The sequence below is a fragment of the Thermobia domestica genome, chromosome 15, assembly GCF_964235325.1.
Source record: "Thermobia domestica chromosome 15, izTheDome1.hap1.1, whole genome shotgun sequence".
Lineage (NCBI taxonomy): Eukaryota > Metazoa > Arthropoda > Insecta > Zygentoma > Lepismatidae > Thermobia > Thermobia domestica.
The window spans coordinates 126180851-126252939 of NC_137468.1; the positions used below are offsets into that span (position 1 = coordinate 126180851).

Genomic DNA, 72089 nt, shown 5'->3' on the forward strand with positions numbered 1-72089 from the left:
TTAGGTCGTTAGCTACTGACATATTGAAGAACAAAATGAACGAACGGTATTTTCGCAATTTGTCGAATAGTTCCAAGTGAAAAATTGGAATATTCGGTACGTCGGAACTAGAGTTTTAAAGATGAAGCAAACTCTTGTTATTTGTTATTTGCGGCATATTTAAGATCTCAACGAACTAACGGAATTATCATAAATTGTTAGCTATTCACAATTGTAAAGTTGTTCTTTTCAGTAGGGCAGAGAAAAAAGTTTTGGCAGACGAAATGGACTATCATTATCGTTAGGGGTGTTGCAAATTGTAGTAGATTATTACTAATCGCCAGTTGATGTAATGTATAAGAACGAATTCTAAGGACGGGATTGTAAATTTTTAGACATTTTCAAGTGAAAGTTATTAAATTGAACAGGGCGAAGGAGTGTTTGGAAGCCGAAGTAAACTCTTGCTGGTCGTTTGTTTTTGACATGTTTGAGATGAAATGAAAGAACGGAATTGTAATTTGTTAGATATGTACTTTTGTTCATCGTTAGTGCCTGAAATATTTAAGAATATAATAAAATAGCAGAATTGTCGTAATTTGTCAGATATATGCAAATGAAATGTGGATCTATTATCTTTAGCCAAAGAGTGTTTGGAAGCTTAAGTAGATTGTTGATAATCAAAAGTGCTCGACATATTTAAGAATGAAATAAAGAACGAAAGGTTCGTAAATTGTCACATGTTTATAATAAGAGTCCATCGAGTAGGACGAAAGGTGTGTTCGGTACATAAGTACATTCTAAATGATTGGTAAATTTCTACATATCTTTGAGTGAACTGAAAAATTGGAGTTGAGTTAGACTGTCATGTATATAAAAATTAAAGTGACGTCATTCAGTATGGTGAAGAACTGTTGTAAGATGAGGCACACTAGCTAATCGTAGCAGCTCAAATACTTAAAAATAAAATTTATGATCATAATTTTAAATTGTTATAAAATTCAGTTGAAAAGTTTCAAAAATTTTCACGTTTACAATTAAAAAGAGAGTACACTGAGAGGGCGAAAGGTGTTTTTCGTACATAAGGAGACTAATTGATCCGTACTTTTCGACATATTTTACAATGATGTAAACGGAATTGCCGTTTATTGTCAGATATTTACAATTGAAATGTAAGTGCACTAGCTAGGGCGGATGAGCGTTTGGAAATATATGTAGATCTTTGCTAATCGGTACTTGTCAACATATATAAGAATGAAATGAAACAACGGAATGGTCGTAAATTACCACATATTGAGAATTGTTAATTGGGTCCATTCAGTAAAGCGAAAGGAGTGTTTGGAAGATGAAACTGGCTTTCCCTGATCGTAAGTTACTGAAATATTTAATTATAAAATGAAATAACGGAATTGTCGTGATTTCTCAGATAGTTGCTGTTTAAATGTTAGTCTATTAGGAAGAGCGAATAGTGTTTGGAAGGAGTACATTCTCGCTAATCGGTAGTTGCCGATATATTTAAAAATGAAATGAAAGAACGAAATTGTAGTATATTGTTAGATATTTACAATTAAAAAGTGAGGTTAATTGCTGAAATGCAGAAGAATCATATATATGAACGGTATTGTAAATTGTTAGACATTATCTATTGAAAAGTTAAGATATTAAATATGGAGAAAGGGGTGCTTGGAAGCAGATGTTAACTTTTGGTGATCGCTACTTTCGAAGATATTCAAGAATGAAAGGAAGAAAAGGAATTGTCATACATTCTATGATATTTACAGTTCAAAAGTGAATCTATTTAACAGGACGAAAGAAGTGTTTCGGACAAGTAAAATCTCGCTGAACGATACTTTGTTACATATTTAAGAATAAAATGAGAAAAGGAAATGGTCGTAATTTGTATGATACTTACAATTGATAAGTTTATTCAGTAAGTAGAAAGAACTGTTTGGAAGATGAAGCACTCTCTTATTGACTGTTAGTTAGTGACATATGTAGGAATAATTGAATGAACGGAGGGGTGGTAGATTGTCACATGTTTTCAAATAAAAAGTGTGCACATTTAGTAGGGCGAAAGATGTCTTTGTTACATAACCAAATTGATGATGATTGTTAGTCACTGAAGCAGACACTTGATGGTCGATATTTCCGATATATTTCAGAACTAATAAAGTAACGGAACTGTCGTAAATTCCTAGCTTTTAGCAATTGATGAGTTATTTAATTCAATAGGGCAATAGAAGAGATGGAAGATGAAACAGAAAGGAGTGTTTCAAAGATGAGGCAGACTCTTGTTGATCGTTAATTGCGTAGGAAAGAATAATGAACAGAAGAGTCATAAATTATCAGATATCTAGAATTAAAAAGAGTGTGATCATGTAGGACGAAAGGTGTGTTTGGTACGTAAACAGACTGTAGCTTATCATTAGTATGCGACAGATTTTAGAATAAAATGAAAGAACGCAATCGTTATAAATTGTCAGATATATCCAATTGTAAAGTAAGTCTATTATCTAAGGCGAAAGTAGTGCTTGGAACCTTAGGCGGAGTGTTCGAATGGCTAGTAGAAGGCATACTTTAAAAAGTTTGAGAGAACATAATTCTCAAAATCGTCATATTTTTACATTTGAAAAGTGATTTAAGAAGAAAAAGCGTGAGGAGTTGGTAAGCTGTAACAGAGTTTGGTGGTCGTTAGTTACTGATATATTTATGAATAAAATGAAAGAACGAAATTGTAGTAAGTTGTTGAAATTTACAATTGAAAGACGAAGTCATTCAGTGATGCGAAGGGTCTGTCTCTATGATGAAGCACACTCTCGCTAATCTTTATTTGCTGACATACTTAAGAATAAAATGTATGAGCGTAATTGTAAATTGTTAAACATTTTACATTGAAAAGTTATTAAATTCAATAGGGCACAGGAATAAGCCGAAGTAATTTATTGGTGATCGTCAGTTTCCAACATATATAAAAATAAAAGGAAGGAACGGAATTTTCGTAAGTTGTAAAATACATTTACTTTTAAAAAGTAAATGTATTTAGCATTATGAAATAAGTTTTTCGGTGATGAAGCATTAATTAAAAAATTAAATGATAATTAAATGACACAACAGAATTATTGTAATTTGTCAGCTATTTACAATTGGTGAGTTCATTCAGAAAGTAGAAAGAAGTGTATGGAAGATGAGCAGACTCTTCATCATCGGTGATTACTCACACATGTAGGATTAAAAACACTCATCTGAGCTGTCGTAAATTGCCACCTGTTTACAATGAAGTAGTGTATCCACTAAGTAGGGCGAAAGGTGGGTTTCATACCTAAGCAGACTCTTGGCGATTGTTTATTACTGAACAAAATGAAATGAAATGAAATATTTGAGTTTTACGTCCCACGATTATGCTGTTACTGAACAAATTTAGAATAAAATGAAATAATGGAATTGACGGTAATTAACAGATATTTAGACTTAAAACCTGAGTCCAATACTTAAGCTGAAAGGCATGCTTGGTATCTGATGCAAACTCTTGACGTTCGCTTGTTTAAGACATAATTCAGAAGAAAATTTAAAAAATCTCAGAAATTTATAATTAAAAAACGAGTCCACTCAGCAGAGCAAAAGAAGAATTGGAAGCAGAAGGAGTGTCACGCTGATCGTTGTTTGCTGACATTTTTAGGAATAAAATAAAACGACGGATTTGTTGTAAAATTGTAGATATATGCAATTGGTAAGTGGGGTATTTCAGTAAAGGCAAAGCCGTCTTTGGATGAAGCAGTGTTGCTGATCGTTAGTTACTGAAATATTTATGAATTATATCAAATAACGGAATTTTCGTATTTTGTCAGATATTTAAAATTGAAATATGAGACTATTAATTAGGGCAAAAGAGTGCAAGCAGAAGTAGATTCTCGCTAATCGTTAGTTGTCTTCATTTTTAAGAATGAAATGAAAACGCACAATTGTCGTAAATTTTCAGATCTTTGCAATTGAAAGGTGAGGTTATTCAGAATGGCGAAGAGACTGTTTCTAAGATGAATCAATCTCTCGCTAATGTTTAGTTGGTCACATACATAAGAATAAAATGTATATAAACGGAATTGTAAAATTTTAGTCATTTTCAATTGAATACTTCTTAAATTCAGTAGTTTGAAAGAAAGTTTGGAGTCGATGTAAACTCTTGATGATCGTTAGTTTCTTACATATTTAATAATCAAAGCAAAAAACGTTATTGTAGTACATTTTAAGATATTTAGAGTTGAAACGTCAATCTATTTAGCAGGACAAAAGATTTCGGAGATTAAGCAAAATCTCGCTGAACGTTAGTTAGCTACATATATAAGAATAAAATGGGAGAACCGAATTTTCGTAATTTGTCAGATATTTACAATTGGTAAGCGAGGACATTCAGTACGTGGAGTGGACTGTTTCAAATATGAAGCACACTCTCGATATTCTTTACTTGCTGGGATACTTGATAATAAAATGTATAACATAAATGTAAATTGTTAGACATTTTCGATTGAATAGTTATTAAATTCAATAGGGCGATAGGAATGTTGGGAAGTTGACTCAAACTATTTGTGATCGATAGTTTCTGACAGATTTAAGAATCAAAGGAAGAAATGGAATTATAGTACATTGCTGGATAGTTACAATTAAAAAATGAATCTGTTTAGCAGGAGGAAAGTGGTGTTTCTAACATCAAGGAAAATCTCGCTAAACGTTACTTACATATTTACAAATTAAATGAGAGAACGGTGGTGTAGTAATTTTTCAGATATTTACAATTGATAAGTGAGTTCATTCAGTAAGGCGAAAAGTGTCTTTGGAAGATAAAGGAGTCTCTTGTTGATCTTTAGTAAGTGACAGAAGTGTCGTAAATTTACAAATGTTTACAATTTAAAGGTGTGTCCATTGAGAAGACCACGGTGTGTTTGCTACATAAGATGATTCAAGCTGATTGACAGGTTCTGAGCTATTTTAGAGCAAAATGAAACAATGGAATTCCCGAAGCTGACGTGGACTGTTTGCATTCGCTAGTTTCAAACATATTTAAGAGTAAAATAAGAAAAATATTTCTAATATATATTTACAATTAACAAATGGTTTCAATCAGCAGAGCGAAAGGAATAATAAGAAGCTGAAACAGAATCTTGCTCGGCGTAAGTTATTGACATATTTAATAGCGGATTGAATAAAATGATAAAACGGAACTGACAAAATTTACCAGATGTTTACCAGAGAAAAATTAATGCATTTAGCAGAGCAAAGGGGTGTTTGAAAGATAAGCAAACTCCTGCTAGTACTTATTTTGCGACATACTTATGATCTAAATGAATTAAGGAAATTGTCATTAGTTGTAGCTATTCACAATTGAAAACTTTTTCTATTCAGTAGTCCAAGGGATGAGTTGAGAAATTAATACAGAATATCATTGCCGTTAGTGACTGATATATTTAAGTTCAAGTGAAAGAACTGAAATGTCGTACATTGTTGATTTCATTGACTCTAAAAAATTATATAATCGATACTAATATCGGTCATTTTTTTCTCTTTTAAATGTTGCTATCTTTCCCCCTTCCTTTAGTTACACGATCAAAATGAACTTAAAAAAAACATTTCAGGCCCGAACCTCATCTATTTTAAAAATTTGATGGAGATATATCGCGTGGTTCAAGAGTTATTAAGTTTTATTTATTTTTATATATCTTACCGCTCGCCTATCGTGAGTTTTACCGTCAAAAACAGGATGAAAACCACTCCAGGCTCGAACTTCATCCATGTTGAAAATTTGATGCAAATCTGTCCGGTGGTTTAAGACTTATTAACTCATTAAAATAATCACATTTATTTTTATTTGCATTGATTTTTTTATATCTCCCCGTCCTCTCCCTTCCCTACATTCCTCCATCAAAGTGAGTGGTTAAAAGCATTCCATGCAGACGTATATATGTTGCAAATTTCATGCAAATTGGTCGTTGATTCAAAACTTATTAAGTATTCTTTATTTTTTATATTTTCCATTCTGCCCCTCGCCTAAGTAACACCATCAAAACGAATAGGTAGAAATACCCCAAGGTCCGAACATTATCAATGTTGAATATTTGATCGAGATCAGTCCAGTAGTTCAAGAGACTATAAGTCACAGTCACTTTAATTTTATAATATAGGTTATTATTATTATTATTATTATTATTATTATTATTATTATTATTATTATTATTATTATTATTATTATTATTATTATTATTATTAATCGCGTCCTTTTGAATTTGCACGATGAAATTACTGCATGATATGGTTTTACTTCTGTATTTTTTCCTGGATTGAATGTGGTTTCCTTTACTAGTGGGCACTAAATTCTCTCTAGGTCATCGAATAAATGTATTTCGTTGTACACATAGGTGCAAATAACCTTACAGGAAGAAGCTTGATCGTTACAATGATAAAGGCTAAAGTAAGTAATATTTCGGTTCTAGTTTCAGGTTGCTTGATAGTGTAGCGGTAACGTAATGGAGTTACCATTAATAAAGCTGTTAGACATAGGTTCGAATCCTGATCAAACCAAATTTACATTTTTACAAAGTGATAGTGAAGGATCGATTTCTCATATTAGACGAGCAATGCCTAAGAAACTGGAACAAACACATTTATCAAGATAGAGACGACTTACGAATGTTGGTTGGGAAAGGGTAAGGGATTTACCAGACTTTAGAAACAGTTGATTGATCTGCAGTAAACACTTTTCGTGTTATCGTTCTCAGAAAAAAAAAACATCATAGCATTTATTGAAGATAGTTTGAGTAAAACAATGGGTAGTGTAGTGGTAAAGTACCAGACTTCCAAGCTGAAAATCGGGGTTCTATTCCTCGTCAGGTAGTATAACTGTTTCGCATAAAATGATGGCTGTAAACTTAGATTTATCTTCTGTTGGAGAACTTACAATGCTTCAGTGGCGAAAATTCGAATAAACAGTGTGTGTGTTCTTCATCGTACACTGTAATGATAAATATGTTTCATTTGCATTCGTCTCTCTCTCTCTCTCGTTCTTGACGTTTCCCTACCCTGTCTTTGCATCTTTCACTTCTTCCCCTCTCACCCTCACACACGCCCTTCATGTGCATGTGCATGTTCGAAAGCTAAAACGGAGCAAGAGACCGATAGACTTGGTCTGGAAAATGTAATTAACTGGCAAATTCAGCGTCGAGTTTTAGTGCTGTGGGCATAGCATCTCCAGTCCTGGTTATCTCTGAAGGAAATACTGTTTAAACGTAAGGAAATAAGCAAAATATCATTTTCATCATCTGGATTACCGAGTGTCATTCAAATTACCGGGTAACTACGGCTTTGAATCCCCGACCAAGTGGTGGTGCTTAAGCTAGCCAACATCATCCGTCTGACAGTATGATCCGTTTGAGCTCTAGCGCGTTCATTCTATCCGTGCAAATTACAACGATATATCCGCAAGAGATGAAAGTGATGCTGAATGTTCGGAACAGATAAATCTTCGGAAAAGACTAGAAAATGGCAAACTCTTTGGTTATTTGAAAACAAAATTTTATTTATACTAGTTCGACACATATTTGTTTCCATCCTTTAATTCAATGTGATTTATTTATTTTGAAATCTGAAACATGCAAGGTCTGCTAGATCTATAAGGTACATCCAGTTTTCTATTTGAATATTTGTAACTTTTCATTATGATACGGTTTGAACTCTAAATATAGGATATTTCTGATAAAAAATTACCAGTAAATTAGCACTCGTTCAATTTAGTCTGTCATTCTTTCTTCCTTTTCTTCTTCTTCTTCTTTTTTGCTCACTTTTCATTAGTAGTCTGGAATGGAAGATATGACCTACGCTACCTACTGGGTTTATTAGAATGTGGCTTGCAGCAGTACGTCTAATGAACACTGCCGAACGGAAACAAAGCATGTGTCTCAAACTTTTGACATTATCTTAGATGTGTCTGTAAGATCTACAGTCCTACTGGAAATTGAGTATGCTATCCTTTATGAAACAGACTTAATGAAAGTTTCAAGCATGCTCTATATATTGGAACAGTCCTGAAAAAATATATATAGAAGCAAACGTTATTTCTATATTACTGTTGGATTTATGGTAACGGAACTTTCTAAAGTTAGGTTGTTTTCTTACTAAGTTTAAAATTCCACGTTTTTATCTGTTCTTCCTTTTGTTTCTTCTCTCGCCTTTTCTCTCTCTCTCTCTGCCTCATTTCTGAACCTCTGTGTAATAGACATCCATTGGTTTAAATTTTCATTGTATGTGTTTCAGTTTCTCCCTAAATCAAGTTATGACTCTTCTTCCTCTCGGTTTTGTTATTACATTTTATCGATACTAATACATGTGAAGTTTGAAATTAGATTTGCGTTCATTTTTAGCTATTTTTAGTATGGAAGAGATAAAAGGAGGAGAGAGAGGGGTCTCTATACCAGACACGATTATGGGATAAGAAGATATTGGGTGGCCTAGCTGCACGGCGTTAGCTGTTGCAATTTTTTTCATGTGGAGTGTACCAAACACACATCGTCCTACTCGATGGTCACTGTTTTTAATTGTAAACATGTGACTACTGACGACCCTTCCGTTCATCATTTTATTCCTACGTAACTAACGACCAATAACAACCTGTCTTATCTTCGAAGAACTCCTTATTGAAAATATCTGACAAGTTACGACAATCCCGACTTTTCATTTAATATTATATATGCTTCAACAAACGTTGAGTGAGACTCTGCCTCATCTTCGAACACTTCTTTCGTTCTGCTAAAAAGTATCACTTTTCCCCCGTTCCGTAGGAATAAAATGATGCACAGAAGGGTCGTAAATTTTCACATGTTTACAAGTAAAAACAGATTCCATCGCATAGGACGAAAATTGTTTTTGGTAGTTAAGCAGACTCTACGTGATCGGTAGTTTACGACCTAATCTACAAAGAAATGAAAGACCGGAATAGTCGTAAAATGTCAGGTATATAGGATTGAAAAGTAAGTCAATTCACTAACGCCAGAGTCCCATACAGCAAGGAATATTTCCTCAACCAAAAGAAAATATTTTCCTTGATTTGCAAAAGGTTTTCCTTCTCTGGAGATTTCCATTCTGGTTTCCCTAATGTATTCCGAATATTTCCCAAAAATATTTTCTCAAAAATGTTTGTAAAACATTTTAGAAATTACCAAGAGTACATTTTGAGAATGCTTGCCAGAAAGTAAATCCAGGAAAATATTCACAAAATATATTAGAAATATTGTTTTGGATGTATTGTAATATGTTTTCACTGTTCAGAGGGGAAATATTTTCGAAATGATACTAAAAATGTTTTCCATATATGATACGGAAAACAATGAAATGAAATATATTCCATATATTTAAAAAATGTTTTCTAATACGTTATTAACAATATTTTCTCTTTTTACGAGAAAACATATTGAATATATATTTTTAAAAACGTTTAGAATATTTTAAAAATAAATTCTTTCGTAATATAAGAAATATTTTTTAGAAATATTTTAAAAAGGTTTACTTAATTTTTTACAAAAGTATTTTGGTAATCTGCTCATATAACTTAAATGAAGCATTTCCGACCAATATTTTAGTATTATTTCCAGAATATTTTATCGAATTTTGAATATAAAACGTTAAGACAGGGAAAGGAAAACATATTAAAAATGAATAGAAAATGTTTTTCGTTATGTTTTGGAAAATATATTATGTTTTTAGTGAACCACATTTTCTGATATATTATAGAAACATTTTTACATTGTTTTCAGAATATACTCTTTCGTTACTGGAGAAAATATATTCCTTGTTATATCTGAGAAGTATTCCAAATATTTACCGGAAATATTTTTTAAAAAATGTTTGGAAAACATTTTATGAAGTACAGAAAGTATATTTTTAGAACATTAGCAGGAAAATAATGTAAGAAAAAATGCACAAATTGTACTAGAAATATTGTGTTGGATGTAATGTAATATGTTTTCACTGTTGAGAAGGGAAATATTTTCGAAATGATATTAAAAATGTTTTCCATATATGATACGGAAAACAATGAAATGTAATATATTCCATATATTTAAAAAATATTTTCTAATACGTTATTAGCAATATTTTCTATTTTTACGAGAAAACATATTGAATTTATTTTTTTAAAAACGTTTAGAATATTTTAAAAATATATTTTTTCGTAATATAAGAAATATTTTTCAGAAATGTTTTAAAAAGGTTTACTTAATTTTTTACAAAAGTATTTTGGTAATCTTCTCATATAACTTAAATGAAGCATTTCCGACCAATATTTTAGTATTATTTCCAGAATATTTTATCGAATTTTGAATATAAAACTTTAAAACAGGGAAAGGAAAATATATTAAAAATGAATAGAAAATGTTTTCCGTTATGTTTTGGAAAATATATTGTGTTTTTAGTGAACCACATTTTCTGATATATTATAGAAACATTTTTACATTGTTTTCAGAATATACTCTATCGTTACTGGAGAAAATATATTCCTTGTTATATCTGAGAAGTATTCCAAATATTTACCAGAAACATTTTCAAAAAATGTTTGGAAAACATTTTATCAAGTACAGGAAATACATTTTTAGAACGATAGCAGGAAAATAATGTAGCGAAAATTTTCACAAATTGTACTAGAAATATTGTGTTGAATGTAATGTAATATGTTTTTAATGTTGAGAGAGAAAATATTTTGGAAGCAATACTAAAAATGTTTTACATACATGATATAGAAAACAGGAGCGCATGTGGTCGGATTCCACGTTAATCAGTAGGTCTCGTACCATATAGCCTCACTGCTGAAAGAGACATTAAACTCAAAATCAACTCAACTCAATGAGGCGAGTTGTGACCATACTAGTATGTAGCTGCATTTGCACGCTTTTAAAACATGTATTATTGTGGATATCAAATTTGCAACTTAAATTTTCTAATATACTTACTTCAGGGTTACACAATTATTCTATATAGTTTGTTAATATTCCTCAGAAAACTTTTAGTTGTTGGCATTTGTTTACACAAATAATTCATGACAGAAGAGTGTGTGTGAATGTATAGTTATATTTGTGCGTGTGTGATGGTCAGTGAAAAACACACAAGTTATTTTGACAGTACAATGTAGCCACGTCGCGTTCAGTGCTTACCATTTTTCAGATGGAAGTTATCTCTTCCCTCTTAATATGTTTGGACAGCTCTGCGGGGAAGTCGTGGCTGGCGTTTCTTGATATTAAACGTTGCTTGCTTCATTAACGTGTCTCTGAATACAGAAATTAGCATCACTGACTCTCCATAGGACGTTTAGTCTTGGAGCCACTTTTCATACCGATTTGCGTTAATGCAACGCAAAAGTAGTGTTTCATTTGGCCGGCTTAGAAGTCACGCAGAGTTTGGTATAGTTGTGTTCACGACATAAAATGGGCTATTTATGTGTGCTGTGACATTTTCAGTTGAAACATAGGCTGATCCTGAAATACGAATTTAATTATTAGTGGAGATTGAGATACAATATAAAGGAATGTTCCTTGCCGGCCTGGCATCATTGGAATTTTCGTATGTTTCTGTGTCGTGCGTGTGTATTTTTTCAAATTTTAAAAATTTTATCCTGTGTTATGCAGGATTTATACTGTACCAATTATTATCCGGCGAAGTAAAGTACAGGAAAATAATGTATGAAGCTTAAATACTATCACGTTAAGTTGTGTGAAGCGAAGAGTTATCTAAAAGAAGGAATCATGTATTCTCCGACTTCTGATACGAGATCTATAGGGAAGTTAATGGATCGATTCAGAAGCTATGTAGGTACTGAAAATACTTTTCCGAATAGACCTATAGCCACAAAGCTAAATTTTGACGACACATTCGACCTTTTAAATAAAAGGAAAGGGGATAGTGATGGCCAAAGACAATTACGGAAAAAGAAAAAGGAAGAACCATTAGCAGAGGAAGGTAGGTATCGACGTTGGAGATATTTTCGATAAAGTATCTTGTGAGCATAAAGTGTAAAGTTAATGTAAACTGAAATGAGTGTGCAATGAGTCTGAGAAAGCAAACTATAGATTAGTCTATTCCGTGCAGTTTTACTATCTGGATCCATAGTGTATGCAGTAGTAGGAGTAGCAGTAGAAAGGTTAGAAGCTCCTACCCCCAGGGATTCGTTGGGTTCTGTTCTCAACATAAAATGGGCAAATTAAACACTTTCCAAAATTTTTCTGTACATTTTACAATGTGTGGATCCGTATAGTAAAACTGCACCGTCTTTTCTGTTCTAATTTGAGGTTCCTGATTGTAAGGGCCAGGCTTGGGTAATAAAATGTGGGGCCTATGTTTAGCAGAAGGGGTCCAGCTCTTTTCTCTAAAAAATGTTACAATTTTTGTAATTTCTGTTCACATTCGGTTAGTTTAGAGTACCTTAGGTTAGTTTACGTTAGTTTAGTTTAGTTTAGGTTAGGTTAGTCTATGTTAAATTAGTGTAAGGGTCCCGTATAATTTTTCAAAAAACTATAGAATTTCGCTTATTTCTACTAATATTACGTAAGTTAAGGTTAGCTTAAGTTAGTTTATGGTAGGTTAGGTTAAATTTGGTTACGTTATGTTACGTCGAAGTACTTGCATCATCCATTTCTCCTGTAAATTTTGTGTGTTTTACGTGCTTCTGGACCCCTTGTACTAAACATACTCCAAATGTGGGGTCAATTACATAAGGCGAGAATAAAATTAATCGTAATGTACAGGATAAATCTGGGATATAGTATACAACAGGTCCTCATCATTTCCCGAGGACTCACGAAGTTCAGTATTTTACGGATTATTCATTGAGGACCTAGGAACTTGAAAATGGGGTAACAAAGCGATTTTCATTTACTTATCGACTGAAACTTGTACATGACATACCACCATTTCTATACGTGGTGCAAGAGTTTGAACTATCCTCGAGTACGGTGCACTTTATGTGCGCCTCTGTAGTGCCCTTGTACTTTATATTTCACTGTGTGTGTGTGGGGGGAGAAGGGACTTGAACGCATATTGCATGTCTTGTGCTCGTGGATAGTTCTTACTGTTGCATTACGTACAAACGTGATGGTATTTCATGTAGAAGTTGTAATAGCACACATAAGAAACGCAGATCACGGTGTACTCATACTGCATATTCCAGTGTGAGTACAACATGATCTGGGTTTCTTATGTGTTCTATTACCACTTGGACATGACATACCACCATTTCTGTACGTGGTGCAAGAGTAAGAGCTATCCTCGAGTACGGAACACGATGAGGAGCTGTTGTATACTGACAACTTCTTAATTGCTTCTTATATGCGAGAATAAACCATTAAAATGTACAGGAGAAATATGTAAATTGTTCAATTTTTCAATATCACTCTTTACTCGCAGTCGCACCTACACTTTGCTGCCTCCTCTACCTTTACCCAAGATTTAAATCACTTGATTTTTTAAATAAAAATCGTTGATTTAAATCAAATTCCGAAATAATTTAAAGTGAAAATAATAAAGTCCCGTTTCTGTTCTGTTATTCCGATTTTATGGAAGATGATAATCATAATACAATGAGACTCAAATGTACAGTATGTACAGCTTTGAAAACAAGTGTCATGCAGAGGATGATTAGGGAAAATCCCGTTTTGAACGGGTAACAGGGCAATCCTGTTTTCTTCTCTTCGTAACATAGGGTTTATATTGTAAATCGTTAGCTATTCCAACGGGGGAATCACCATCGACATTTAAGACGAAGATTCTTTTGTGTGCGCGTCTATATATTTGTTCCCAGATAATACGGCGTATTTAGAAGTGTCCTATCCCTCTCCGATTTTTTTTTTTGTGTTTGTTGTTGTTTTGTTTAGACTTTATAACTTTAGGCAAAATTTATGTATTTCGTGCCGCAAGCTAGTTACAATTTCCTTTAAAATATGCCCCTGCCAAATATCAGTGACTTTGGAGGAAAAAAGTGTCACTTTAATAAGCGTTGCTGTACTTTTAACTTAACGCTTAAACTTTTAAATTATATCACCTATTTTTAGGTGATAGGATAAAATCTTTTATTATTCGATTGAAAAAGTACCAATAAAGCTTTTTACTTCGTTTTTTCAAGATTGAAGGAATTGTAGAGCACGTTACATATGCTTTCACTTCTCTCTGCGTCGAGACATAGGATGTGAGGACGTCATAAATTAAAAAAAAAAGATATTTTTTGTGCCTATTTTTATTATTTTTTGGCGGGCCTACATTTTGCATTCAGAATACTGAAATTCTGCACACTCGTTCAGTCACCCTTAGTATTTTTCAGTTGATTTCAGATCTCTGCGTGAAAACAGCGGGGTCCAGAAGGGCGAAAATGTATATATATATATATATATATATATATATATATATATATATATATATATATATATATATATATTTAACAAAAAATAGCTTTCTTCGCGGTTTCCCCGCCTAAGATGGAGACATATGAATGGTACCATCTGAAAGGCTGTTCTGTTCCGAAGAGAATGATGTACGAACCATGATCTTAGGATAAATAGGGATGTTTCAGTAAACTGTTACCTGAGATCATGTTTTATACGGAAATCTGGGGTATTCAGGGATATTATTTTTCGCGGGCTTACTTTTGTATCTAGAAGTTTGAAATTTTGAACACTCATTCACTTCACCCCTTAGTATTTTTCAGATTTGTTTCAGATTGTTGCCTTTAAACACAGGCGGTACAGAGGGGTAAAAAGTATTTAAAAAAAAAGGTGATATTTCTTAACAGAAAATCCGTTTTTTCGTGATTTTCCAGCCCCAGATAGCCTACACGATGGACACATTTGAATGGTACCGTTTGAAACTGTTTTATTCTAGGATAAATAAGATGTCTGAGGAAATTTTTATATTACATCCGTGTCATCTGGGGTATGGTGAGGATGTTCTTAGCTCATTGTTGAATATTTTTCCCGCCCTTATTATTCAAGATAGAAGCTTGAAATTTTATACACACATTTAGTACACCCTTAGTATTTAACAATTGATTTTGAGATCTGTGCGTTAACACAAGGGAGTCCAGAGGGGATCAAAATTTGAAAAAAAAAATCAGAAAAAATCCCGACATCTCTCAAAATTTTCCGCTTCAGGGACATGATAGGGAAAATGTGAGTGTTACCGTTTTAAAGGCTGTTCTATTCTGAAGAGAATGAGGTATGAACCATCATCCTAGGATAAATAGGGATGATGCTTGACTGAAAGTCTATAATTTACCAAAAAAAAAAAAAGCCATAATTTAAAGCTAAGAAACATTGTTTGGGATTGATATAGGTTAACGATTGGGGATTAATTCAAAATTCAACCCCAATACTTTCACTTAAATGGCATAATTGGCATTTAATACTAATTTGTAATGCTTTTTCTTCAGTTCGCGAGTTGTATTATACGAGGAGAAAGATTTGATTTAAATCCAAAAAATCGATTTAAATAAAAAAAATCATCAAAAATGATTTTTTTTAAAAAAATCATGATTTTTTTCAACCCTGCTTTGAATTACGTTTTAAAACTTACACGTCAGATTACGATTTTCATCTGATTATTTCATCCATATTCACATTCCTTATATTTTGATTACTTATATACATTCTTGAACAGAGTCAAATTTTAACTTTCCGGGATGAGCGCTGTAGTAATTTATGGCAGAACGAGCGGATGTATTTTTTGTAACAGTAGAGGTTATACAACTTGATTTTAATTTGTATTGTAATGTATTTGTTTTAGTTTACATTTACGTGGGAATGTACTATTTTAGGTCCGTATAGATTTGCAAAATTTACAAAAGGAGTACTAATTTTATTTCAGGAGAGCAGTGTGTAATTAACAGGGTTGGCTGGTTTAAACCAGCTGGTTTTTTCAAAAAAACCAACTGGTTTAAACCAAAAAAAAAAAAAAAAACGAAAAATGCTTTAAATCGTGTGAACTTCATGGTGACGTTTCCACATATCAAACCATCCGCATTACATTTATCTACTTTCCACCCTTTAATCAAGGGGTCCCGTGTTTAATTCTCGGTCGAACCACAACCCATCTTTCAAGTTTAAACCAAGTAGCGATTCGAGGTGTCCCTCTAAGCAGGAGTCCTCTCCGTGATAAACTTGGTATTTCATAAGGATGTTAAGCCTAAACATACGAAATGAAACCAAATGATATATTTCTACTTGAATGAATGCCTGTTGTTTTATAAAGAAGCCAAGGTTGCTTAAATATATTGATAGAAATTGCCAAATTTATCAAGTGCCTAGTAGCTTCCAACATCAGCTTGGATTTGACTTGGTTTTAATTTTATTGAATGATATATACATACCAAATTTGTAATTTAATACCTCAATTTTAGCGTAGTGATTATGATCCGTTGACCTTAAAATTTTACATACAGATACATGTAAAGTAATAACAGGATTTTCCTAATGGCTAAGGCGGGAGTTACCCGATTTATATATAATTCTAGGTATAATGTTTTTACTTGTGTAACTGTTTGTCTTTTTGTCCTTCTGAAATTACTCTTGACAATTATATTAACAAGTAGGACCATGTAAAGATCAGTACAACGTATTTTTATCAGAAGTCCTTCGTGAGTGAATCGGCAATCGCGGTTGTGACCAATTAGTCCCGGTTTCGTGTCCAAATGGACAATTTCTCTTGGATGTAAGTCGAGAAGCGGTTTGGATTCCGCTTTAAGCTTGTGACCCCTTCCAGCATAACCTTGTTGTTGCATAATAACACCAAGGGGAAACAAACTAATTTCTGTCCATATTTAATATGAATACATAGAGTAAATTATTTAAACCAAAAAACTGGTTTAAACAAAAAAAAAAAAGTTTACCCTCCCACCAAAAAAAAGTTTTTTTCAATAAAAACCATGGTTTTGGCCAACCCTGGTAATTAATAACAGTATATGATGATTTTAGTCTTTACGTAATCATTAGCTTACGCGCATACGCACCCTCGCTGACGCACTTATTCCTTACGGACGCAACTTCACACTGCCCCATTCCTTGTTGCGCTTCTGTCCTGACTCGGTTATGTAGCATTTGTAGTTTTTAGTGGCAACCACATACCCATGTTGGTTGGTGTTTATATCACAACCGTTTCAATGGCATTCCTTCGAACCCGTATTTACACCCGTAACAAGTAAGCCTTCCTAAAGTGTCTTTCGCCCAGTAATATAACTCTTCCCGTAAGAAATACTTTAGTTGCTGAGACTGAATTTACTGATCAAAGTTTTGAAATGTAATGAATTTGAGTATGTGGAGTTAGGACAGTACTTTATACTTTTACTTGTTATCTGGCGTATATTGTCTTTCACTTTGAGTTCTGTTATTATGCTGAATAAAATTAACAAGTCAAAATACAGATATAGGCGTAGTAACAATGCAGAACGGGCTGTTCTTTTTATTTTTTTTAATATATATATATATATATACAAGAAAGGGAATTTCCATAAGTGATGACAAATTATTGTTGTGTGTGATCTAGTTACGCATCGTGGTTTTAGTTGTTAATTATAGAAAAGCGTAGCGAATCTTCTACAATTCTACTCGATCGGCATTTGTTTATTTGTTTTTCGTTTGTTCAATGTTAATTATCGTAAAAGTTAAAATGAAAACGCGGCGTGTGTCTTTCTTCAACTGGCGGAAATAATTTTATTGCTTGGGGTTGTAAAACTTCAAATGAAACGTTTGTTTTATATCTTAACGCTTATGCCATGTAGTCTAAAGAAGACGTGGGGATCACGGTGGTTCATTTTTAGAATGCTTACTTCTGGTGCGTAGGGTAAGCAGGTCAGAATACTTCCTTGAAAATTCTTACATATTTATACAGAAAGCAAATTTAGGAAAATGATAATATTTATTATTATTATTATATTTTCAGTTTTAGCTGAAAGGTTAGAAACAGCGGAAATGGAACTAGATAGCTGTCATGCGAGGAACAAAGTGCTGGAATGCAACATTAGGGATCTTAAGACGTCGAAAGAAGAAATGGAATGTAAGCTGAAGCAAGAAAGACAAGCTCTAAAAATAGAAAGGGATCATGATAAAGAAAAGGTGAGTGAACTATGTATGTTCAGATAACGTTCCATAGTTATACTCTTTATGCTAAACGAGATGGATGAAGAATGAACATAAATAAATAAGAAATTACATTTTTGTACTCTTCCGCAGGGAATCGAACGTGAGACTACGTGCCCGAAATGCACACACACTAGTAACTAGATCAGCGGGCAGTACTATGTATTTTCAGATTACGATATTCATTTCTTCTTTTTGTATTAGAACAAGTGTAATTTGTCAGTTAATTACGTTACACAGATACAGTTTATTCAACTGAGTGTGAAATTGGGGGGTGGAGGGACTGTAGGCACGGTATTAAATAGTAGATCTCTCAATGCACCTAGTTCGATCCTAGAGTATGTGAGTTTATGATGGACAACGTGATAAGCGTGAATTTTCTTTCTTCCTTCACAGTTTCTTTTCACCAATTCTTTCATCAGTATCCCTAGTTCGATCCTAGAGTATGTGAGTTTATGATGGACAACCTGATGAGCGTGAGTTTTCTTTTCACCGATTCTTTCATCAATATCCCTAGTTCGATCCTAGGCTGTGTGAGTTTATGATGGACAACGTGATGAGCGTGAGTTTTCTTTTTCCCTCCACATTTTCTTTTCACCAATTCTTTCATCAGCATCCCTAGTTCGATCCTAGGCTGTGCGAGTTTATGATGAACAACGTGATGAGCGTGAGCCGCAGCTTGAGGCGTGAGCTTTGGCTAAAAGTGTAATAATTGGTTTCTTTCTTTACCAAAGTTTTACATTTAATTCACATAATAATGCCGAGTGAGCGTTAGCGAGTGGAGACGGGTTAGTGCCCCGCAGGGCACGTTGTTTTCTGTTTTTATTACAGCTAAATGGGAAGACGTTCCTGTGTTCTAGAAGATTGCAGCCTTCTTGGTTATGTCACTAACCGTTACAGTAAACAATATAACTTTCTCCACGTTTCTTTATATTAGTATATATCAGGGTTGGCAAAAACCATGGTTTTTATTGAAAAAAAAACGTTTTTTTGGTTTAAACCAGGTTTGTTTGGTTTAAATAATTTGCTCTATATATTCATATCATATATGGACAGAAATAAGTTTTTTTTTCATCCTGATGTTATTATGCAACAACCGGGTTATGCTGGAAGGGGTCACATAAGCTTAAAGCGGAATAAAAACCGCTTCTCGAGTTACATCCGAGAGAAATTGTCCTCCATTTGAACTCGGAACCAGGACTAATTGGCCACAAATGCGGTACGTCTGCCGACTCACTCACGAAGGAATCCTGATAAAAATACGTTGAACTGATCTTTACATGCTTCTTGATATAATTGTCAAGAGTAACTTCGGAAGAGCAAAAAGATAAACAGTTGCACAAGTAAAACTATTATAGAGAATTACATATGGACAATTTCTAAGTACTACGGAGTACAGAACTAACTTAGTTCAAGTTAGTTAACAATGACTTTTATTGGTCCAAATTAAAGAAATACAACGACCTAATTTGCATATCAGTAAGAAAAGTGAATAAAGATACGAATTATTTGAGTCCACTTTGGCTCAGACTCATTTATACATAAATAGATATCAAAAATAGTTCTCATTTCACTAAATGCCTCTCGTGGGGTCTGTATGACCCCACACACACACACACAAAGTACGGCATTTCAAAGTATTTTATCAATAGTAAACGTTGAAACGAAACAATATTTAGAATTTTTCTTTGATTGCAATTACATAACAATAATAACAACTACAAAAAAATCACAAACATTTATAAACTTAAAAAAAAAAAAAATTGCTTTTGTAGTATAATCTTTTTGAGTAATGAATGGGGAATTCAGGTCTGAATATAACACGAATAATATATGGGAGTGAAACGTTTAAACCAGCCAACCTTGGTTTAAACCAGCCAACCCTGGTATATATATATAGGGTGTAAAAAAATTTAAAGCATCAAACCTACAGAGGTGATTTGTCACATCAGAGCAAAGGAATAGTTCATATGGACCTGTGGTAAAAAGTCCATACTTTCGAAGCTATAGACTGTCGAAGACATAAGAAAATAAACTTTAAAAATCTATAGCTTCAGTGTGGGACCGAGCGCAGTCAAGGAAGACATCACTTAAGAACTAGTATGTGCCCTATTCAGTACCCATGTTTCAGAATTCTGTGGTGCTTGCGTATCAATGGACAGTTTATGAGCACTTCAACTTTTCTGAGTATTCCTCAACTGGCTCTATAAAAATTAATGTGTAAGTGCCGCAAGATTCTGAAATATGGATTTTTGGATAGGGCACGTACCACAGAATTCTGAAGCATGGGTACTGAATAGGGCACATACTAGCTCTTAAGTAATGTGTTGACTCGACTGGGATCGGTCTCACAGTAGTGGAACTCTGGACCTCTAAATTTCCTTTTCGCACGTTTTCGGCAGCCTGTAACTTAGACGTTTGACCACGGGTCCATATGAACTTTGTTTTTCTTTTCGTGTGCAGAGTAAGAATTAAATGATAACTTAGCTGCTGATAGTCGAATTTCGGTTAAAACTACGCTAGAAGTCGTGTAGCCGAATAGTAACCGAGTAGTACTCAGTGATACTACACTTTGCCTTTTCCTGGATTACTATAGTACGGAAGGTATAACGTCGTTGCTTTCCCGTGAAAACTTGTAGTGACGTTTATGGGGAGTTGCCAGCTTGGTTACACGTGGCTCGCTGAGCGCAGTGAATGGTGGCTGGTGATTTGCGATCCTCTTACCACACCCCCAGTGACGAGCAGGTCCAAGTGCGGGAAGCCAATGACGCTATACCTTCTGACCTTTAGTTACCAAGAAAATTGTCAAAAGGTGTTAACCAACTTACTTGGTTACATTAAGCAAAAGGAATAACAGCTGTACAGTTTTGCGGTAAAATCGTCTTTGTAATTGCTCATTGCACTTAATTATTGCCGGTACTTGGGCTGTTATAGACAATTAGTTATTTTAACCCCTCTTCCTTGGTTGCAGGACTCAGTTATTCAGGATAAATTAACACGTCTCAATTGATCTTTCTTTTCGAGTATCGAAATTCTTATATAATATTAAATTAGCTGCAGTATGGGATATTTCAAAGTAAATTTTTCTGGTCACAGTATGAAACATCCTCAGATATGCTAGTTGTCATTGTCGTGTATGCGATGCACTAACCAATTAAAGTAGTGTATACTAATTACGGCTCTCGATTAATTTAATCGTGTGGTTGGCGTAATCATAAATATATTCATCTTTATTAAAAATTAGTTGCTATATAGATGTATATGTAGTATATAAGCGAATTTTAAAGGGAAATGTAGACATAGTAACTCCCACAGGATTTTTTTACAGGGGGAAGTGGGCAAAATGACCGACATACAAGCAAAGACGCGGATACAAATACCTAGAACCACATAATATTTAATGTAAAAAAACAATTATTACAACTCACTGCTAACTTCACTAACTGTTGTGTGTGAATAAAATAATTTAGCATATTTTAATACTAATTAGGAAAATCCATTGCTAAAGCAAGTGCTCCCTGCAGCGGGCGGCTATGGTTACAGAATACAGTTTTAGTGTTATTGATACTTCGTAAGTGAAATCCTCATTTAGTTGGCTCGAGGAATCTAGAATACAATAGTGCTATGATAAAGAAAAGAGTAAGTTTTTATATTTTAGGTATGTTTTGTATTTGTAACCTGTTCTTCTTTCCGAAAGTATATTCTCCTTTAGAACAACTTAACTCTGTGCTTCAAAAGTGCAGAAGTACAACTCTTATGTAAATCAGGCGCAAATATAGGTATTGAAAATTGAAAGTAAAGATTACCATGAAAAAAAGCAATGATAGAACGACAGTGCGAAAAATACGAACCAACCAGTGCTAGATAGCCACTGAAAAGCACGAATATTATTAACAGAGTGAGCACAAGGGCGTAGCAGGATGAGCTTGGTGTGCTTCCGTATGGAGCGGGCATGTCAGCGACGGTGGATATGCACGTAACCGAGGGTAGTGTAAAAATTTTATATCCCATACAACTATGCCTTACATCTAATAGAGCTTTACTTTACTACTGTGGTTCTGCATCATCACTTTACATAATGCCTTGAGTTCATAATAGCTTCCTTACGGAGTACTATGCATTACGTTATACGTATTTCTACCTATGATAAATATTATAATAGATATAAGGTTCCGATATATAGTTAAATGTAAATTGCTATTGCAAAATGAATCAACATATAAATAACATAAATAATGGTTTGCGGCTTCCATTTCAACTCAGCCAAAAAAAAGTACCATCACCATCTCAGATATTGTTGAAACTTTTTTTATATAGCAACTAGACATGTTTTTTAAATGACCCGTATTTTTTGTTGTCGGAAAAGATTTTCCCTCCAAGTAATGGGCCATCAAAACGGGAAGTACAATTTACGAATTTTAGAGGACGTGGAAAATGGTAAACTTCGTAGCCTCATCATTCAGCTATGGAGACAGATAGTTATAATTCTTGTTGTGGTATGTACACTCATGACAAAAATTATTGTCGCATGTCTATAAATATGTTGTTGTAGGAATATAATTTGATAACGAATTCGTCCGGTATTTCTTATAATGTTAGTATGTGTATAATCGGGAAAGACGATGTATGTGGCAAATTTCATGTCAAAAGAGCAGTAAATAAGAACAATAAAACGAAAATAAAACTTTCTTGTCCATTTAGCAACATTTTGTTTTACTCATTCTAATTTTCGTGTTTGTAATTCTTTTCTTCTGAAATTTACTACGAATATTCATTTCCCGATTATACATGTAGTATCAGTATTAATAGTACCCTGCAAAATCATTATCAGATTATATTCTTACAAGAAGACAGTTACAGATATGCGACAATCATTTTGGACATGAGTGTACATAGGGATATAAATAAAATATATTTTATTATATGGTTTGCGCATGCGTATCTTTTGGTACATAAATTAACAAATGAACATAAGTTTATCTCTAAAGTCGAAGTTTGCGTCGAGCACTTCCGGTTCGAATTTTAAAATTCTATTTTACGGTTGGTAAGACCTAGTTACGCGCTTCTCGAAAAAAAAAAATTGTATTGCTTGTGTATGCAACCGTCTTGTCGCAAAAAAATTCGAGAAACCGTCAAATTTTCAAAAATCACCTTTCTCGAAATCACCATAATTTAAAATCCTGAAATGTTGTCAAATTGTTCAACTTTACATGAATAATAAACACCCCAAATAGCATTGTCGACCAATGCTTCATGAATGAACTACAGCCTCTTGAAGTTAGCGAAGTTTCATTAACTTCAATATCACCGTTGGCAACACTGAAAACAATGAAAGTGCAACAATTTGATGATGTTTGTGGTTCACATTCATTAAATAAAGAATAAAAATTTCTCCTGGCTCCTTTTTATTATTTTGATCAAAAAGGCTCTCTCAAATTATAAGATGAGCGTCCCCTTCTCCGTTTTCTTAAACCGATGTAACCTGAGGTGTAAATTACGATTACGAAACAAAGTTTCACTGATTTTTTCCACTCTGAAGTAATTATTTGCTTACTTAGTGTCTTCTTCGCTAATAGCATGTAACCATGGCAGATGCTCCAATAGGTGTAGGTGCACTCACAACTCGTAGCACGTTGTCGATAGTCACAAAACACTTATATTCTCTTCTCTTATTCTCTTCTGGAAACCTGTACCCTGTTGAAGGTGCATGTGGAAACAAAGAAAACATAATGAAATGAAATCTTGGGAGTTTTACGTCCCACGTTTATGCCGGTTAGGCTAAAGGAGACAGTGATTATGAGAAATGAGTGAAATGGCGGAATGAAGAAAGTGGGAGGAAACGAGAGAACCCCGAAAAACCCACCAGCATGGTGTTTGTACACCACAAAGTCCACACGGCGCGAGCTGGGATCGAACCAAGGACCCCAAGCACAAGAGGTGAACGCTCTACCACTGAGTCACCGCGCCTCCTGGAAACACAAAGAACACTGCAATTTCATGTAATATTTGATTTATTGATAATATTTCTGCTATCCATCAGTGGTTATTATATATGTATGTAACAAAAGTTAATTTTTGCAAATTTCTTAAATCTACACTTTGAATTGCAGAAGCTCGATTTTGGGGAAAGCATGAAGTTAGTCCATAGTGACCCGTTACTGCCATAAAAGCCAAAGATGACTTCGGTAAATACCAGTTACCGGTCGCACACTTTTTTTTTTTTTTTTTTTTTTAATTGTCGAATTCGGTTTTTGGCAACAAGACGAGAGTAATACCCGGAGTTGGTACTTGCACTATACTCACGAATTTTTTTGCTGGTTTAATACTGTGAATCTGTTTTTCGTTTTCCCGTGTTGCCACATTCTTATCTCCCCTCTCCGCAATACGTCGCAGAGACCCTTACCACGGCCGGTTTCACTGAAAAGCCACTGCTTTATCGGACCTGTCTGCATCTTGGACATCTGAAAGCAATTTTTAAAGTGGAATGCAGCACCATCAGAAATCACTGAAACGGTTTATTAAATTGTAGACACTTATTTTCACGTACTCGAACCTTTTTCTATAACGCGTATTTTCGCTTTTCTTCGAGTATTTTTAGAATCTTATTCATGGCTATGAGTACGAGCCGAATTGTGTGTTTTGTCATCGCTTATTACGGCAAAACTGTCAGTTGTTTCATAATAATATATCACTCCCGTAAAGGAGATTTGCTCGTTTCTCCAGTGATCACTATGAACTTCCCTTTGCAGAATAACAGTCCAATTTAAGCGAAGTCCACATGCAGTAAAATAGAATTTTTATCTTGAAATTTTACACGGTGCTTTTCGGTAGCATTTTTTTCCACTTTCATTGTTGCAAACTGTGACTTCAAAGTTAACGAAAGTTCGCTAACTTAAAAAGGCTGTAGTTCATTCATGAAGCATTGGTCGAGAATGCTATTTGGTGTGTTTATTATTCATGTACAGTTGAACCATCTGACAAATTTTAAGAATTTGAAATTATGATGTTTTCGAGAAAATGACGATTTTTGAAAATTTGACGATTTCTCGAATTTTTTGCGATAAAACGGTTGCACACAGAAGCGATACTTTTTTTTGGGGGGGGAGGGGAAGCGGGTAACTAGGTCTTACCAACCGTGAAAACATAATTTAAAATTCGAACCGAAAGTGCTCGAAAAAAAGCATAAACTTCGACTTTTCACATAAACTTGCGTTCATTTGTTAATTTATATACTTAAAGATACGCATGCGCAAACCAAACTATAATAAAATATAGTTTATTCATATCCCTATGTGCATACCACAACAAGAATTATAACTCTACATGTCTCCATTGCTGAATTGTGAGGCTCCGAATTTGACCATTTTCCACGTTTTTTACAATTCATGAATTGTACTCCCCGTCCTTGATGGCCCATTACTTGGTGGGAATTTTTTTTCAACAAAAAAAAAGTCCCTTAAAAACATGTCTAGTTCCTATTAAAAAAAAGTTTGAACAATATCTGAGATGGCGATGGTACAATTTTATTATTTATTTATTTATTTATTTACTTTTGCCTCAATTGGAACTCAGATATCTAATTTAAGTTAAAAACAATGTACATTTCTCATTAATTTTTAGTTACTATAAAGATGTGACTTAAAATTTGTAAAATACTGTACATATTTTAATTTTTTGCATTTTCCTTTTCTATAATAGATTATTAAAACACATGGTACAAAATGTAAGAAATGTTTATTAAGCACTGACCTGTTCCGAGAGAGAAAAAATGATTACGAGCTGGTTTTGGAATGAACATAGCTTTTCTGTATGCTATGTATTGGGTAGTTCAGGAAGTGAGTATTTATTGAATGTTTTATTATTATTATTCGATATGCCCATTAAACCATATAGTTGAGACTATTGTATTGATAGAAAGTTGAGACACTATAATAATAATAAATTTTCATAGAAATAGGCACTAACTATACATTTAAATAGGAAGAATGGGTCAAATAGAATTTACTGTAGGCAGCCAATGACACCCCAAAATAAACAAACTTCTGTTCTTTATAATATATCGAACGTAAAGGAACGACATTGGTTGATTTGGCGCTTTATTGATGCATTTCGAAGGAAAAAAGAGAAGCAGGAAACGAGACAATGCTTCAAGAAGACGATCCGCCCAAGAAAAGAAGAAAATTCCCGACGAGAGCTCACGTCGTGGTTCGGATTCCACGTTAATCAGTAGGTTCACGTTTTGTATAGCCTCGCTGTTCACGGGACGTTAAACTCAAAATCAACTGAACTGAAAGAAGAAAATATATTCAAGCTGATAAAAGAATTCGCCGTACAGAATTTTGAAACTATTGACATTGCAGAATAATGCTGGATTTGGCCCATAATTCCGTCATGGAATGTTAATGTCATGGTAATTGTAACATAAGACAAAGTAAATTATTCAATAGGTATATTAGATTTCACTGTTGTTTCCTTTCCAATTATCTGTGTTGCAAATACGTAGTAATAAGCAGTAATGCAGTGTAATGAATTGCTATGAAGTTATGAATATCCTTTACGTTAGAGATATTGTAAAAATAACTTCACAGAAGTTTACTTTGGGTAGTTGTAGGATGCCTACAGCAAATTTTATTTTAGCCCAATATAGATTCATGCTGAAAAAAATTTCTGCAGGTCATTGTCTCCGATTTTCCTGAAATTAGGATATATCATTCTAAAAACAAAATAATTATACCCATTTTTTTCTGCACTATACAAAAAAAAAAAAAAAAAGAACTAAATTAAGCATTTGTTGCAACTGAGACTTTCAGTGACTGTTTGCCATGGCATTTTAAAGAAAATGTGGATCAAATTTAACCTTTCCGAACTTCTTAATTTTAGGTTGTGCAGTTATTTTTTGAGTTTTAGTGATATTAATGCCTATTATTAAGGCTTTTAGTACGTAATCATCCGGTTTCTATTTTTGAAGTACATTATAACCCATTTAAGTAGATTAACCTATTTGGATATACGGCTTTGCGTCCAAACGTCTCGCGCCCAAACGTCCTGCTCCGGTATCACAGGGTGGTATAGGAGCAGAGGGCTGGTGTTATTTATCACTAGCCTTTAAGATATATCTATAAGTGAGCATAGTGAGAAGGACCACATATACTTCTACCTTATTAATTTATACAGTATGGCGCTAAATTCGGTGTACAAAAGCAGAGGGGTGACTCCTGAGAGTTAAAAAAAAAAATCCAATAAACATAGGGCGGAAACTCCATCGTTTATGTGTTATAGGCTGCTGAAATCATGAAAAAATGAACTTTAAAGGTTCATAGCTCCAAAACTATGGGACCTACCTTGGTCCGGTCAAGACTTCCCTATCCAAAAATGCGTGTTTCAGAATCCTAAGGTGCTTCCACAACAATGTTTATAGAGGGAGTTTGACTACGGGCCTATGATATAAAGTACTCTCCAACTACCTCCATAAAAATTGTTGCGTGAGTACCTTAGGATTCTAAAACATGTATTTTTGGATAGAGCACATATTAGTTCCTAAGTGAAGTCTTGACCCGACTTTGGTAGGTCCCATAGTTTTGGAGCTATGGACCTTTAGAATTGATTTTTTCATGTTTTCGGCAGCCTATAACACGTGAACGATGGGCTTCTCGCCCTAAGTTTATTGGAACTTTTTTGTTTGTTTTACTCTCAGAAAACACTCCTCTGCTTTTGTACGACGAATTTAGCGCCATACTGTAGGTATCGTTAAAAAAATGTAAATATTAAGCTAGGCTTAATCTGCACTTTTTAAAAAAAGTTTATATCTCTATTACTTTATGGCAGGCATGCATATAGCGGAGTTGGGATTTGGGCACCAGAGTCCAGCGGGCAAGCTCTGTGTCGGTTTTCTACATTATTTATTTACAAATACTGAACAAAAATTCAGAATAAATTAAATCTTTTAAAAGTTTTTTTCTTTTTAACTCTTTTTAAAGCGAGCTTATCTTCTTTATCTTTTAAGTCGAATATAAACCACCGAACGATTTCTGTATATGAACTCTGTCAAACTCGTAACCCAGCTGAGTTACTTTCCTTCCTTCGCTCAGTAATACTCATGCATCTACAGTTTCCATTTTCATCCTAAGTTAAGTTTATTGTGATCTGTAATATCATTATTTTAAGTTTGGATCATAGTTTCAATTCTATATTTACACTATAACTTTATTCAGCGTACCAAATTTGAGTGATAGTTATTAAGATATTTAGTATATAACTTCCAAAAGTATAGGAAACAATGTTTTAGTATTTTGGATAGTAAGATAAAAAAACCCGCATAAAACGCTTCAACCTTGATTCTGAGATTTATTTTCGTTTTTAAATTTTGTCACACATGCTACAAATAGTAATTTTACAACAATTGGTTTATTTTAGGAGTCCACTGTGTTTGGAGGCTATCAACCGAGATGATTTCAAGGTACGCCGCACACAGGTACTACATAGACGGTACCAAATTTGACCGTAAGTAAGGATGAATCCCAGAAAAAGGAAGAAAGTGTTGTGACTCACCTAGCATTTCAGTGTCTTTCTATGTGATAAACTATCATCAGCCTCCCATCATTAGCGCGCGGCTTGCTTAATTTGCAGATTCGACGAAAAACGTTTTATATATAGAGTGTTTGGCATAGAGACATTTAGTATAGGAAGCCCAAAGTTCGTAGCGTCAACATAACACCAATTTAAAAATATAGACTGAAGATCTAATTAATTCTTATTGACTGTGATTTTTTTATTGGCGTAGCTCGCTTCGTGTGATGTGTATGGTACTCATTTAAGCTAATTTGCGGGTATATTATGCTTAGTTTTAATTTATGGCAGTTAAATCACACTTCAGATTCTAAAGTAATGTGTAATATACCTATTTCGTATCGCTAAATATATTCTTAGATGAAGGTGACAGAGAACTTTTCAAGAAATAGTTTAACTTATTTTGTGTGTGTTGAGGGGAGGGGGGACGTAAGTAAACGCATGATTCTGCTGCTTGGTTTTCGGTGATTGGTACAGTCATCTTCTGAACTACAATACTAGGGTGTGGGGAAGAGTTTGTAAGGTGCAACTCTGTTCGAACTTTTCTTACAAAGTAAGTGTGTTTTTTTTATGTTAAATAAAACTTGTTAAAATTGATACACTGATGAGGTGTATATACATTTCAAACTATTATAATGTATGGTATGCAATTAGTAGACTTAAATTAATATAGACTTTTTGTTTATGTATTCACATTAAATATATTGTGTACTACAAATGTATACTTAATGTAAAATTTAATACATTTTTACTGTAATTATTCTCAATAAATCTACAGGATTTTATTTTATGTATTGTTTTTTAAAGGTTCATTCCTTTATTTGGCTTTCGGTTTATGTAATTATAAGTAATGTAGGATGGTGGAATTTTGATCATTTTAAGGATAATTTCTTTATTATATACGATAACTCAAAGAAATAATCGATTGTATATCGCATTAAATATTTACATGATATAAAATAAGTTATTTTCCCCATTTATCATGTATAAATCTTATCACCAGTGGGGTTCTGTAGTATAGACACTGGTTGTCCAAGTACTTCACAAGTTGTGGTATAGTCAATGCGGTCTGGTTGCTTGAGCACTGACTTCAGGAGTGGTAGAATGAATGACTATTCGGAAACAGTGAGTAGCCTAGTGGTTAATGCATCGACACGGTAAGTTGAAGTTACAGGTTCAAATCTTAGTCCAGTCTTGCATTTTCTTTCCTTTTGTAATTATGTACTTTAGCTTAGTAGACCTGATTTCTTTATACTCGAGTTATTTCATCATGATTTTCAACACAAGGACGACATGAACCACTCACATGTTGATAACTGGGATGTCTTCCTTGTGCTCTGTCATTTATTCTACGCACTACAATAGCTGTTTTAGTGTTGTGTAAAACATACAACGAAGAGCACAATTAAGACACCTCGACTGTGGACATCTGAGTGGTCCACGTCGTGCTTGTGTTAAGAGTCATGGTGCAATAAAATGGTTTCATGGTGATATGATCACGTTTTATAGTGATTCTTTATAAGAAAAACTCATTATATACACGTGTTTGTAAGTTTCGTATATTTTTAATACTTCTGTAAGAAACTGTACTATAGCATTTTTTTTTTTTTTAGTTCCATTAAGAATACTTTTCACAAAATGCATGTGATTTGTTCCGATTGTTATTGTTCCTCTATATCATTTTTCAATGAATATTGGCATAGATATAGAATGTGTGTCCGAGATAATTTAGTTTTCTTCACTTGTATTGCACAGTGCCCCCTGTGGTGTCGCCTTGTAATATTAAGGGATCCCGGGTACATGACAAAATATTTAGAAAATATTTTCTGTACATGATAGAAAATATTCAGAGAATATAAGGTAGACAAATCAAAAACATTTTCAAATTACTTTTCTTGGTGTTTTGTAGCAGTAGCAAATGATAAGAAAATATTAAACTAGTTTCAGACGAATTTGTGCTAACAAAGAAAATATTTACGATTTATTTTTCAAATAGCAATTGATATGTTTTTGATTTGTTATTGTATGTAGTTTCAGAACGTACTTAAAGTATTTTCTAACATTTTCTGGTTTTTGCAGAGAAATATTTTAAATTCTTTCTGAATATTTTTCCGTCATTACTACCATAACACCGACAGTTCGAAATATATTTCTTTCTTCAACCTATAAGTTAGAATACTAGAATTTATTTCAACAAATTTATGTGATGATAGAAGTTTCCGTGTGTTCTAAACCGGTTCCAACATACACAGACTTCTACCACTCCATCAATTTGTACAAATGAAATCCAGATATTTTAACTTACAAGAGTTGGAAAACTGTTCAGTATTGAAGAAAGAAATGTATTTCAAACTGTAGGTGTTATCGTGGTAATGACGAAAAAATATTCAGAAAGAATTTAAAATATTCTATGTGAAAACCAGAATTCGTTAGAAAGTATTTTAAGTACGTTCTGAAACTAAATACAATAACAAATCCAGTGGTGCCCACCCACCCTAATGTCCATGACGCACCCCCCTCAATTGCCGATCCGTAGGTGTTCTTCCATGAAGAAAAAATATTTTCGATTAATTTTTACACCCTCTCAAACATATTTATATAGATTTTTAACCCCCCCCAAATATTTCAATCACGCAGTTTGCGTCATAGCCCCCCCCCCCTTGTGGGCACCTCTGTCAAATCAAAAACATATCAATTGCTATTTGAAAAATGAATCGTAAATATTTTCTTTCTTAGCACAAATTCATATCTGAAACTAGTTTAATATTTTCTAAACATTTTCTACTGTTACAAAACACCAAGGAAAATAATTTGAAAATGTTTTTGATATGTCTACCTTATATTCTCTGAATATTTTCTGTCTTGTACAGAAAATATTCTCTAAATATTTTGTCATGTACAGAAAATGTTCTCTAAATATTTTGTCATGTACAGAAAATATTCTCTAAATATTTTCTGTCATGCACAGAAAATGTTCCGTAAATATTTTCTGTGATGTACGGAAAATATTCACTAAATATTTTTTGTCATGTATAGAAAATATTTTTTGGTATGAGTGGAAAATATTTTAAAATTATTATTTTACAGAACATTAATTTTTGTTAAAAATGGATTAGAAATCTTCAGAAAACATTTCAACTAAGTACCCAATACATTGTAAAAACATTTAGAAAAAATTTCTTTATTTTAGACAAATGATTTTCAGTGTTATTGGCAAATGATTTTAAAATATTCCATGCGAAACATTTTAAAAACCATTCCGTTAACATTGTATAAAACGTTTCAAATACATTTTCAGTAATGTGTGGAAATGGTACAGAAAACATTTTTTGGAAAACTTTTCTAACGGCGTATAAAATATTTCTACAACGTTTTTGAGTATATTGCGAAAATATTTTCAGTATTATTTGGAAAATGTTTTCAACAATATATGGAATATATTTCCTTAAGGGAAGTAGGATACATTTTCTGAAGGAAAATGATGGTACGTTTTAGAAACGTTTTGAAAATATTTCATTGCTGTGTGGGGTAGTGCTTGGAACATGATGTGGACTGTGGGCATTCGCTAGTTGTAGAGATACCTAAAATAAACTGTAAAAGAATGTAATTGAAAATTGTCCATTCTTACATTTGAAAATTGAGTGAACTGAACAGGGCAAAATTACTGTTTGGAAGCTGTGGCAGAGTCTAGCAAGTCTTTTGTTAATGACATGTTTAGGAATATAATGAAAGAGTGTAAATGTAATTTGTGAAATATTTACAAGTGAAAAAATACTGCATTCTGTAGCGCGAAAGGAGAATTTGAAAGATGAAACAAACTCTTGCTAGGGGTATTTGCGACATATTTATGATCCAAATAACGTAACGTAATTGTCGCTGGTCGATGTAATCCTTGTGTAGGCGCTGGTTTCTTAATAATTCTTCGACGTTGCTTTGAGACTGTTCAATACATTTGTATTTCATAACACACAATATTATATGAATTCAAAAAATACAAACAAAGTTGCTAGATGAACATTGTTATATGTAGATTAATGCGATATTAACACAATACACGTAGCTACCGTTGCTTTCTTGGTGTCACGTTTTTACACACACACTCACCCCTGCTGGGGAGAAAAAGTATTAGTTTTTATGTTGCTGCGTCTTCATTTACTTACTGGCGTTAGTTTTTATTGAGAAGAACGCTCAGTTCTGAACATACCGCCCGCCTTGAAGGAATTTCTTCAACAAATCTATGAATGATTAATTTGGTTCATGAACTTAATATACACAACAATATATAACACAAGTTATGAATGAATGATATAAACATAAACAGAATAATGCACACACAACACAACACTATGAATCACACAATGTACACACTATGAATAACATCAACACATTAACTCTCCTTAGGAAGCGGGCACAATTGACGAATAGATCTTGTTGTTGTACCTCTGGTAGTTTTCACTGTCGCCACTCGTACTATTCCGTCCTTCCCAGGAAACAATTGCACAATACGTCCAATTTCCATTTTAGAGGTGGAATGTTATCTTCTTTGATGAGCACCAAATCACCTTCCAGAAGATTGGAGAATTTTCTTCTCCATTTGGATCGTTCTAGAAGACTTGATAGATACTCCTTTGACCATCTGGACCAAAATTGCTGATGAAGTTGTTGTATGTATTGCCATCTCGAAAGTCTGTTGACAGGAATATTTTTCAAGTTAGGTTCTGACATGGTAGTGAGTGCGTCGCCTATTAGGAAATGACCAGGTGTTAATGGATGTAGGTCGTTTGGATCATTTGATAATGGTGTTAAGGGTCTAGAGTTTAAGCAAGCCTCAATCAGTGTCAAAATAGTGTTCATCTCTTCGTAGGTGAGTGAAGCATTTCCCACAGCTCTCTTTAAATGGTATTTGAGAGATTTAATTGATGATTCCCATAAGCCTCCGAAGTTTGGTGATCTTGCTGGAATAAAAACCCACGTGATGTTATCAGCTGCTAGAAAATTATGTAATTTTTCTTTATGGTGTTCTGATTCAAATAAAGTCTTCAATTCTTGTAGTTCCCTTTTTGCACCAACGAAGTTACTTGCATTGTCAGAATACAGTTTAGCGCATTTTCCTCGACGAGCCATGAATCGCTTTAATGCTCCAATAAACGCCTCTGTAGTTAGATCACTAACAAGTTCAATGTGAACCGCCTTAGTCGCAAAACACACGAAAAGTGCTATATATGCCTTATGGAGTTTGGCTCCCCGTCGGTTACTCGATTTAAGGTAAATGGGCCCACAGTAGTCAACGCCGCTGTGAAGAAATGGTCTTGTTGGTTGAACTCTGTCAGCTGGTAGATCTCCCATCATCTGTTTACCATCTTTAGGATTGTTTCTGAAACATGTGACACACTGATGCACAACTTGACGAACCAAGTTTCGTCCACGTATTGGCCAATACGATTGTCGCAGGGATGAAAACTATAATTGAGGCCCGGCATGCAATAGCTTCTTATGTTCTTCTTGAGCGATTAACTTTGCCAAGTTGCAGTTAGCTGGAAGTACAATAGGATGTTTCTGTCCTTCAGTAAGATCTGCTGCATTTAATCTTCCTCCGACTCTGATGATTTGCCTCTCATCCAAGTATGGGTTCAAATTTCTCAGTTGACTTTGGTTGTCGACTTCCTTTCCTGATCTCAATGCATTTAATTCCTTGTGAAATGCTTGTTGTTGTGATAGTTTAATAAGACATTCGAGTGCTTCATGTAATTCACTTACTGTAAGATGTCCATGCTGTCTGTCACAATTAGATCTTCTCATGTTGTGTGTGAATCGTAGGCAATAAGCAGTTACACGTTGCAATTTTCTTAATGATGAATATCTGTCTAAGAGTTGACACGGTGTTGTAGAAACCATTACTGCTGTATTTTTTCGTCGCTCGGGAACATCGCTTAGGTCACAAACATCTTTCCTCGTCTGTGAGTCTAATTTCTCAGATAGCCATGAAGGCCCATGCCACCATAATTCATTATCAAGAATTTCTGACGGTGTTAATCCTCTCGATATATGATCTGCTGGATTCTCCTCTGTTCTGATGTGTCTCCATTCATAGTTACAAGTCAATTGTTGAATTTCCGCTACACGATTTGCAACATACGTCTTCCATTGAGAACAAGGTCCTCTTATCCATGCTAATACAATGGTGGAATCTGACCATAAAACAACCTTATCGATCTTGCAGTGTAATGCTTGTATTACTTTCTGAGTTAGCTGTGCAAGTAACAAAGCTGCACAAAGTTCTAGGCGAGGAATAGTTGTCTTCTTCAAAGGTGCTACTCGAGATTTTGAACACAGTAAGTTCGCTGTGAATTTTCCATTTTTTGTACTAGATGTTACATATATACAAGCTCCATATCCATTCTGAGATCCGTCGCAAAATCCGTGAATTTCTACCTGCGATTGTGTTTCTTGAATAACCTTCCGCTGAACATGTAGTGATTGCAACTCTTGAAGTTGCTGCTCAAAGTTTCCCACTCTGAATGCAATGGAGCTGGAACTTCTTCATCCCAATTCAATTTTAATTCCCACAAACGTTGCAGAAATATTTTTGCCTTAAGAATAACTGGTCCTATTAATCCTAAGGGATCAAATATGCTCGCTACTGTAGCAAGAATAGTCCTCTTCGTGATTTGTTGAGGGTTGTTTCTTGGTTTGACAGAGAAAGAAAATGTGTCTTTAATGGGATTCCACAACAATCCTAAACTTCTTGTGATGCAATCATCATTTGGTTGAATGGTGAAATTTGATTCTTGAAGTTCACTGGGTATTTTTGAAAGCAGTGAAGTGTCGTTGCTACACCATTTTCTCAAACAAAAACCACCTCTTTGCAGAAGAGTTGTGAGTTGACCTTGTAATTCATGTAGTTCCTTCTTCGTGTTTGTCCCTGTTTGAAGATCATCAATATAGAAATCCCTCATTACAACTTCTGCTGCCTTAGGGAAATTCTTCTTCTCTTCTATGGCTAGTTGCTGAAGACATCTAGTGGCTAGAAAAGGAGCTGCTGTAGTACCATATGTTACAGTTTTGAGTCGATATATCTTTATTGTTTCTTGAGGGTTTTCTCTCCACAGTATTTTCTGGTAGTTTGCATCTGAATCATGTACCCTAATGTTGCGATACATCTTCTCTATATCAGCTGTCACGACGTATTGATGTTGCCTGAATCTTGCTGTTATGGAAAATAATTCTTCTTGGATTGTAGGCCCGACTCTCATCGCGTCATTTAATGAAAGTCCAGAAGTTGTTTTGCACGATGCATCAAATACAACCCTGAGTTTGGTAGTAGTACTGGTCTCCTTCATTACGCAATGATGGGGAAGATAGTAGTCTGGCATCATTGTATCGCTCTCTGCTCTAGTTATTTCTTCCATATGGCCCAAATCTTCGTACTCTTTCATGAACGCTATATATGCCCTTTTTTTCTCAGGATCCTTCATAAGCCTTTTTTCCATTGAATAAAGTCTTCTCGTTGCAATCTCCTTGGATTTACCAAGATTCCTCACATTTTCTTTAAAGGGAAGTCTGACGATTAATCTCCCAGTCTCGTCTCTCCGGTGTGTTTCTTTGAAGTGTCTTTCACATTCTGCCTCCTCTAGACTTAATGGATGTTTTGTTGAACATTCTTCTATCGTCCAGAATTTTTGTAATTGCTCGTGTATTTTTTCTGTTGTGGAGAGGTGACACACATTTGTCGAAATGTGTGGTTGATTGTCTATTTTTCCCGCTACAATCCAGCCAAACAATGTTTTGTGCAAGGTTGGATACCCTGCCTTGAGTTTTATTTGCCCTTCACAAAGTAGATCAAAGAATACTTCCGCCCCCAATAACATGTCAATACGCTGTGGTATGTTGAAGCTAGGATCTGCTAATTCAATGTTGGAAGGTATTTCCCACGATGACGTGTCTACACGAACCATAGGTAAGTCTTGTGATATTTGCGGCAATATGATGAAGTCTAAAGTGGCTGAATAATTGTTATGTCTTGACTTAATTGTAGCCTGAACGCTATGGCATGACCTTGTATTAGCATTACCTATACCATTTATGTGTACAACGCTATTACTCTTTGTTAGTCCCAATAATTGAACCATTCTGTTTGTTAGAAAATTGGACTGAGAAGCACAATCGAGAAGTGTTCGACACATTTGAAAATTACCCTGTTTATCTTTAACATATACTACAGCTGTGGATAGCATAATGCTTGGTGGTCTCCTAAGATTCTGCGGTACGCTGTTTGTAGAACGAATATTCTTACCTTCATATTCCTGCTCGAGAGATGTGGTCGCAGCGAGCGTGTTTTGACCTTGACCTATTTCCCTTTCATCTTGTGGTTCATTCGCTCTAGTGGGCGATGGACAACGCGAGTAGTGCAGTAATGTGTTATGCTTTTTATTGCATATTTTACAATTACCTGATAAGCACTCATTTGCCTTATGCGCTCGTTTGAGACAATTTATACACAAAGAAAGGCGTTTAACTTCTCTAATTCTATCTCCTATAGATTTTTTCAACAATGATTGGCATTGAAATAATTTGTGGGAGCCTTTACAGCTGGGACATGCAATGTTGTCGGAATACGTTACGTGTGCTGTCGTTGAATAAGAACTCTCTTTGCCTGCCTTATTTGTTTGTTGATATTTGTTATTTGGAACTGAGGGTGTCTCTTTAGGTCTACGCTTATTATCAACTGCGTCTAAAACTTGGCAACGCTGCTGTAAAAATTGTGTCAGCTGTGAAATGCTCGGTAATTCATTCGTTGATTGCGTTTTCTCCCACTCCTTATGTGTTGTATTGTCTAGTTTGGTCGCAATCAAATAAATAAGTAATGCATCCCAGCTTTCTGTTGGTTGACCTAATGATTTTAAAGCCCTCAAATGTTTTACCGTGCTGTCTAAAAGAGATTTAAGCGAAACAGCCGACTCACGTTCCACCATTGGCATTTCAAATAAAGCTTTGACGTGTTTGTTAACAATATACTTTTTGTTTTCAAAACGTTCTTTGAGTAAAGTCCATGCTACGTCATAGTTTTCAGAACAAATTTCCAAGGCTTGTACTACTTCAAGCGCCTACCCACGTAGAGAAGAACGTAAATAATGAAACCTTTGCACTGGCTGCAATGTGCTATTGTTATGTATTAATGCCTGAAACGTGTCATAGAACGACAACCACTCATCGTAGCTTCCAGAAAAGGTCGGAAGGTTTATCACCGGCAACCTAACTGATGGATTAGAATTGCTTGCTTCATTGTTTTCATTTTTCTTTGCACTGGAGCTGTGTTGATTTATGAACACTTCCGTCTTAGCTGCTAAATCAAAATAAGTATTCTTGAATTGCTCTCTTTCTTGCGTTTCCTGATCAATTTCTGATGAACCCTGTAACATTTCTATTTCGGATTGTATTGCATCAAATTCATCATAGCACTGTTTTATTTTCTCGTAACGTAACACTAACTGCGTAATATTCTGATCTTCTGTAAAACTATCTACAAAAGGTTTAAAACGAGTGAGTTTGGCCTTAATTTGACCTCTCTTGCAAACTAATTCTTTCATTCTGTCCGTCATGCTTCACTCAAATTAAATACACTTTTAACACTTACGTTCTAAATGAGGCTTTGCTTTTACAGGCTTATTTTGTATAAGTGATACAAGGATAATATTATATTGAAATATGCACTCACTACCTACCTTGTTAACTGCACTGTAGAATTCTGATCCGGCGTGGATGGACCATTTGGTCGATGTAATCCTTGTGTAGGCGCTGGTTTCTTAATAATTCTTCGACGTTGCTTTGAGACTGTTCAATACATTTGTATTTCATAACACACAATATTATATGAATTCAAAAAATACAAACAAAGTTGCTAGATGAACATTGTTATATGTAGATTAATGCGATATTAACACAATACACGTAGCTACCGTTGCTTTCTTGGTGTCACGTTTTTACACACACACTCACCCCTGCTGGGGAGAAAAAGTATTAGTTTTTATGTTGCTGCGTCTTCATTTACTTACTGGCGTTAGTTTTTATTGAGAAGAACGCTCAGTTCTGAACAGTCGCAAAATGTTAGTTATTTAAAATTGAAAAGTTGGTCTAGTCTGTAGGGCAAAATAATTGTTGGGAAGATGAAATACACTATCATTATCGTTAGTTACTGACATATGTAAGTACAAGTGAAAGAAATGAATCGTCGTAAATTGTGTGCCACTTAGAATTAAAATGTGTGACTCTTCTGTTAGGCCAAAGTGGTGGTAAATTGTTAGATGTAAGAATTGTAAAGTTGTTAAATTCAATACGGCGAAAGGAATGTTCGAAAGATGAAGTTAACTTTTTGCTTCTCGCTTGATCGTGACATATTTAAAAATAAAATGAAGGAACTTAATTCTCGTACATTGTAAGAAGTTTACAGATTTTATTTAACAGGACAATCAACTTATGTGCCTATCACACCTTTCGCAATACTCAATGGACTCACTTTTTACTTGTAAACATGTTACAATTTACTATATTCCGTTCATTCAATTTATTCCTACACATGTCAGTTACTAACGATCAACAAGAGACTGTTTCATCTTCCAGACACTACTTTGGCCTTACTGATTGAACTCACTTACCAATTGTATATATCTGAGAAATTACGACATTCGCTTCCCTCATTTAATTCTTAAATATGTAATTATCATATAACGAGATTTTGGTTCATTTCGCGAACACTTCTTTCTTCCTGCTTAATAGATTCACTTTTCAGCTGTTAATACCTTACAATGTACGGCAATTTCGTTCCTTCCTTTTTATTCATAAATACGTCGGAAACTAACGATCACCAAGAATTTACTTCGGCTTCCAAACACTCCTTTCGCCCGGTTGAATTTAATAACTTTTCAATTGTAAATGTCCATGGATTTACAACTCCGTTCTTATACTTCATCCTTAAGTATATCAGCAACTAACGATTAGCGAGAGCCTGTTTCATCTTTGTAACAGCCCCCTCGCTATACTGAATGACCTCAATTTTCAATTATAAATATCTGATAAGTTACGACAATTACATTCTTCCATTTCATTCTTAAATGCGTGGCAACTACGGATTAGCGAGATTCTGCTTTAGCTTCCAAACACTCCCCTACGTTATATACTCACATTTCAATTGTAAATATTTGACAAATTACGACAATTCCGTGGTTTCATTTTATTCTTAACCTTTTCAGTAACTATCGATTAGAATAGTCAGCTTCATCTTCCAAACACTCCTTTGGCTTTACTGAATGCACCGAATTCACTATTGTAAATATCTGAAATATTGTAAATATTGTAAATATATCTGTAAATATACGTCATTCCGTTCTTTTATTTTATTTCTAAATATGTAAGTAATTAACGACCAGCAAGAGTATGCTACAGCTACCAAACACTCCTTTTGCCTTGTTTAGTTTACGGGTATTTCAATGGTGAGAATATGAAAATTTTCGAGAATGGAAATTAAATTTTATAGCGACTGATTCGTCTTTGAAACACGTCTTTCGTCTAGGTAAATAGATTCACTTTCCAACTGTAAATATCTTAGGTTGTACGACAATTCCGTTCCTTCATTTTATTTCTAAATATGTCAGAATCAAGCGGTCATTAAGAGTTCACTTCGTCTGCCAAACATTCGTTTCGCCGTATTTAATTTAATGACATTTCAATTAAATAAATCTAACAATTCAAATGCCGTTCTTGCATTTTATTCTTAGCGATTAGCGAGAATCTGCTCCATAACTCAAACAGTCCCTTTGCTATCCTGAATGACACCTCTTTTAATTGTAAACTTCTGACAATTTACTACTATTCCATTCTTTCATTTCATTGTTAAATATGTCGACAATTACTGATTAGCAAGAGCATACTTAAGCTTCCAAACACTCATTGCCACTATATAGTAGACTCACATTTCAGTTGGAAAGATCTGACAAATTACGACAATTATGTTATTTCATTTCTTTCTTAAATATATCAATAACTAACTATTGGCAACAGCCCGCTTCATCATGCAAACACTCCTTTGACTTTACTGCAAGTACCCACTTATGTATTGTAAATATCTGACAATTTACGAGAAATCCGTTTTTTTTTATATTATTCCTAAATATGTCACTAACTAAAAACCATCAAGACTCTGTTACATCTTCCAGACACTCGCTTCACGTTCTCTTCAGTTTACCCACTTTCCAAGTGTCCAAAATTTGACGATTTTTGACAATTACTTTCTTTCAATTGATTTAAATATACCTTCAACTAGCCACTGGAGCAGTCCGCTTGAGGTTCCATGCACTACTTTCTCCTTAGTGATTAGACTCACTTTACAATTGTATATAAGTTACAATTAACGACTATTCCGGTCTTTCTTTTAATTCTATAATACGTCGAAAACTAGCGATGAGCAAGAGTCTGCTTATATAACAAATTCATTCAAATTAATATTTAACAAATTCATTATAAATTTACTCAATTTTAAATATCTGACAAACACACTCTTCGTCCTACTCAATCGACACTCTTTCTAATTGTGAATGTGAGATTTTACGCCACTCCGTTCATCATTTTATTCCTAGGTAACTAAAGATCAACAAGATCCTGCTTTTCTTGAAAACTTTCCTTTCGCCCTACCTAATTTACTCCCTTAGGAATTGAAAATATCCGACAAATTACGACAATTCCATTTATTCATCTAATATTTAAAATGCATTAAGATACGTTCAGCGACAATCTGCTAACTCTTCGAAGCATCTCTTGTTTCTTGATAAATGGATTCACTTTTCAACTGTGAATATCTCACAATGTACGACAATTTCGTTCCTTCATTTTATTTTTAAATATGACAAAATCAACAGATCAGAAAGAGTTCACATCTTCCTCCAAACATTCCTTTGCCATATTGAATTTTATAAATTTCCAATTGAGGAACTCTAACAATTTCCAACCACGTTCATACATTTCATTCATAAATATGTGGACAACTACCGATTAGCAAGAAATTACTTCAGCTTCCAAGCCTCCTTTGGCCCTATTGAATTGATTCATATTTCAATTGTAAATGGGAGACAATTTGCGACAATTCCGTTCTTTCACTTGTACTTATATATGTCAGTAACTAACGAAAATTATAGTCTATGTCGTGTTCCCAAATCTTTGCGCTACTGAATAGAACAACCTTTCAATTGTAAATAGCTAACAATTTACGACAATTCCGTTACTTCCTTTAGGCCCTTAATAGCTTCCAAGAGTGTGCTTCATGTTTCAACACATTTTTCGCGCTACCAAATGCAGTAATTTTTCACTTTTAAATATCTGACAAATTACTACTATTCCGTTCTTTCTTATTATTCCTAAATATTTCAGTAACTAACGATCAGCAAGACTCGGCAACAGCTTCCAAACACTCCTTTCGATTGTTCAGCTTATTCAATTCTCAAATGTAAAAATATGACGTTTTGAAAATTCCGGTCTTTCATTTCATCTAAAATATGCCGAAATCTTTCGATCAGGTAGTCTCCTTATTTACCAAACACACCATTCATCCTACTCGATGGACTATCTTTTCAATTGTAAACACGTGGCAATTTACGACACTTCCATTCATTTTTTCTATTCTTACGTAACTAACGATCAACAAGAGCCTGTCTCATCTTCGACATTTTTTTCGCTTTAATAAATGAACTCACCAATTTGTAATATCTGACACTTTACGACAATTCTGTTCTCTCCTTCAATTCTTAAATATGTAACTAACGATCAGATAGATTTTGCTTCATCTCCGAAATACTTCTTTCGTCCTGCAAAATAGATTCACTTTTCAGCTGTTAATACCTTACAATGTACAATTCCGTTCCTTCCTTTTATTCTTAAATATGTCAGATACAAGCGATCACCAAAACTTTACTTCGGCATCCAAACACTCCTTTCGCCCGATTGAATTTAATAACTTTCCAATTCAAAATGACTATTAATTTACAATTCCGTTCTTACATTTTTATCTTAAGTATGTCAGCAACTAACGATTAGCAAGAGTCTGCATCATCTTTGAAACGGTCCGTTCGCTATAGTGAATGACCTTACTTTTCAATTATAAATATCTGACAGTTTACAGCGTTACCGTTTTTCATTTCATTCTTAAATATGTCGACAGTTACCGACTCATATTTCAATCGTAAATATCTTACAAATTAGGACCATTTCCTTGTTCCATTTTGTTCTACATATTTCAGCAACTAACCATGAGCAAGAGTCATCTTCTTCTTCCAAACACTCCTCGGGCATCACTTAATGTTCCCACTTAACTATTGTATATATCTGAGAATTTACGAGAATTCCGTTTTTTCATTTTATTCCTAAATATGTCCAGGACGACTTAGCTGCACCTTGCATACACTCCTTTCGCACTGTTTAGTTTACTCACTTCTCAGAAGTAAAATTGACAACTTTCGAGAATAATGTTCTTGCAATTTATTTTAAGTAGGCTTACAACAAGCGATTGATGAAAATCTGCATCAGATTCCTAGCTCTCCTTTCTAACTAGTGAATAGACTGATTTTCAATAGTAAATATTTGACAATACACGGCTTTTCCGTTCATTTGATTGTAAAATATGTCGAAAGCTATTGATCAACTAGAGTCTACTAATGTACCAAACACACTTTTAGTACTACTCAATGGACAGGTTTCTTTAGCTGTAATCATTTGACAATTTATGACCCTTCCGTTCATCTGTTTAGTCGTACGTAACTAAGGATCAAAAAGAGCTTGCCTGATCTTCAAAGCACTCCTATAGCCTTACTCAATGAACGCACTTAACAATTGTAAATATCTCACAAATTAAGACAATTTCGTTTCTTCATTAGTGTTAAATATTTAATTAACAAACCTTCATCGGGAGTCGACTTCATTTTCGAAACGCGTCTTTCGTCCTTCTAAATAGATTCTTTTTCAACTGTAAATATCTTACAATGTTCGTCAATTCCGTTCCATCCTTTAAAACTAAATGTCAGAATAAACGACCAGCAAGAGTTTACTAAGTCTTCCAAACACTACTTTCGCCATACTGAATTTAATAACATTTCAATTGAATATATCTAACAATTCCAAATCCCGTTCTTACATTTCATTCTTAAATATGACCGATTAGCATATTAGTCGAAAACTAACGATTAGCAAGAATCTGCTTCAACTTACGAACACTCCTTTTGCCCTACTGAATAAATGAATTTAGCGTCCCTTTCAGCAGCGAGGCTATATGAGACGTGGACCTACTGATTAACGTGGAATCCGAACCACATGAGATCCCGCCGGGAATCGAACCCGGGTCTCCCACGCCAGAGGCGCGTACGCTAACCGCTTAGCCATGGAGGAGCTCCCTACTGAATAAATTAACATTTCAATTGTAAATAGACAATTTACGACATTCCGATCTTTCACTTGTAGTTACACATATCACTAACTAACGATAATGATGGTCCATTCCTTCTTGTCAATTCTTGTTTTACCCTACTCAATAGAACAACTTTTCAATTATAAAGTGCTAGCAATTTACGACAAAATGTTACTTAATTTAGATTATAATATGTCGCAAATAACTACTAGCAAGAGTTAGCTCCATCTTTCAAACACTCCTTTCTCCCTACCGTATGGACAAATTTTTCACTTGTAACAACCTCACAAATTCCGAAAATCCCGTTCTTTCATGTTTTCTTTAATATGTCAGTTACTGACGACAGCAAGACTTTGCTTCACCTACCAATTACTAGTTTCGCTCTGCTGAGTGGATTCATTTTTCGATTGTAAATATATCAGAAATATGTTTTTTATTTTATTCTGAAATATGTTTTAAATTAGCGAACGCCAACCAAGTGTAAAGATCTTACAATATACGAAAATTCCGTTTCTTAATTTTCTTTTAAATTTGTCAGAAAAAGTTTCGGCTTACAAAAACTTCTTCGCCCTATTGAACTTAATAACTTTTGAGTTGAAAATATCTAACAATTTTCAACCCTGTTCTTAGAATTCATTCTTAAATATGTCATCAACTGACGATTAGCAATATTCTACTTCAGCTTGCAACACCCCCGTGGCCCTACTGAACAGAAGTACGTTTTAAATGTAAATGACAAACATTCTACATTTCTGTTCTTTCACTTGTACTTACATATATCAGTACCTAACTCTAATGATAGTCTATTTCATGTCCCAAAACTTTTTTTGCCCTTCTGAATAAAACAACTTTACAATTGTCAATAGCTAACAATTTACGACAATTCCGTTAGATCGTTTAGATCTTAAATGTTGCAAATAACGAGTAACAAGAGTTTGGTTCATCTTTAAAACTCTCCTTCCGCCCTACCGAATGGACTAATTTTTCACTTGTAACTATCCGGCAAATTGCGAGAATTCCATTCGTTCATTTCGTTCATTCGTTCATATTTCAGTAGTTAACGACCAGCAAGACTTTGCTTCAGCTTTCAATTAGTTCTTTCGCTCTGCTGAGTGGACTCATTTATCAAATGTGAATATCTCAGAAATGTGTTCTTGTAATTTAATTTTTAAATATGTCTTAAACTAGCAAACGCCAAATTTTTGCATAAGAGTCCAGATACACCTTTCCTATTAGTAGGTTCACTTTTCAGTTGTAATGCCCCATAGTTTACGCCAGTTCCATTCTTTCATCTTATTCTAAAATAGTTTAGGAACTACCAATAGTTTAGGAGTTTAGGAGTCAGCTTATTTACCAAAGACTTCTTTCGCCCTACTCTCAGCACAAATTTTTTAATTGTAATCATGTGAAAATTTAGAACCCTTCCGTTCATTCATTTTATTCCTACATATGTCAGTAACTAACAAACAAGAGACTGCTTCATCTTAAAAACAGTGCCTTGACCATACTGGATGTGATCGCTTTTCAATTGTAAATGTCCGACAATTTATAACAATTTCGTTATTTGATTTCTTTTTTAAAAAATTCGACAACTACCTATTAGCGAGATTCTACTTAAGATTCCATACACCCTTGGCCCTAGCAAATAGAATATAATTTCAATTGTATATATTTGACTTATTTCGACAATTGCGTTATTTCTATTTATTCTTAAATATTTCAGTAACTAACTATTTATAAGAGCTTCATCTTTCAAACACACCTTTGTCTTTACTGAATGGACCCACTTGTATTGACCCCAGTACTTGTGGTCACTGAATCGACTATTGTAAATATTTTACAATTTACGACAATTCCGTTCTCTCATTTTATGATTGCTACGTGACTGCTGGATTCCTCAACTTACTATTGCAGACATAGACGAGTTCGTTCTACAACAAGATTGTGCGCCCCCACATTGGCATCGTCCTGTACGCAGGTTTCTTAATGAGAACCTCACAAACCGATGGATAGGGCGCTATGAAATCTTCTTTGCAAGTGGCCTCCAAAGATCACTTCACCTTACTGTTTGTGACTTCTTTCTGTGGGGATTTGTGAAGGACAAAGTATATGCATTTCCACTACCCGCAACTCTGAACGATCTCCAAGAACGCATCAGTGATGGTGTCAACTCCATGTCACAGCATATGATTCACAACGTGTGGATGGAGCTAGATTAGCCCCTCCATATTTCCATTGCTACAGGTGGCCTGCACACCGAGACTTTGTGATTTCAATTATAGCTACAAAAGTTTTTGAGTTTTTGTATCACTATTCAAAATTTCACAAAAGATTCCTTCGCATATTAAATTTCCACTAATTTGAAACCTGGGACTGTTTCTGTGCTCACCCCGTATAAAACTGAAAAATGAGTCCACTCAGCAGAGCGAAAGGAATAATTCGAAGGTGAAACAAAGTCTTGTTGATCGTTAAGTTACTGACATATTTAAGAACAAAATCAAAGAACGGAATTTTCGGAAATTTTCATATTGTTGAAGTAAAAAATTGGTCCATTCCGTAGAGCGTAAGGGGAGTTTGAAAGATGAAGCAAACTCTTGGTAGTCGTTATTTGCGACACATTTAAGATCCAAATTAAGTACCGGTTTTGTCATAATTACTAGTTATTTGCAATTGAAATATGAATCAATTCAGAAGGATTAAAAGGAGTGTTCGTAAGCTTAAGTAGATCCTTGATAATCGGTAGTTGTCGACATATTTAAGAATGAAATGTAAAAACAAGATTGAAAATTGTTATACATATTCAATTGAAAAGTTATTAATTTCAAAATAGCGTAAAGAGTGTTTGGAAGACGTAATACACTCTTGGTAGTCGTTTGTTTCTGATATGTTTAACAAGGAAATGAGGGAACGGAATTGTCGTACATTGTAAGATGTACACAGTTGAAAAGTGAAAATATTTACCAGTACAAAAGAAGCGTTTCGAAGGTCAAGCAGACTCTTCATGAAAGTTTGTTAATTGCATATTTAACATTAAGTGAAAGAACGTAATTGTCGTAAATTTTCAGTAATAATTGAAATGAGAGTCTACTTAGTAGGTCCAAAGGGAGTTCGAAAGCTGTAGTAGTTTCTTCCTAATCGGTAGTTGTCGACATATTTAAGAATAAAATGAAAGAAAAAGAATTAAAAAAAATATTAGTGAAGGAGTGTTAGGAAGTCGAAGTGAACTTTTGCTGATCGCTTGATTCTATCATATTTAAAAATAAATTGAAGGAACGGAATTGTCATATATTGTAAGATATTTACAGCTGAAAATTAATCTAATTAGCAGGAGGAAGGAAGTGTTTCGAAAATGAAGGAGACTCTCGCTGAACAATTGTTAATTGCATACTTAGGATTAAGTGAAAGAAACGGAATAGTCGCCATTTGTAAGATATTTACAATTGTTGAGTGATTTCATTCTTTATTGTTAAAGGAGTACTCCGAAGATGAGCCAGATTCTTGTTGATCATTAGTTGTGTACTAATAAAGTGATGAACGAAAGGGTCGTAAATTGTCACATATTTACAATTTAAAAGAGTGTCCATCGAGTAGGACGAAAACTGTGTTTGGTACATAAGCACACCTTAGCTGATCGGTAGTTTGGGGCAATTTTAGAACGAAATGAAAGATTGAAAAAGTCGTAGATTGTCAGTTATTTATAATTCAAAAGATTGTATATTCACTAAGAGGAAAGCAGTGCTTGGAGCCTGTGGCGGACTATTCCAATGGCTCGTTGAAGGCATACTTAAAATAAATTGAAAAACGTAATTCTTGAAAATTGTCATATTTTTATATTTGAGGAGTGAGTATAGTAAACAGGGCGAAAAAGGAGGGCTTGGAGCTGTAGTAGAATCTTGATGATCGTAAGTTTCTGACATATTTAGGAATAAAATGTAAGAACGGAATTCTCGTAAATTACATTTGAAATGTGAGTGTAAGCTGGGATTTTGCAAGCTTAACTAGACACTCGCTAATCAGTAGTTGTGACATATTTAAGAATGAAATGAAAGAACGGAATTGTAGTAAATTGTCAGATATTTACAATTGAAAATGGTGTCATTCAGTATGGCGAAGGGACCCTTTCAGAGATGAAGCAGACTCTCGTTAATCGTTAGTTGCTGAAATGCTTAAGAATAAAATGTATGAACGGAATTGTAATTTGTTAATTGAGAATTCAATATTTATTAAATTCAATAAGGCGAAAGGAGTTTTTGGAAGTCGAAGTAAACCCTTGGTGATCGTTATTTTCCGACATATTTAAAAATAAAAGGAAGGAACGGAATTGTCGTACATTTTAAGATATTTACAGTTGAAAAATGAATCTATTTAGCAGGACCAACGAGGTGCTTCAAACAAGAAGCAGACTTTCGCTGAACGTATGTTAATGCATGTTTAATATTAAATGAAAGAACGGAATTATCGTAATTTGTTACATATTTTCAATTGTTAAGTGAGTACATTCTGTAAGGCGAAGGGCAAGTTTCAAAGATGAGGGAGACTCTTGTTGATCATTAGTTACGTAGGAATAATATGATGAACGGATGGGTCGTAAAATGTCACATTTTACAATTAAAAATTTAACGATTGACTAGGACTGAAGGTGTGTTTGGTGCATTGGCAGAACCTAGCTGCTCGGTAGTTTTCGACGACATTTAGAATTAAATGAAAGACCGAAACTGTCGTTATTTGTCAGATATTTGCAATTGAAGAGTGAGGTTTTAAGCATGGCAAAGGGACTGTTTCAACGATGAAGCACACTCTCGCTAATCAAAATGTGCTGAGAAGATTCATTTTTCAATTGTATCACAGAAATGTTATTTTTTTAAATTTTAATCTTAAATATGTCTTAAACTAGCGAACGCCAACAGACTGTATCAGTTTCCACTCACACCTTTCGCCTTAGTGAAAGGGCTCCCTTTTCAAATACTTCTCACCTGGTAATTTATCTCAATTCAATTCTTTCATTTTATTCTAAAATAGTTCAGTAAGTAATAATCAGCATGAGACTGAATATGTACCAAAGAAACTTTCGCCCGACTCAATGGACACATTTTTTATTTGTAAACGTCTCACATTTTACGACCCTTCCGTTCATTCATTTTATTGATACATATGTCAGTAACTAACAATCAACAGGAGACTGCTTCATGTTTCAAACACTCCTTTCGCCTTACTGAATGAAGTCACTTACCAATTGTAAATATCGGACAAAATTCGATAAATTCCTTCTCTTATTTAATTCCTAAATATGTAACTAAGTAACGATCAGCGAGATTTTGCTTCATCTTTGTAACACTTTTTTCCTCTTGCTAAATAAATTCAGTTTTCAACTGAAAATATTTTCAATGTACTGCGTTCCTTTCTCTGATTTATAAATGTCAGAAACTAACGATCATGAGCAGTTTCGTTCGACTTCCAAACATTTCTTCGCCCTATTGAATTTAATAACTTTTGAATTGAAAATGTCTAAGAATTAACAATTACGTTCATACATTTTATTGTTATGTCAGCAATTAAAGATTCGTGAGAGTCTGCTTCATATTTGAAACACTCCACTCGCCATACTTAATAACCATTTCAATTTAAATATCTCACAATTTACGACAATTCCGTTCTTTCATTTAATTCCTAAATATGTTAACAACTACCGATTAGCGAGAATCTGCTTTAACTCCCTAACACTCCTTGACCCAACACAATAGATTCACATTTCATTTGTAAATATCTGACAAATTACAACCAATCCGTAATTTCACTTTGTTCTTATAATTGCAGAAACTAACGATAAGCAAGAGCCAGATTCATCTTCGAAGCACTCGACTTTCCCTGTTTAGTTTACTAACTTTTGAAATGTAGAATTTGAGAATTTTAAAGTATTAAGTTCTTTCAATTATTTTAAGTTTGCGTTCAACTGGCGATTGCCAACAGTCCACATGAGGTTCCAAGCACTACTTTCGCATTAATGAATATACTCATTTTACAATTGTAAACATTTGATATTTTCGACAATTCCGGTCTTTTATTTTATTATAAAATATGTCGAAAACTGCCGATCAGCTTGAGTCGGCTTGTGTATTAAACACACATTCTGTCCTACTTATTGGACAGAATTTTAATTGTTATCGTGTGAGAATTTACGAACCTTCCGTTTAATCTTTTTATTCCGGAATCTTTTTATTTTTACGTAACTAAAGATCAAGAAGGGCTTCCCTCATCAGTGAAACACTCCTTTCGCCTTACTCAATCAACTTATTTAGCAATTGAAAATATCTGCCAAATTACGACAATTTCGTTTGTTCTTTTAATATAAATACGCATTAGCTAACGTTCAGCGAGAGTTTGCTTCATCTTTGAAACATTTCTTTCCTGCTGCTAATAGATTCAATTATCAACTGTAAATATCTTACAATTTACAATTCACGACTTTTTTTTAAATTTTTGAATGTGTCATGAACGAGCAAGCAGCAAGAGTTGACTTCATCTTTCAAAAACTCCTTTCGCCATATTAATTTAATAAGGTTTGAATTGAATATGTCTAAGAATTTACAATCCCGTTCTTACATTTCATTCAGAAACGTTTCGACAACTACAGATTAGCAAGAACCTACATCAGCTTACGAGCACCGCTTTCCCGTTACTCAACAGACTCAAAATACAATTGTAAACAGCAGTCAACTTATAACAATGCCGTTTTTTCACTTTTACTTACATATGTCAATAACTAAAGATAATGATAGTCTATTTCATCTTCTTAACTTTTCTTAACTTTTGCCATCCTCATTTGAACAACTTTACAACCTTAAATAGCTAAGAATTAACGATAATTCCATTACATTAGATCTTAAATGTGTCGTACATAACGACTAGCAATAGTTTCCTTTATCTTTCATACGCTAGTGTCCCCCTACCAACGGACTAACTTTTCACTTTTGAATATCTGACAAACTACGACAATTCCGTTCTATCATTTTACGCTTAGATATGTCAGTAACTAACGACCAGCAAGAAATACTCCTTTCGATCTGCTGAGTGGACTTATTTTTCTATAGCATATATCTCAGAAACGGTGTTTTTCACTTATTTTTAACGTGATTTAAAGCTGCGAACGACAACAGTCTGCATCAACTTACTAGCACACCGTTCGCCATTGTGAATGGACTCACTTTTCAATTCTTAATATTTGATAATTTACGTCAGTTAAATTATTTCAATTTATTCTAAAATAGTTTAGTAACTAGCAATCACCAAGATTCTGCTTATTTACGAAACACACCTTTCGCTTTACTAAATGTACATACTTTTTAATTGTGAACAAGTCACAATTTACTACCCTTGCGTTAATTCATTTTATTTCTGTATATGTCATTAACTAACGATCTACAAGAGACTGTTTCATCCTACTATCACTCCTCTCGCCTTACTGAATCAACTCACTTACCAATTGTAAATATCTGACAAATTTAATATATTTCCGTTCTCTCATTTAATTCTTAAATATATAAGTAACTAACGTTCAGCGAGATTTTGCTTCATATCCGAAACACTTCTTTCGTCCTTCTAAAAAGATTCATTTTTCAACTGTGAATATGTTACAACGTACGACAATTCCGTTCCTGCATTTTATTCTTAAAAATGTCAAAAACAAACAATCACTGATAGTTGACTTCGGCTTTAAACACCACTTTTGCCCTGTTGAATATAATACCATTTCAATTGAGATTGTCTAACACATTACAATTGCGTTCATAATTTTATTCATAAGTATGTCAGGAACTAACGATTAGTGACAGTCTGCTTCATCTTAGAAACAGTCCCTTCGCATTACTGTATAACCTCACTTTTCCATAGTAAATATCGGACAATTTACGACAATTTATTTCTTTCATTTCATTCTAAAATATTTCGAAAAGTAACGATCAGCTAGAGTTTTACGCAATACATCTTTCGTCCTACTCAATGGACACATTTTTAATTGTAAACATATGACAATTTACGACCGTTCCGTTCGTCATTTTTCCCTACGAGACTAGCGATCAACAATAAATTCGAAACACTCTCTTCGCCTTATAGAATGAACTCACTTGACAATTGTAAAAACTCACAAATTACGACAATTCCGTTCATTCATTATTTCCTAACTAACGACAGGAAGATTCTGCTACATCTTCCAAACATTTCTTTCCCTTTATTTAGTTTACTCACTTTTAAAATTAGAAATATGAAAATTTTCGAGAATTGGGTCCTTCCGTTTTATTTTAACTATCCCTTGAACTAGCGATTGCCAACTGTTAGCAACAGATTACTAGCACTGCTTTCCCTTTATTGAATAGACTCACTTTTCAATCGTGCATATCTGATAATTTACGACAAATCCGTCTTCCATTTCATTCTAAAATATGTCGAAAACTAACATCAGCTAGAGTCTGCTTATGTACCAAACACACCTCTTGCCCTTCTCATTGAACACTCTTTTTAATTGTAAAAAATGTGTCAATTTACGACCCTTCCGTCCATCATTTTGTTCCTACGTAACTATCGATCAAAAAGTGCCTGCCTCGTCTTCGAAACATTGCTCTCGTTTTAACGAATAAACTCACTTGCCAATTGTAAATATCTGAAAAAATTAGAACAATTCCGTTGTTTCATCTAATCTTAAATATGCAATTAACAAACGCTCAAGGAGTTTCTAGTTCATCTTCGAAACACCATTTTCGTCATCCCAAATCGATTCTCTTCAAAACGGTAAATATCTTACAATGTACGACAATTCCTTTCCTTCCTTTGAGTCTTGAATACCTCAGAAACTAACGATCACCAAGAGTTTACTTCCGCTTTGAAACACTCTTTTCAGTTTAATCATTTTAATAACTTTTCAATTGAAATTGTCTAACAATGTACAATTCGTTTCTGAAATTGCCTAACAAAGTACAAACAAACTAATTTAATTTTCCTTTTTTATAATCCATAATTCGAACGATAAATTGACAAAAATTTAGAATAAGCTGAAGAAATACATGAGATACATGTTCTTGAGAAAGTTGTAAACTGAGTACTTTTTTGCTGCAGATTAGGTACATGCAATGCACTTAAACATTCAATTCCATTTTTCCAAACCTAAGGAAACTGTGGCATATCAATTTATACCTCCAAGATCTAAAATTTTATTTTAAATATGTCAGAAACAAGTGACCAGCAACAGTTTACTACGTCTTCCAAGCACTAATTTCGCCATATTGAATTTAATAAATTTTCAATTGAATATGTCTAACAATTTACAAATTCGTTCCTACATTTTATTCTTAAATATGTCAGCAACTAACGATTAGGGAGAGTCTGCTTCATTTTTGAAACACTCCCTTCGCCATACTGTATGACCTCCTTTTTCAATAGTAAATATCTGACAATTTACAACAATTACGTTTTTTGATTTCACTCTTAAATATGTCGACAACTACCGATTCGTAGAATCGACTCAAGCATCCAAAGTCTCCTTGGCCCTAGTTAATAGACTCACATTTTAGTTCAGACAAATTACGACAATTCGTTATTTAATTTTATTCATAAATATTTCATTAACTAACGGCCAGCAAGACTCTGCTACAGCTTCCAAACGCTCCTTTTGCCCTCTTTGGTTTATTCACTTTTGAAAGGTAAAAATATGAAATTTTTGATAATTACGTTCTATCAATTTATTTCAAGTAAGGTTTCAACTACCGACTGCAACCATTCAGCATGAGGTTCCAAGCATTACTTCGACCTTAGTGAATAAACTCACTTAGCAATTGTAAATATCTGACCAATTACAACAATTTCGTTCCTCTATTTAAATTAAATACGAAATTATCAAACGTTCAGATAGTCTGCTTCACCTTCGAAACGATTCTTCCGTCCTGCTAAATAGATTCAATTTGCTATCTAATTTGTTAATCACATATTTAAGATTAAATGAAACAACGGAATTGTCGTAATTAGCTAGATATTTACAATTGTTAAAAGACTTCATTCACTAAGGAAAAAGGATAGATGAACCAGGCTGTTGTTGATCGTTAGGTACGTAGGAATTAAATGATGAATGGAAGGGTTGTAAATTGTCACATGTTTACAATTGAAAAATGTGTCCATGGAGTAGGACGAAATGTGTATTGGGTACAGTTTGCAGCAAAGAAATTGTTACAAAAATTCTAGTTCCAAATTAATAACTAACTCGTGTCCCGTTTTCTTACGCATCCAGAATTAGATGTGTCAATCGAATAGTTGCTTCTAGTATGCAAAACAAACCCACCCTTTCCTCCACCTCTCCTTGTCTAAAGTAGTGAGTGTGACGTAGTATACTCTTTCCCTTCAGCTGAAAAAGAAACTGGAATCAAGTTTACAACGGTATAGCTTGAAGACAATCTTTCCCATTCGTTTGTTTTGAAATCGTTTTAAGAGCCTAAATTAAGAAAAAATAACACAATGTTCCCAGAGATTCATAAAGGCCTTTAGTTTCATTCTTTGCCTTCTTTAAAGACTGTAAGCTAGTAAGATGCCGGAAGGGGCCGGCGGAAGGGGAAAATATCACCCGGTCAAAGAATCCATATGGCGCCCCCTAAAACCCATTGGTATTACTGAGTTTAAATTTGCTATGCTACATTACAGATAGATGCTTTTAAAGGATAACTTTTTGTACTCTATAACTATAACTATAAGAATCAATTATCAAACTGAGTAAGATCTTAAATTTTTTTCAGTTAAATTCACAGAGTATTTTTGTTAGCGATATTGAAACAATTATTTACACATGGGCATGCAAAATATTCTACGTCACTGATTAGAAATTTACAGAACGATTCATGAAACAACGATTTGTATAAAATTAAGATTGATGATGCGATACAGCATTTATTTACACATATATTTATAAACAACCTTGTTAACTGCGAAAGAGAACACATATATGAACAAAAAATACAAATATATATTGTAACAGCATTGTATCCTCGTCGCCAAAAGTGCCTTTACATCGCCGTGACGGGTATGTGACCGCGCAGTACTCCAAGGAAGGGATGGGGCCGCGGTGGCTCAGTGGTAGAGCGTTCACCTCTGGTTCTGGGGGTCCCGGGTTCGATCCCAGCCCCCGCCAAGTGAACTTTGCGGTGGACAAACACCGTGTGCGTGGGTTTTCTCGGGGTTCTCCCGTTTCCTTCCACTTTCTTCATTCCACCATTTCATTTATTACTCATCATCACCGTCTCCTTTAGCCTAACCGGCACAACTGTGGGACGTAAAACTCAAAGATTTCATTTCATTTCATTTCATTTCCAAGGAAGGGGTGGTTGCATATGAAGTTCTGATTAATTTTGAATAGTTTTAATTTTGACTAGGGAAATAACGTAGGTATAGGGAGTAAAGGCATAGATTTAAAGCATCAGTACACTATCATCTCTGAAAAGATTCGTATTCTCAGTTTTTCATTTTATTCTCTTATCTGTTAAGTTAATATCTGCTTACAACTGCTACTAGCGCTTTTTACTTTTCAGGAATTTAACACGACATGTTCGCAGGACACTTTTCTAAGTCCTAAATGTGTGCGTGAATTATTTCATTCGTCTCACTGTCCTTATTTTGAAATGGAAACTGAATATGCTGAACGTGAATATGCTTCGCTATCATCAAGCAAGGGTCGTAATAAATGTAAATAAGGTTCTTATTATTAAATAAAACACAGATGTATTTATTGTGTGTATAGCACAATACAATACAGTAATTAATCAACATGATAATCACAAACTCCCGCATGATTTTTCCGAACGGGGGAGGGGTAAAAGGCCGATATAGAGTTTTTCGATTTATTGCCTATATATATTAAAAGTCATAGTTTATCATTGATAGCGTATATCCTCTTACTTTTTAAAATCGTCACTGTAACCTATTAGTAAGAACATACATCTCCAGATATAATGTAGAGGGAAGAGAAGGAAGGAGATATGAAAAGTGCCGTAACTAATTTTACTGCGCCCTCGATAATCCATTACTCATTCCCGCCCCCTGTCCCACGCATTTCAACGGCGGCGTTTTATATATATGGTTCTATGTAAGAATGGCCCGAAAATCGGCGAGGATAGAAAGGCCCGAATCAAAACGGGGCTCGCTTTTAAAAGGCCCCGCGTCAAAAGACCAAGGTCAAAAGTTGTCTCGCGACAAAAGTGCCCGAGTCGAAAATGCACCGCGTGAAAATGTTCCTCTCGTCAAAAGGGCCCAGGTCAAAAGATCGTCGCGGGAAGCGAGTCCGAGTCAAAAGGGCCCTATGTCAGAAACACGAGACAAAGTGGACACCGCCTCAAAAGGACACGGGTCAGAAGATAATCGCAAATAAACAGGGCGAGTCAAAAGGGCCTTATGTCAAAAAAGCCGTGTCTAAAAGGACCCCGCTTTAAAAGGACACAGGTCAAGACGGTCCCGCGTCAAAATGACCCGAGTCAAAATGGCCCCGTGACAAAAGGCCCCGAGTCAAAAAGGCCGCGCGTCAAAAGAGCCCCGCATCAAAGGGGTCGGCAGACACAATTCCATGACTTAAGAAACCTGAGATCAGGAGTGAAAATCAGGAGAAAGATTTATATGACCAGTGGCGTAACTAATTTTATTGTGGCCTGATCGTTCATCATCTATTTACTCATACCTTCCCCCTGCCGCCGCATTTCAGTTGGTGATTATATATATATATATATATATATATATATATATATATATATATATATATATATATATATATATGCGTGTGTGTGTGTGTGTCAGAAGGGCACGGACAAAAGGACGAGAACAGAAATGCCCCAATCAAAACAGCCCCGCTGTCAGAAGGGCCAAAATCAAAAATACGTCGCAGCAAAAAGCCCTATCAAAAATGTCCTAGTGAAAAGGAACCCTGCGTCAAAAAGGCCCGACTCAAAAGGCTCCGCGTCAAAAGGGCCCAGCAAATATAATTTCACGGCGAAAAAGCCTGAGATCAGGAGTGGAAATCAGGAAAAAGGAAGAGATATGACCAGTGGTGTAACTAATTCTACTGCGCCCTGATCATTGATCATCTATTTAATCATACCTGCCCCCTGCCCTGGCCCACACAGAGTTGATGTATATATATATATATATATATATATATATATATATATATATATAGTTCTGTCAGAAGGGCACGGACAAAAAGGCGAAGACAGAAATGCCCAAGTAAAATAGGCCCGGGTCAAAAGGGACCGGCGGCCAAAGGGTCCAAGTCAAAAGGGCCCCGCTGTCAAAAGTGCTCAAGTCAAAATGTTGTCGCAACAAAAGGGCCCTATCTCAAAAATGCGCGGGTGAAAAAGGACACCGCCCCAAAATGGCACGGGTTAAGACAGTCTCGTGTCAAAAGTTCCCGAGTCGAAAGGGCCGCGCTACTAAATGCCCCGAGTCAAAAGAGGCATTGCGTTAAAAGAGGCCGTTTCAAAGAAGCCCCGCGTCAAAAAGGCCTGTGTCAAAAAGGCCTCGCGATAAAAGGCCCGGTAAATACAATTCCACGGCTAAAAAGCCTGAGATCAGGAATGGAAACCAGGAGAAAGAAAGATATATGACCAGTGGCGTAAGTAATTTTACTGCTTCCTGGATCGTTGATCATCTGCTTACTCATAACTTCCCCTGCCCACCACATTTCAGCTGGTGAATATATATTCTGTCAGAAGGGCGAGGACCGAAATGCCCGAGTAAAAAGGGCCCCGGGTGAAAAAGCCCCGTGAAAAATCTGCCCTAGTTAAAATCGGTCCCGCGTCTAAAGGGCTCTTGCCAAAAGGGCTCGGCGAGCAAAAGACCCGAGTCAAAAGGATCCAAATCAAAACGGCCCCGGGTAGAAAGAGCCCGGTAAGGAGTCGGCAACCAATGAGACCGCGTCAAAAGGGCGCTGTTTCAAAAGTGCCCTGGTCAAAAGGTCCGGTGTCAAAACGGCCCCGCGCCAATAGAGTTCGAGTCGAAAGTGCCGCGCGTAAAATAGTCCCGAGTGAAATAGGCCCCGCGTCAAAAGGGCCCGGTTCCACGGCTAAAGAGCCTGAGATCAAAGTACGAGTGGAAATCAGGCACGCACAAGTGTATATTGTCCCTTTCGTAAGTTGAAGTTTTTGTGGAAAAGAAGGTAAATATCTGTAGTTATTAGTAATAAATAAGAAATTTGAATGGTGATATAAGTTTTGTTTGGTTGTAGATTGTTCTGCAACAAATCCTATTCCTTAAGTCATTCTCCAATAAAATAAGGTTGCACTCCCGTCTTTCGGAGTTTGTATTCTCTTTACTTAGCCTAATCAAATTTTATATATTACTCACTTTCCCCTTAGTTCTAAATTGCGATTTCTAGCCCTGGATCAAAGTATAGTATGGAAAATATTCTGTGAAAACGATTAGTTTAATTTTGCAGTGAGAAGACACATGTGGAGCTGTGTACAGGATTAATCAAAAGTATTGGGACAGAACAATAATGACGACGTGCGTTGATGGAGGCAAAAATGTTACAATTGGCATTATTGCATTGATTTCGAGTCGGGTCACCTTCGAACCCATTTTGAATTCCGCCATATTACATATCACATAATATTATTAAATATAAAAGACTATGATTTTAGACTAACTTAGACCTTAATATTTCTAAAAATGAGAATGTGAACTCGTTTGTGACACGTCATCTGTTTGAAACAGAGTATGCTCTGTTTTACAGGGTGTCCTATGTTTAAAAGTAAATTACAGCCATTCAGAAGAGCGACTTCAGCATCATCCCTATCTAGAGTATGATCATGATTCATACCTCGTTTTATCACAATAGAGCAGGCTTTCAAATGCTAAACTCCGCGTCAAAAAATTGCGACAGCTAACGCCTTGCAGTTAGGCCACCCAATATACGCTTTCTTATCCCATAATCGTGTCAGTGAATGAAACCCACATCTCTCATCCTTCCTTCAGTCCCATACTAAAATTAGCTAACAGCATGTGCGCAATTCTCATCTCAAACTACACATGTATTAGTATAGATAAAATGAAATAAAACAGAGACAAAACAAGATTCATAGGTTGATGTAGGGAGAAACTGAAACACCCACTTTGAAAAATTGAAACCAATGAATGTCTATTACACAGAGATTCAGAAATGAGCAGAGACAGAGAGAAGAGGAAAGGAGAGGAGAAGAAGAAAAAGTAACGGGAGAACAGATAAAGCTGTGGAATTCAAACGTAGTAGGAAAATAAAATAACATTATAAAGTTCCGTTTCCTGAAATCCAACAGTAATATAGAAATAACTTTGGTTTTTACATAGTTTTCCAGAACTATTCGAATACATAGACGATCCTTTAAATATTTCTTATGTTACTTTCAATGGATACCATACTCAAATTCAAGTAGAACTGTATATCTCCGAGACACATCTACGATAATGTCACAGGTTTAACACACACGCTTTGTTTCCGCGTGATTTCATTGCAAATTCGGTAGTGTTCGTTGGACGTAATGATCGAAAATACATTCTAATATACCCAGTAGAGAGCGCTGATCATATCCTCCATTTCAGACTACTATTGCAAATTGAACGAAAAAAAACGAAGCGAAAAGAAAAGAAAAAGAAAAAAGGGAAAATTGAAGAGTGCTATTTTATTGCTAAATATCTATCAGATATAACCTATATTAAAAATCCAAACTGTTTCGTAATGGAAAGCTACAAATGTTGGAAAGGAAAAGTTTATGTTTCTCATAGATTTAGCATCTTTCAAATTTCAACATGAATAAAACAAACTGAATTATAGGACGGGAACCAATATTGTGTCGAACTAGTATAAATAAAATTTTGTTTTAAAATAACCAAAGAGGTACTATTTTCTAGTCTTTTCCGAAGAGTTATCTGTTCCGAACATCCAGCATTGATTTCATCTCTTCCGAATATAACGTAATTTGCACAGAGAGAAAGAACACGCCAAGAGCTCATACGCTTCATCGTGTCAATCGTATTATGTTGGTTAGACCACAACTGGATCGAGGAATTTAAATCCGTAATGACCGGTAATTTGACTGAGACTCGGTAACCCAGAGGATAAAACAGAGATTTTACTTATTTCCTTGCGTTTGAACGGTATTCCTGTCAGAGATGACTAGGACCGTTGATGTTATCCGCAGAGCACGAAAAACACGACGCCGAAGTTAACAGTTAATTAGATTCCCCGGACCAGGTATATCGGGCTTCTGCTCCGTTTTAACTTTGGAATATGAAGTGCATGTATGTGTGAGAGGGAGAGAAGTGAAAGATGCAAAGACAGATAGGGAAACGTCAAGAAAGAGAGAGAGGGACGAGACGAATATAAATATGAAGCATACTTACTATTGCAGTGTTTGAAACAGAACGCACACACTATTTACTCGAACTATCGACAGTGATGCTTTGTAAGTTCTCCACCAGAAGATGAATCTCTGTTTGCAGCCATTATTTTATACGAAAAAATCATACTACCTGATGGGGAATCGAACCAAGATTTTCCATTTGGAAGTCTGACACGTTACCACTACACCACCGATTGTTTTAGCCAAACTTTGTTTAACAAATGGTGTAGTGTTTCTTTCAGAGAACGAAAACACGGAAAGTGCATACTGCAGATTAATTATGTCTTTAGAATGTCCTGGTAATTCCTTTGCTCTTTCCCATCCAACATTCGTAAATCATCTCTATCATGATACAGGTGTTTGCTTTCACATTCTTACGTATTGCTTGTCCAGTATGATAAGTCGATTCTTCAGAATCACTATGTTACGAGATAGATGGCAATTTTATTCATAAGGCCATTGCGTTACCCCTACACTATCATGGCATCTATAATTTCAAGCCGAATATTACTTTCTTTAGCCCTGATTTTTGGAACGAATCGGCTTCTTCTTGTAACGCTATTTGCAACAAAGTGCACAACGAAATTGATTTGTTCGACGGCCTCGAGAGAAATAAGTGCCCACTGATAAAAAAACTTACAATCGAGGAAAGAATGTGAAAATAAAACATATTGTGCAGTAATTTCTCCGTGCAATTTCAAAAGTAATAATAATAATAATAATAATAATAATAATAATAAAATATAATAATAATAATAATAATAATAATAATAACCTATATTATAAAATTGAAAGTAACTATGTTTGTGGCTCCTAATCTCTTGAACCACCTGACTGATCTCTATAAAGCTTTCAACATAGATAAGGTTCGGATCTGGAACTACTTTTGTCATTTCAGTTTGACGATGCTACGTAAGTGCCGGTGAGAAGGAGATACATGTAAAAAAACTGAAAACGAAAGTGGCTGTCTTTGTGACTTCATCACTTTTGAACCACACGACCGATCTCAATTAAATTTTCAACACAGATCAGGTTCGGGCATAAGATGGCATTTATCTATTTACTTTGACGATATAGCACAGGGTTGAGGAGATGGAGAAGCTAAAAAGTATATACAAAAGTTGATAACTCGCGAAAAAAAGATCCATCACGATCAAATTTTCAATCTAGATGAAGTTCGAACCTGAGATGGTTTCTGTCATATCACTTGGACGCTGGAACTTAAGAGATGGTGAGGGGGAGCGACATTTAACAAAGAACAAAAAAATACTGGTATAAATGGCGAATCTGTAATTTTTGGGGTCGCTGAGATTAACAGTGACACATCTGATGCTGTTTAAATCCAAATTCAGTTCCTCTACTGGGAGGAGGGGGAGACATATAAAAATGATCGAAATAACCAATATCAGTGTCGAATTCACAGTTTTACGGCTCGCTGAGATCAACAATGACACTGCAGATGCCGTGCCACACAACATACGCTGGGAGGGGATATATAAAACTCATCGAAAATGACAAATATCAAAGAGGGCTTTAGTAATAAAAAACAGTGACTGAGTAACGGACCATATTATTATTTTTTCTCAATTTAACCCAATGAAGCAGGTAATTGATGCTAATTATAATAATAATAATAATAGACTACTATAATGTGAATGTATACATTTATTATTATTATTATTATTATTATTATTATTATTATTATTATTGTTATTATTTACGTACTTTTGATTTTGCACGACGAAATTACTAAAAAATATGTTTTATTTCTGTAATTTTTCCTGGATTGTATGCATTTCCTTTACTAGTGTGCACTAGTTTCTCTCCAGACCGTCAAATAAATCAATTTCATTGTGCACAGCTAAAGTAAGTAATGTTTGCCTTCTAATTTCAGGTGGCATGACAGTCTAGGGGTAACGCAGTGGCCTTATGAATAATACAGCTATCTAACGTAGGTTCAAATCTTATTGACGCCAAAGTTAATATTTTTACAATGTGAGTGTGAAGAATCGACTTATCATACTGGACAAACATTACGTAAGAATATGAAAGCAAACACCTGTATCATGATAGAGATGATTTACGAATGTTGGTTGGAAAAGGGCAAGGGAATTACCAGGACATTCCAAAGACATAATTAATCTGCAGTATGCACTTTCCGTGTTTTCGTTCTCTGAAAGAAACACTACAACATTTGTTAAACAGAGTTTGGCTAAAACAATCGGTGGTGTAGTGGTAACGTGTCAGACTTCCAAATGGAAAAACTTGGTTCGATTCCCCATCAGGTAGTATGATTTTTTCACATAAAATAATGGCTGCAAACAGAGATTCATCTTCTGGTGGAGAACTTACAAGGCATCACTGTTGATAGTTCGAGTAAATAGTGTGTGCGTTCTGTATCATACACTGCAATAGTAAGTATGCTTCGTATTTATATTCGTCTCGTCCCTCTCTCCCTTTCTTGACGTTTCCCTATTTGTCTTTGCATCTTTCACTTCTCTCCCTCTCACACATACATGCACTTCATATTCCAAAGTTAAAACGGAGCAGAAGCCCGATATACCTGGTCCGGGGAATCTAATTAACTGTTAACTTCGGCGTCGTGTTTTTCGTGCTCTGCGGATAACATCAACGGTCCTAGTCATCTCTGACAGGAATACCGTTCAAACGCAAGGGAATACGTAAAATCTCTGTTTTATCCTCTGGGTTACCGAGTCTCAGTCGAATTACCGGTCATTACGGATTTAAATTCCTCGATCCAGTTGTGGTCTAACCAACATAATACGATTGACACGATGAAGCGTATGAGCTCTTAGCGTGTTCTTTCTCTCTGTGCAAATTACGTTATATTCGGAAGAGATGAAATCAATGCTGGATGTTCGGAACAGATAACTCTTCGGAAAAGACTAGAAAATAGTACCTCTTTGGTTATTTTAAAACAAAATTTTATTTATACTAGTTCGACACAATATTGGTTCCCGTCCTATAATTCAGTTTGTTTTATTCATGTTGAAATTTGAAAGATGCTAAATCTATGAGAAACATAAACTTTTCCTTTCCAACATTTGTAGCTTTCCATTACGAAACAGTTTGGATTTTTAATATAGGTTATATCTGATAGATATTTAGCAATAAAAGAGCACTCTTCAATTTTCCCGTTTTCTTTCTCTTTTCTTTTCGCTTCGTTTTTTTCGTTCAATTTGCATTAGTAGTCTGAAATGGAGGATATGACCAGCGCTCTCTACTGGGTATATTAGAATGTATTTTCGATCATTACGTCCAACGAACACTACCGAATTTGCAATGAAATCACGCGGAAACAAAGCGTGTGTGTTAAACCTGTGACATTATCGTAGATGTGTCTCGGAGATATACAGTTCTACTTGAATTTGAGTATGGTATCCATTGAAAGTAACATAATAAATATTTAAAGGATCGTCTATATATTCGAATAGTTCTGAAAAACTATGTAAAAACAAATGTTATTTCTATATTATTGTTGGATTTCAGGAAACAGAACTTTATAATGTTAGGTTATTTTCTTGCTACGTTTGAATTCCACAGCTTTATCTGTTCTCCCGTTACTTTTTCTTCTTCTCCTCTCGTTTCCTCTTCTCTCTCTCTCTGCTCATTTCTCAATCTTTGTGTAATAGATATTCATTGATTTCAATTTTTCAAAGTGGGTGTCTCAGTATCTCCTTACATCAACCTATGAATCTTGTTTCGTCTCGGTTTTGTCATTTCATTTTATCTATACTAATGCATGTATAGTTTGAAATAAGAATTGCGCTCGTGATGTTAGCTAATTTTAGTATGGAAGAGAAGAAAGGAGGTGTCTCTATCATGTATCTAAGGCGGGAAAATCGAGAAGAAAGAGATTTTTCGTCAAAATATCCTTTTAAAATATTGTCCCTCTGGACCCCCCTGTTTTAACGCAGAGATCTGAAAGAAATCTGATAAATACTATTCGGTACAGTGAATATTTGTCCAAATTTCAATCTTCTAGGTGCAAAACTAAGCCTGCCAAAAAAAAATATCCATAATACCCCAGATTCCCGTATAAAACAGGATCTTGTGTAGAAATTTCCTTGCGACGTCCCTATTTATCCTAGGATCGTGGGCAGTACATAATTCTCTTCAGAACTGCCTTTCAAACGGTACCATTCACATGTCTTCATCGTTTATCTAAGGCGTGAAAATCGCGATAAAAAAGATTTTTTGTTTATTTTTTTTTACCTTTTTGCCCCTATGGACCCCCAGTGTTAACGCAGAGATCATCTGAAAAATCTGATAAATACTGTTCGGTGGACTGAATGTTTGTGCAAAATTTCAACCTTCTAGGTCCAAAGGTAAACCCGCCAAAAAATAAAAGTAATAAATATCGGCCTAGTAACATTTTTTTAAAGTTTTGACGTCTGACCTCCTATGTCTCGACGCAGAAAGGCGTGAAACCATACATAACGTGTTCTACAATGCCTCTAGCAGTGGTGGCGATTGGATGTTAAAAGTGAGGGGGCAAGACATTATCTGAATATTTGTATATCAATGTTAGCTTTCCTGGTTGTTTCGAACACTTTATTTGACGAAAGGTTGTATAACTAATAGGATACTATCTTTTTTCATTTAAAATATCGTATCGTTGACAAGAGCAACACACGTAGGTACTTTGTACATAAACAACGAAGGAGATAGAGAGATTTGATTCCTTACCCATGAACATCTTAAAATTCTGTCTGTAAAATTGTGTGATCAGATTATCTAATAACAACTTTGCAAAACAAATAAATAGAAAGATTAATATTAATCATAGTAATAATGGGGTCGCGGTGGGTCAGTGGTAGAGTGTTCACCTCTGGTGCTTGGGTTCCCGGGTTCGATCCCTGCCCCAGCCAAGCGAAGTTTGTGGTGGACGAACACCGTGTGCGTGGGTTTCCTCAGAGTTCTTCCTTTTCCTCACACTTTCTTCATTCCACCATTTCATTTATTATTCACCCTAACCGGCTTAATCATGGGACGTAAAACCTACAGATTTCATTTCATTTATAATGAATAATGAGGCTTGTTTTGAAAAAGTTATATTGAAACTGGGGATTAATGAACAACTCATATTTTTAATTCCGCACATGCCATTAAACGTATGTTATTACTCTTAGAAAATGAAAGACAGTAAATACTACAAGCATATGCTATGATGACATTTAAAGAAATACTTTCGCAGCTCCCTAAAACATGTTCGTTGCCATTAAGTATAGTTTTCACTTTCTTGGAATACATAAAAAATCAACAAACTTAGAATCACTCCACATTCTACTTATACAAAATAATTCTAAAACCTAGAATTATGTTGAATTCACTAAATTTAATTGTATATACACCATGCACCCTAAACACTCAAGTTCGCTCGTATATTACACTGCAAAACAATTTAAAAGATAGAAGTTGTTTCTTATTACTCTGGTTTTAATCAATATTCCTTAGTATTAGAAAGAAGAAAAGACTTTAGTAATTGTCAATTTTTGTGCAATTAAAGAATAACTTGTGAAAGACTTTATTTTATTTTTATTTATTTATTTATTTATTTATTCTGAACTGTTACCTCAATTAGTATCAAAGCTGCTGACTAGGATATCGAGCCCTTGTAAGAAGAAGTGAAAGTACGCTATTTTCCGTGTCAATTAAAACGCAGTTTTCTTAAGTCCACGGCAAGACAACAAATACGTACTCACGCAACGGCAAATATTATATGGCGTCATTTTTTCTATGAATACATACAATAACTTTACATTTCCAAATGAAACTATATACATTAATAGCGCACTTGAAAAATTGCGGGGGAAACTGCCCCACTTTGCCCCCTAATCGCCGCCCATGGCCTCTAGACTTGGAAAAACTGAAAACCCAAAGTAAAAAGCTTTATTTGTTCTTTTTTAATCGAATAATGAAGACACTACTTTAGTAGCTAAAAAATATTAACAAGTCACAAGAACTGTCACATGTTGAAACCCTAATTTCGAATTATGAATGGATTTCAGGTGCTGTACTCAACATACGAAAGTCAAGCCTGATGTGTATAAACACAGCTGACCAACTCATAACAGACACGTAGACTACAACTTTCGTGTCACAACATGTACTTTAGTAGTGGTTGTCCTTATTCATGAAAGTAAAGCCCAGCACGTAAGTCTTGCAGGCCGACAATGTTTTTATATTAAGTCGTCTTTGGTTCCTTACAAAACTATTTTCCTGCCAAAGAAATATCTCAGTATCATACGGAAACACACAATGCAACTGCTGTGGCATATTCCCTCCCTAAGGGTGAGTCACGCGACAGTGTACTTATCAAAATGTGTCGGTGGCCTTGGCCTTGAAAACACTCAACTTCAGAGCTGCTCGCTGTCCGCACATAGCTTGTGCCAAAAGGACTAGCTCATGAGAGTAATGCTCCCAGCAGTAGGAAAGAAAAACACAGTTCTGATTGCTTGGCATTATCCAATTCTTGCCACGTTGCATTTAAATAGCAGAAATCAAATGATTGTTGCTGTCGATCTTCGTGGTCGAGTGATTTAGCGCTATATGCTAATAATGAAAAATCTCTTTTGGCGTGAGTTCAAACCCGGCTTGAGGAAAGTTTTTTCTTTTACATTTTTTAAATATTTTATAACACTTTTTAAATTAAAATAATATGAAAGTAATACTCAAAAAAGTGATTTACTTACTTTTGTGCAGATAAGTAGTAGTAGTAGGAACGGGTTAGAAGCCCCGCAGGGCTCGTTTTGTTCCCCTTGTACTCCATGATATAAATTTTGTGACCAACTTAAAACAACTGGCTAGGATAGCGTTTAAAACAGCTTGCTAGAATATCGCGCGAAAAACGTACTTCCGGGAGCATTACTCTCCCGAGCGGGTCGTGTGACAAACACTGCTCATGAAGTCCCTTTCCAGCAAAGTAAAAGAGCGAAAAACAAAGAAAAGAAAGGAAAAAAGAAAGAATACGGAAAACTGTTCCTTATGCAAAGAGCGTTTGAAAACATTTCAAAAGGTACGCTATGACTATTATTAGTTAATTGGCAACAACCGATATCGCGGACAGATTCAGGAATTTCTGAGGGGGAGGGGGGCAGGTCTGAAAAATAAATTTGAGACATTTCTTGATATGTGGTAGGCTAATCAAAAATGTGAACTCGAGTGCTTCATAATACGTATTTATCGCCCTTCTGGAGGCAGCATTGAGGAAAGCCATGTTGTTCAACACGAGAGAATCCAGGATTACCATAAAAAACTTTTTATTACCATCTTTTTATTATTGCACTATATTATTTTATTATTATCATTATTTTTCTTAAATTAGATTATGTAGAGTAAACTATTTTTCATTTAATTTCCTATTAACATAATTCATATTAACTCTTTACTAATGTTGTTATTTTTATACTGCATAAGTACTATCGTGGGGTCAGATTTAACCCCATTATTTGTTTTGAAATTAAAATGTGTTAATACGTATTACCATTGGCAGTTGATAGTGGACCGGTTACTAGTGCTATACTTTAATGGATTTAACTAGTTTTGGTGACAAAAGATTTTTTCAAAATATTTTTTGACTAATGGTCTTTTGGCAATAGATTATTACAAAGCGAAACAACATACTTACTCAAGTAAAGAAAGCATTTAATAATGCTGAGAAAATGTAACTTGTCATTCAAAAAGCTGACAATTGATGCTTTTGTGTTTGATTAGTTGCTTGGCTACAGGCCCGTATCCACAGGAAAACTAGGGGGCCGGGCCCCCCTAAAGTTTTACTGTTCCCCTAAAAGGGACGTACCCATGAATTTATTTCGGGAGGGGCCTAAAGCGTTTTGGAGGGGTCCAAATACAATTTGAGGCTAAATTATATGAAAATTTCTAAAATTGCCCCTAAAAGTACATAACATTTTTAAAAACTCGGGATTTCGGGGGGCGGACCCCCAGGACCCACCTCTGCGTACGCCCCCTAAAATATTCACGGTAGGTTTACGAATGAACTGCTATAATATAATGATGAACTATAATATGGTTGGATCGGCCCCCTAACTTCTACCGACCCCTCATATTTTTGGGCTGGCTACGGCTACCTGCTCGGCTACCTACCAATCCTCACAATGATTAGTCTTAAGGGCCCGTCCACATATTACGTAACGCTATTTTTGACCAATTTTTATCCTCTCCCTCCCCCTTTTCACACTTCGCAATACAATGCTGAACCCCTCCCCGTCCGTTACGTAACACTTTTGGGTTTTTGGTTTTTCACTAATTTTGCTTATTTTGGAAGTCATTATAATAAAAACTATTTTAATAACAGAACTTTTATTACAAAATGCTTTTGTTCTGAATATATTTGTAGTGTTTTTCGCTAATAAATCAAAGTACCAGTACGTATTAGAAAATGGTAGGAAGGTAATAATATTTTAACCCCATAAGATTGCTCTGTTAACAGTCCTAATTCTTCAAAACTGCATACTGTCGTTTCCCAAGGAGATCACACCTATCCTTTTCGGTCAGATGATGACAATGAGAAAATACTGACAAGGAAGATGAAGGTGGAACAGGATCTAAAAAACTAACATCGATCTCTTTTTCAGGGATTCAGGATGCTTCGTGCATTTGAAGTTCGCCAGTTTCGACGATGCAAAGTTCCTTTCCTCGTCGACCACAGATTCAAAGTGGCTGCGCATGTGAAGAAGCAGGGACATCTCGTTTGTGAACAAGCTCTCGAGCATCTTTTTTGGACTTCGGACTTCAGTCTACCTCTTTTCATGTTCTTCTTGTTCTAAATCAGTGCGAGAAGGCGAATAAACTCAATTTCTTCAGAAATATTCAAATTCAAAAATAAAAAAATTAGAACGAGATAATATGCGACGAATTAGGTTGTTTAATATCTTATTTTGATCTACAAATCCTCAATAGTTCCATGGCGGAAAATATAATTTCACGAAAAATAATTTCTTTTGTTTCCCATATATATATGTATATATATATATATATATATATATATATATATATATATATATATATATATATATATATATATATATATATATATATATAAATTAAAGTGACTATGTTTGTAACAACTCTTCACCACCCGACCAATCTCGTTCAAATTTTCAACATAGATGAAGTTCTGACCTGGGATGTTTTTTTTATCATTTCACTTTGAAGGTGCAACTTGGGGGAGGGGGGATATATAAAAATGATTGATAATGAACGATGTTAGTGTCAAGTGCATAGATATCGGTATCGGTATTTTGATGCAGTTTAAATCCAAATTCACCCCGCAACTTGGGTAAAGGGGAGGATGGCATATACAAAATGTTCGAAAATGACCGACATTAGAGTCGAGACCATGGTGTTTGGGGTCGCTGAGATGAACAGTAACACTTTCGATGCCCTTTAAATTAAAATTTGGTCACGCAACTTGGGGAAGAGGAGATATATAAAAAGGATCGAATATGACCGATATTTGTGTCGAATCCATAGTTTTTGGAGTCCGTAAGTTGATGGTGACAGTTTTGGTACCCTTTGTATTCAAAATAAAACATTCTCCCCGTGTGAAAAACGGGTATTCTAGCTAATTTATAAAAAAGAAAACAAAACAATAAAATTATTTGTTTAAAAGATTGCATATAAATCTGAGAATAAAAATAAAATATACAACAGAAAACACTGTTCTGTAACGGAGACCTAAAGCCCCTCCCCCCTTGTCACGCTTCGTAACGCAAGGCCAAACACCCTTCCCTCCTTGCTGCGTTACGTAATGTGTGGACGACCCCTAAATGTGTCTTAATCACATATCCATTAGACACAGAACAAATATAGACACTTTAGTTCTTCTACTGACAGTCAGTACATATAGTGATTTTTCTTGATTGACCCTTGTGCACATTTCGGTTGCACATAGAACAAATCCAAGAACGTTTTTTGTCATCAATTCGAGGACAAATAGCACATCTTCTTTTACCTGGAGAATCTGTTTGCGGACGGTCTTCATTGATGTTCCCATCAGTTAGTCGTAACAATGACTGCCGAAGCCTACGAGAAAGTGTCCAGCATTCGCCCCTTACTTTTAGGTGATCTTGAATGAGAGTAATCGCAATACTCCTCATGAAGTCTCGTCTCTGAAGTCTTCTTGGTTCGTTGGAAAGATGGTAAAAAGCAAGGCTATTTAAGCATGCAACGTCCAATATTCTATAGAAAATTGCAAGAAACCACCTTCTGCAAAATCTGCCAGTTCCGAGTTCTGCACACATCTCTGTAACACTCCCCAAGAAAACCACAGAAAAAGTGTAATGCAGGAAACGTATAGCGCAAGTACTATTCTGGGGAAAATTTCGACCCCAGAGGTCCGAAACCATCGAAACAACAAAGTACATGGACAAGAACAACAAGTCGCTACGAGATCTCAAGGCCAAACTGAAAAATGCAACCGCTAAGTTTTACGACCCACGATTATGCCAGCTAGGCTAAAGGAGGCGGCGATAATGAGAAATGAATGAAATGGTTGAATGCAGAAAGTGGGACGAAACTTGAGAACCCCGAGAAAACCCACGCACTCGGTGTTTATCCAGCACAAGGTTCACTTTGCGCAGGCTGGGATCAAACCCAGGACCCCATGCACCAGAAGTGAGTACTCTACCACTGAGCCATCGTGGCCCCCTAGCAAGATCAACTGAGAATAGACGACTGAAGCCTCAGTGAAACAATATATATATATATATATATATATATATATATATATATATATATATATATATATATATTGTCCACAGCTAGAAATGTGTTTGTTGAGGTCAAATTTGATACCACGATCGTAGTTAGGAGTTAAGTATGTAGTGATAACTTAGGAAAAAGACAAGTAGAAACTTAGATATCTTAATAAAAATAACTTTGTATACTGTTAGTATATATATATATATATATATATATATATATATATATATATATATATATATATATATAACGCAGCAGCTGAAATGCGTGGGGCAGGGGGGTATGAGCAAACAAATCGATCGCCAATTGAATGAATCGATCCAGGGCACAGTAAAACTAGTTAGGCCACTGGGCATATCTCCTTCCTTCTCTCTATATTATACCTGGAGATGTATGTTCTGACTAATAGGCTACTGTGGCGATTTTAAAAAGTAAGAGGATATACGCTGTCAATGATAAACTATGACTTTATATATAGGACATTAAATCGAAAAACTCTATATCGGCCTTTGCCTCCCTTCTCCGTACTGTATTATATTGTGCTATACGTGGAATAGATACTTCTGTGTTTTATTTAGTAATAAGAACCTTATTTACATTTATTACGGTCATTGCTTGACGACAGCGAAACATATTCACATTCAGCATATTCAGTTTCGGGTTATTTTGACCCGTCTCCTTTAGAGCCGAGTCCTTTTGACCCGGGCTCTTTTGATGTAGGGCCCGTTCGTTGCGGGGCCCTTTCACCAAGCCTTTTGACTCGGATCCATTTGTAGCGGGGGCGTTGTGACTCGGGTCCTTTTGTCGCGGAGATCTTATGACCCG

The 72089-nt window shown here is 34.9% G+C and overlaps 3 protein-coding genes across 5 annotated transcripts; 1 reads left to right on the top strand and 2 right to left on the bottom strand.

Moving 5' to 3' along the window:
• Positions 1 to 11170: 11170 nt before the first annotated feature.
• Positions 11171 to 29470, top strand: LOC145671223 (uncharacterized). 3 transcript variants are annotated; one of them, XM_081740105.1, is made up of 4 exons: positions 11237 to 11961; positions 17923 to 18095; positions 25818 to 25954; positions 28533 to 29470. In XM_081740105.1, exons 1-3 carry the CDS (start codon positions 11685 to 11687, stop codon positions 25911 to 25913), a joined length of 546 nt encoding a protein of 181 aa, XP_081596231.1. In that variant the 5' UTR covers positions 11237 to 11684; the 3' UTR covers positions 25914 to 25954; positions 28533 to 29470. The 3 variants fall into 3 exon arrangements, with proteins under 3 accessions (XP_081596234.1, XP_081596233.1, XP_081596231.1); XM_081740108.1 differs by lacking the exon at positions 25818 to 25954 and having other exon boundaries at positions 11171 to 11961; XM_081740107.1 differs by lacking the exon at positions 28533 to 29470 and having other exon boundaries at positions 11222 to 11961; positions 25818 to 25955.
• A 3685-nt stretch (positions 29471 to 33155) lies between these two features.
• Positions 33156 to 34031, bottom strand: LOC145671611 (uncharacterized). The gene has a single exon (XM_081740805.1). It carries the CDS (start codon positions 34029 to 34031, stop codon positions 33156 to 33158), a length of 876 nt encoding a protein of 291 aa, XP_081596931.1.
• Positions 34032 to 34145: 114 nt separating this feature from the next.
• Positions 34146 to 37663, bottom strand: LOC145671612 (uncharacterized). Its single transcript, XM_081740806.1, has 2 exons — positions 35118 to 37663; positions 34146 to 35049 (listed from the first exon to the last, which is right to left on the bottom strand). The coding sequence occupies exons 1-2, from the start codon at positions 37661 to 37663 to the stop codon at positions 34146 to 34148; spliced, it is 3450 nt and encodes a 1149-aa protein (XP_081596932.1).
• Positions 37664 to 72089: the final 34426 nt, after the last annotated feature.

Coding starts and splice junctions, on each gene's coding strand:
- LOC145671223 (XM_081740107.1), top strand. CDS start 11,685: ATGAAGCTTAAATACTATCACGTTAAGTTGTGTGAAGCGAAGAGTTAT. Junction 11,962..17,922: donor AGAACCATTAGCAGAGGAAG/GTAGGTATCGAC, acceptor TTATATTTTCAG/TTTTAGCTGAAAGGTTAGAA. Junction 18,096..25,817: donor GGGATCATGATAAAGAAAAG/GTGAGTGAACTA, acceptor TTTCTATAATAG/ATTATTAAAACACATGGTAC.
- LOC145671611 (XM_081740805.1), bottom strand. CDS start 34,031: ATGGGAGATCTACCAGCTGACAGAGTTCAACCAACAAGACCATTTCTT.
- LOC145671612 (XM_081740806.1), bottom strand. CDS start 37,663: ATGCCAATGGTGGAACGTGAGTCGGCTGTTTCGCTTAAATCTCTTTTA. Junction 35,050..35,117: donor TTCAAGAAACACAATCGCAG/GTAGAAATTCAC, acceptor TGTAACATCTAG/TACAAAAAATGGAAAATTCA.